The sequence below is a fragment of the Xenopus laevis genome, chromosome 4L (genome assembly GCF_017654675.1).
Source record: "Xenopus laevis strain J_2021 chromosome 4L, Xenopus_laevis_v10.1, whole genome shotgun sequence".
Taxonomy (NCBI): Eukaryota; Metazoa; Chordata; class Amphibia; order Anura; family Pipidae; genus Xenopus; species Xenopus laevis.
In genome coordinates this window covers 27,700,144-27,764,542 of record NC_054377.1, presented here as the reverse complement: position 1 = coordinate 27,764,542, position 64,399 = coordinate 27,700,144, and the positions used below count along the sequence as shown (strand labels likewise).

At 39.5% G+C, this 64,399-nt stretch overlaps 2 protein-coding genes across 3 annotated transcripts; one reads left to right on the top strand and one right to left on the bottom strand.

Annotated features, from left to right (window-relative positions):
- Positions 1-5,883: 5,883 nt before the first annotated feature.
- On the top strand, positions 5,884-39,353 carry rps6ka4.L (ribosomal protein S6 kinase, 90kDa, polypeptide 4 L homeolog). 2 transcript variants are annotated; one of them, XM_018256325.2, is made up of 17 exons: positions 5,884-6,189; positions 16,086-16,157; positions 16,573-16,791; positions 20,151-20,266; positions 20,396-20,503; positions 21,122-21,202; positions 21,311-21,414; positions 22,120-22,264; positions 23,387-23,551; positions 23,856-23,975; positions 24,126-24,259; positions 26,029-26,122; positions 27,095-27,265; positions 27,624-27,815; positions 35,817-35,973; positions 36,466-36,629; positions 38,270-39,348. In XM_018256325.2, exons 1-17 carry the CDS (start codon positions 6,147-6,149, stop codon positions 38,483-38,485), a joined length of 2,301 nt encoding a protein of 766 aa, XP_018111814.1. In that variant the 5' UTR covers positions 5,884-6,146; the 3' UTR covers positions 38,486-39,348.
- A 13,231-nt stretch (positions 39,354-52,584) lies between these two features.
- slc3a2.L (solute carrier family 3 (amino acid transporter heavy chain), member 2 L homeolog) lies at positions 52,585-60,345 on the bottom strand. Its single transcript, NM_001085977.1, is given in 10 exon segments — positions 52,585-54,283; positions 55,505-55,606; positions 55,703-55,846; positions 56,321-56,501; positions 56,668-56,732; positions 56,822-56,893; positions 57,020-57,120; positions 58,237-58,410; positions 59,560-59,982; positions 60,325-60,345. Coding segments are annotated over 9 exon segments (1,617 nt in total). The 5' UTR covers positions 59,981-59,982; positions 60,325-60,345; the 3' UTR covers positions 52,585-53,926.
- Between the last annotated feature and the right edge of the window lie 4,054 nt (positions 60,346-64,399).

Below are 64,399 nucleotides of genomic sequence, written 5' to 3'. Positions count from 1 at the left end.
AGCCGGAATTTAAGTCCTGAAGCAGTGAAAAGACCCAAAGTCACGAAAGGAGGCGAAGTTGAAGTCCTGAAGCCATGAATTCAATTCTACTGAACACCAATTTTTGTTTTTTTTAATCCCCTGGCCACCAATGTATTATTTTAATATTCTATAGGCCCATGGCCCACCAATGTTTTTTTAAAAAATGTTTTTTGGGCCCCAATTTTTTTTAACTCGTAAGGGGGGGGCCCTGGCGCCAATGTTTTTTTGAAAGAATATTTTTTGGGGGCCCCAATTTTTTTTAACTTGTAAGGGGGGGGGGCTGGCGCCAATGTTTTTTTAAAAAAAATATTTTTATGGGGCCCTGATTTTTTTTTTAACTTGTAAGGGGGGCCCTGGCACCAATGTTTTTTTTGTTTTTTTTTTAAAAAAAAAATTTTTTGGGGGGGCCCAAATTTTTTAACTTTTAATGGGGGCCCTGACGCCAATGTTTTTTAAAAATATTTTTTTGGAGCCCCAATTTTTTTTACTTTTAATGGGGGCCCTGGCACTAATGATTTTTTTAAAAAACTTTTATGGGGAGCCCTGGCACCAATGTTTTTTATAAGGGGGCCCTGACCATCAATAGCTTTTTATAACTTGTGTGTGTGGGGGGGTTACTTTTTTAGCACTGATATCTGTGTGGTCGGTCTTTTAACTGTGATCTGGAGTGGGCGGGGTCTGGGGCAGGGCTTGGGCACCAGGGTGGGCGGGGGTGGGCCCAGAAAATATTGTTTTTTGGGGCCCATGTGATTTCTAATGCCGGCCCTGCCTACCGGCAACCTCTACCTAGTATAGTTTACCGGGTCTCATGAGTATGGACTGACCCGTGAATCACACGGTGGGTGGGCGGGAACCAAAAGGGGTGGTCCATGATGTAAAAAGGGGCGGAGTCACATACAGTGTCGTAAAAGGGGCGGAAATACCGGCCAGGTGGCAACCCTAGGGCCAGATCACTAGTGCAGAGAGCACTACAAGAGCAGAAATCCAGATTTAAATATCGGAATTTCAGCTCTTAAATTTACAGAGAGCAGCCTTTTTTGCAACCCCTGGCAACTCCCAGGCTGCTGCTGCTGCCTGAGGCAAGTTTCTCAACTTGCCTTATGGCAGCAGCACCATTGGCTGGAAGATATCTGGGTTCTTTCAGAATATTTCATCAACAGAAGGAAAGCAGAAACAGAAAGACAATACTTTTAATTGCAATTACAGATACAATTATACAGATACAATTATAGTCAAAAGAAAAAATTTGAAAACCTGTGATATGTTTCTAAATTGTTTGATGGATCTATACAGGGGTCTGACCTAGTCAGTATATATAGTTAATTGGAGGAAAAAGAGAAAAAGTACCCCGTATAAATCCAAACTCAATAAATATAACACTATAATTATACTATACTTGCGAAATCTATTTCTACACATACAATTATACTCACACTACTTATAAGAAATAAAAATAATAATTTCGCCCTTGAGAAAGTCAGAGGTACCTTTAAAATGTGTTTGGTGGGAGGCTACAGTTTGGGCAGTTCTACTTACAGCTAATATCTTCTTGCATCACTACACACTATAATAAACAAACTATAATATGTAATATGTAAAAAGGGTAGCCAAACGCAAAAACCCTCACCACACCAGCAAAAGTGCAGTTTATTGTAAGAACATACCACAAACAAGCTACATGAATCCTGTAAAAAAACAGCACAATTTTAGTGGCCTGGCCTTGGCTGTATGAGGGCCTATCCCTTCTCCATATTCTTGTAATCCCCTCCTAATGGTGAAGGTGTGGAGCATGAGCAACAAGGCCCTACATAAAAAATAAAATAAATATAAGAGCTGATGTAGCAATTTAGCTACCACATTACAAATACAAAGTGGGACTCTTAGAATCTCATTCCATAAAACTCACATACTGTAGCATAGATATCTCCTGTCAGTTACCAATCACTTAAAATGTAAAAAACGTATCATACTGTGCTCACACTGTGCTTCAGTCCATGACTTTCAACCAGTGGCTCATGAGCAACATATTGGGGCACATTTACTAAAGGGCGAAGTGGGTTTTTTAAGTGAAAAAATGACAATTCACAACATTGCCAATTTACTAAAAGGTGAAGCAGACAATTCACTAGCAAAACTGTTCAGTGCTAGCGATGTTTTGCTCTGTTTCTCCAGGCGAATTTCGTTCAGATGAACGATCGTAATTCCGAACTTTCCAATCCGTTACCCTTTTCGCCAGGATTGATAAGATGAAGCTACATCCTCCACATTATTATGTCAGTGACATCATATCCTGTATGTCATAAAAGAAGACAAAACGCTGACTTTTTTCATATTTTAATGTGGGATTATGTTTAATAGTTGTAACTGTTAAATATATATATATTTATTTTTTATATATATTTTTTAAACCATTTGAAGCGCATGCCACATTACAGTGGGCTCATGTCTAGGACAATAGAAGATTTTTTTTGTCTTTATTTTTGGACAATTTCCAGTAATTTCACCAACAATCACTAATAAAGACATATATATGACCTGTATGTACCTGCCATATTTAAATTGACGTAACTGCAAGTATGTTAACAAAGCTTTACTAGGAAGAAATTAAAGCTAGAGAGAATTTGCTTAGAAACGTTCGTACTGACGAAGTTTCACTGGCTCAACTACGCCATTGTGCATTTGCCGAGATGAGACTTTGCATATTGATAAATACGATTATATGCTGCAAATTAACGTCTGAAGTAGTTGAGCGTAGTATGGCAAAGCCTTCCATGGTGAAAATTCCCCCCCTGTAGTAAATTTGCCCCATTGCTTACTATAACTTTTCATGTTGTTCCCAGCGCCCTCAAAGCAAGTGCTAATTTTAAAATTCTTGACTTGGAGGCAGGTTTTGGAGACATATTTCTACACATTAAGACTTGTTCTAATAGAACTATCAAATAGCCAATCAGAGTCCTTATTTAGCAACCAATGAGGTAACCAGGCCCGGACAAACCGGGCGCCTCGAGACTGGTTCAGTTTATCACCCCCAGTCCCCTTCCCTCATCCCCCTCCCCTTCCTTGTCCCTCTCCCCGTCCTGTGTGTGCGCGCACGTCTTAAAGGGGTGGTTCAACTTTAAGGTAACTTTTAGTACGGCCAATTCTAAGAAACTTTTCAATTGGTTTTCATTATTTTTTTTTATATAGTTTTATAGTTATTTGCCTTTTTCTTCTGACTCTTTGCAGCTTTCAAATTGGCGTCACTGACTCCCTTCTAAAAAAACAAATGCTCTGTAAGGCTAAAAATGTATTGTTATTATTACTGATCCTCCTATTCAGGCCTCTCCTATTCATATTCCAGTCTCTTATTCAAATCAGTGTATGGTTGCTAGGGTAATTTGGACCCTAGTTATCAGATTGGTTAAGATTCAAATTAAAGAGCTGCTGACTAAAAAGCTAAATAACCAACTCAAAAACCTTCAATAATAAAAAATGAAAACCAATTGCAATTTGTCTCAGAATATCACTCTCTACATCACTAAAAGTTATCTCAAAGGTGAACAACCCCTTAAGCATCGGGTCCGGAGCACTAGCACAGAACTGTAGACTGTTGTGTGGAAGATTTGCAAATCTCTTGCATGTCTTCAGTGCTCATAACTAATTTGGATATGGATGGACGGCATGCCACCCCTGAAATACTGCCGCCCAAGCCTTTGTGGCCCTGTCACAAATCCAGCTCTGCTGCTGGATTTAAGCAGAAAGTGTCCCACAGTGTCTTGGGGGATTTTTTTTCTATTTACAATTGTATAGGCACCAAGGGCCACCCCCCTTATAAATGCTGCTGCCCTAGGCACAGGTCCTCGGGTGCCTATTTATAAATACGACCCTGAGTGCATTCCTAATTCATGAACATGCACGCAAATTCTGAAGACATGACACAAAACATTTTGTGTGAAAACAACTTATTTTATTACTTAAAGGGGACCTACCATGATAAGCTGTATAATAAAAGTCATTTCCAAATTAAGCATGAAACCAAAATTATTTTTTAAATTAAAACATCCATACCTGTTACAAACACATTTAAAAGTCTAACCTGCCCCTGTTAGGAGCACAGAGGCAGGGTAGCTAATTACTTTCACTTTCCATTCTACATTTCCTACGTCACTGTACTTACTCCTTCTCCTCACCATCTAATTATGTAGCCATTGCGTGGGTATGGGCATCAGCTGCCCCTTTCTGGTGCACAAACAAGATTTTGGGATGATGCAAAGCTTGCCTGTGTCCAAAAAATGGAGCCTACCTGCTTGCTGTGATTGTGAATTTAAAGACTAAAATAAACAAGATTTAAATAATTTATATAGTGTAAGTGAAGTTTGTTTTGCTTGACTAACATCATTAAGGGTAAGTCCACACAAGGAGATTCGGGGAGATTTTGTCGCCTGGCGACTAATCGCCTCGTCTTTTGAGCGACTATCTCCCCGAACTGCCTCAGCGTTTTTCCCCATAGGTTACAATGCAAAGTCGCCGGCGCTAATGCACACGCGGCGATGCGTTTTCTATAGTCGCCCGAAGTTGCCTCAGCGCATCGTCGCATGTGCATGAAAAAGGCAGACAAGAATTTCTTGTCTGCCTTTTTCTGTACTCAAGGGTGGTATGTATACCATTATCATGCAAAATGTTTCTTGTTTTTTGTAAAACATTATGTTGTATATTTTGTGTCCTTTTACTAGTAAAGCATATTACAATCTTACCACCTGAGTCAAAAGTCTCTTTGAGTGTGCAGACCTGACTTTTCGTAGTTCGGGGAGATTAGTCACCTGAAGAAGAGGCGATTAGTCGCCGGGTGACTAAATCTCACTGAATCTCCACGCGTGTCTCTGCCCTAAATCGAAAAACTGGAGGGCGGGAAATGAAACAGTTCTAGATCCCTACAAGAAAGAAGGATTATTGCTCTGTGGCTGGGGCCTGGAAACAACAAATATGTGTTTGTGTCCCCTCATTCCCAGCCACGGTTTTTCACCTTTAAATGAACTCTTAGTATGATGTAGAGCAGGGGTCCCCAACCTTTTTTTACTCGTGAGACACATTTAAAGGGAAAAAAGAGTTGGGGAGCAACACAAGCATGAAAAAGTCCATGGGGGTGTCAAATAAGGGCTGTTATTGGCTATTGGTAGCCCTTATATGGACTGGTAGCCTACAGAAGACTCTGTTTGGCATTACAATTGGTTTTTATGCAACCAAAACTTGTCTTCAAAAATACACACCTGCTTTGAGGCCACTGGGAGCAACATCCAAGCGGTTGGTGAGCAACATGTTGCTCGCTAGCTACTGGTTGGGGACCACTGATGTAGAGAGTGATTTGCACTTCTTTTTCTTTTTTATTATGTGTGGCTTTTTAGTTATTTCGCTTTTTATTCAGCAGCTCTCCAATTTACAATTTCAGGTTGCTAGGATCCAAATAATCCTAGCAACCATGCACTGATTTACACAGAGACTGGAATATGAATAGGAGAGGTCCTGAATAGAAAGATGAGTAATAAAAAAAAAGTAGCAATAACAATATATGTGTAGCCTTACAGATCATTTGTTTTTTAAATGGGGTCAGTGACCCCCCCCCCCCATTTGAAAGCTGGAGACAGTAAGAAGAAAAAGGCAAAAAACAATAAAAAATAAAGAAGACCAATTGAAACGTTGCTTAGAATTATACTGTATGCACTTATCATGTATGATGCTATTTCCCAGTCTCCCTGCATCTGTTCTTTAGCAGTGGCATCATTTTGAGTAGGAGAAACACTGGCTTGGTATCTACCTGTCCATCCCAACCTCTGGCTCTCCACCTCTTGCTATTACAGTTTCTAGCAGCCTGGTATTCGGATGTGGGAGTTGTAGTCCAGCAAGAGCCACAAGCTAAAGATCGCTACCTAGAAGAAGACACACCCAAAACATTGCACCCACACACAGGGAGTTAATCGCCTTCCACACTGACACACGGCGACACCCCAGAGCGCACACACACACTGACATACAGGAAGTTCCTCATTTACTGCCCGGGCCATTTTCCTTTTTCCCTTACCCGGGAGAGCGGGACGCGCACAGGCACAACCGGAGGAGACGGGCCGGTCGTGGGCAGATGCGACCCGGATATGGGGGATCCGGACAGGAGAGAGACCCGCAGCCCGATCCATGGTAACGCAACCGCACTACTTTCCCTAGCCCGACCCTCAGACACGGCTACAGACGGGCCTGGGGTTATATAAGCACCTTGTTTTCTTAAAGCGTAAGGCGATTAACCGTATTACTGCTACTGTAGCTTTATAGGTCTGTGATTTACACCATAGATATCCCTCCATGTTCTTGTGTTGAGCAATTTAGCGCCGGCAGTGATTGCGCAACTCCTTGGTTGTTGTTTGTTCCTGATTATGAGGCGTATTTAGAACTAATAGACAAGACGAGGGACAACCTAACGACTCGTCTCTGCGACCCTCCAGCTGTTGCTCAGCTCCCAGCATCCCCAGAGGCTTTTATGTGGGCGTAGGCCTTGTATCCATGCCTCTTCCTTACATATTGCATTTGGGACATTCATAGAGGGTGGATCAGACTGGCAGACAAACTTGCATCATTATTGCCAGAGGGGCTTTTGTTAGCTGCTGGCTTCCTCAAGAAGTCAGTGGGTGTCACAACTGGAAATGTATGGGCAGCCACTACTGGCAGGAAAAAAATGGAGATTTAGGATCAGGTTTAAATTAGGGATGCACCGAATTCAGGATTCGGCCTTTTTCAGCATGATTCGGATTCGGCCCGACTGAACCGAATCCGAACCTTAATTTGCATATGCAAATTAGGTGTGGGGAGGGAATTCACGTGACTTTTTGTCACGAAACAGGGAAGTAAACCCTAATCTGCATATGCAAATTAGGGCTCGGATTCGGTTCGGTATTTGGCCGAATACTTCACAAAGTATTCGGGGGTTCGGACGAATCCAAAATAGTAGATTCGGTGCATCCCTAGTTTAAATTCATAAAAAGCTGGGGGCTGCAGGTCTGGACTGAGAAGTAAAATAGGCCCTGGCATTTCAGGTACACGTAGGGTTGCCACCTGGCCGGTAAAAATGATGGCTGATCCCAATGTTATTAATAGGCAAAAAGATAAATATATAGAAAGGCCGGTATTTTTTTCCAGAAAAGGTGGCAACCCTAGGTACACGGAGGCCCAATCAGCCCACATAGAGGCCCAGTCAGCCACCACCAAGCCCACTAAATACTGACTTTCTATGGCACCTTATAGCAGCCCCTCTGGCATTTGCCATAACCCACAAATTGCCAGTCCAGGACTGTGCAGGTGGGTTGAAGGTTGGGTGCCCCAAAGCTGGTTGCTAAGAGGTACTGTACATCTGGCAATCTACATACTATCAATCTAAATTCTACATGTCTACAGTGTCTTGTGGATATGGTACAGCGTCAATAGGGTGTCCAAGGGTGACCTATCATGTACAGTAGTTGAAGTGGGTGCCATTATTTGTTAATTTCCTGTGACTGCTGTGGTCGCTGACCAGGGTTGCCAGGTCTAATTTTCAAAACCAGCCCAAAAACTAGCCAAGACTTCAAAAGTAGCCCAAAAATAGCACAATATGTGCACTGAAAAAAAGGCTAAAAAATAAATTAATATATATGAGAAAATAAGCCTTTTTCAAATTTCGCAAATTTTTCCAATGAAGCAAAATGGGACAGATTTGCCCATCACCAGGAGCATAACTACAGAGGGGGGCTGAGGAGGTATAGGGGCCCCACAAGGCCTTAAGGGTAAGGGCACACCTGGAGATTCGGGGAGATTTAGACACTAATTGCCTATTCTTTGGGACGACTAATCTCCCCGAACTGCTTCCCGTGTCTTCCGCCTACTATAATGAGAAAACGCCAGCACCAATGCACTCACATCGCTTCGATTTACGATGTTTCCACGTGAGGCAACTTTGGGCAACTTCGGAAATCAAATCGCCATGAGTGCATTGGCGCTGGCATTTTCTCATTACAGCAGGGGGAAGGCAGTTACGGGAAGAGGCGGTTAGTCGCCGGTGACTAAATCTCCCCGAATCTGCCTGTGTGTCCCCGCACTAATACATATACAATTTCAATAATTATAGTTAAAACAGCTCAACTATAGACATTTTGGTGGCCAGCAGATTTTTGCCCCAAAATTGTATGAAATTGAGGAAAGTCACTGGAAAATGTGAGAATGCCCAAAATCTGGTATCTCCCAATTTCTACACAAGTCAGTCCCATTGCATGCTGGGTATTGTAGTTTTACATTAAACTTGGCAGTTGGAAAATTGTTAAACAAAAACTCCATTACCCAACATGCATTGGGAGACACAGACTTGGCACATTAGGGCAAGAAAAAACTTTGTATTTTGAAAACCAAATTCCCAAAAAGTAGCCCAAATCCGTACCTTGGCTAGTTTTTACTTTCAAAACCAGTCTGGGCTTTAAATTAGTAGGCCAATTTGGCCGGAAAACCGCGAACCTGGCAACCCTGTCGCTGACCCTTATTGAACTAAGAGGTGCATGTGTCGGAACTTCCCTCGCTTCACTGCTCTGACCAATGATAGTGCGGACGAACACCAGCAGAGCAAGTCTGGTCAGCAATGCAGCATCACTGCTATGTGGAAGATCCCCCACAATGATATGTTTGAGTAGATAGTTTGTGTTGGTTTGGGAGGGAGAAGAAAGTCACCGGTAATATATTTAGGTCACAGTATTATATAATGTATTGTGCAACGTTCTACACATAGTGGGCTGTTTGTATTGTATGACATTCTGCATGTTTAAGACCTGGATTATATTAAAGGGCTTGTTCATCTTAAATTAACTTTTGTGTTATAGAATGGCCAGTGTCATATTCTGGAATCACTTAACCATGATATGATATTTTCATTTGGTCGTAATAAAATAAGGACACTGTATCTATAAATACCTTTGGTACAGTACTGTGAATAAAGAGGTGTCACCGAACTATCTTTTGCATTCGTTATATTGCCATTATATTCTGTCAGTCTCTGTGCCATTACATACCATTGTCCCCAAACCATAATATTCTGGCATCACTATGCCATTTTTACTTGCATGACATTATTATGTTGTGTTTAATTGTGTCATTACACAGCAGTTACTGTGTATACATATGTTTTTCTCAGTACCATTCTGGGGTCACTAGGCCTTGATATGCTGGTTTTACTGCATCATTTTATTTACTGCATCATTAGTATTCTATATTAATCAGTCATTACATACTTGCATCAATGTTAGAGCCCTGCAGCGGGTGGGTTACCTGCGTGTTACCTTAAAAAAAAAAAAAGGGTTACCCAGCAGGTATGCTGGTATGATTTTTGGATGCGGGTATGGATGTGTATGGGGGTTCGGTTGTGGGTCTTCTCTATATTTCTTATATTAAATACACAGCAGGGAAAATACAGTAAGTATTGGACACATGAACGGTTTTCTCAGTAAATATATTTCTAATAGGGCTATTGACATGAATTTACACCAGATGTCAGTAACAATTCAAGTAATCCACACATACAAAGAACTCAAAATAAATCATCAATAAATTGTTATGTGTAATAAAGTGGAATCACACAGGTATTGAACACGCTTAATGAAATTTATTTAATACTTAGTAGGTAATGACAGCTTCAAGACGCTTCCTGTATGGAGAAACTAGTTGCATGCAATGCTCAGGTGTGATTTTGGCCTATTCTTCTGCACAAACTGTCTTCAATTCTGATCTCTGAACTCTGATCTTCAGTTCTTACCATAGATTTTCAATTGGAATTCGACTAAGCCATTCTAGCAGCTTTATTTTCTTTCTCTGAAACCAACTGAGAGTTTCCTTTGCTGTGTGTTTGGGATCATTGTCCTACTGAATTGTCCACCCTCCTTTCATCTTCAGAATCCTGACAGCAGATTCTTATCAAGAATGTCCAGGTACATTTCTCTATTCATCCTCCCTTCAATTATATCTTCCAGTACCATATGATGAAAAACAGTCCTACACCATTATGTTCCCATCTCCAAACTTCACTGTTAGTATGGTGTTTTTTGGTTGATGTGCATTGCCATTTTTCCTCCAAACATGGTGTGTATAATGACATCCAAAGAGTTCAATTTTGGAATCATCTGACCAGACTATATTCTCCCATAATTTCATTGTCTTATCCACATGCTGTGCAAATGAGCTTCAACATGCTTTTTCTTCAGCAGAGGAGTCTTGCACAGTGAGCGTGCATAGAGGCCATGTCGGTTGATTGCATTAATTATTGTTTTCTTTGTAACAACTGTACTTGTTAATTCAAAGTCTTTCTGAAGCTCTCCGAAAGTGATCCTTGGCTCTTTGACAACTCTTCTGATTATTCTTTTGACTCCTCTGTCAGAGATCTTGCAAGAAGCACCTGGTTGTGGCCGGTTTAGGGTGAAGTGATGTTCTTTCCACTTCTGGATTATGGCCCCAACAGTGCTCACTGGAACATTTAGAAGCTTAAAAATACTTCTATAACCAATGCCATCATGTATATTTTGCAACAATAAGGTTGTGTAGGTCTTGAGAGAGCTCTTTGCTTTTTCTGATCATGAGATGTTTCTTGTGTAATTGGCAATGAGAAACCTTTTTATATCAATTAGGACTGAACCAGCTGATATTAGTTTGCAGGATTCTTTCTAAATACTTACAGATTCCAGCAGGTTTCTTGGCTTTCCATCCTTTTTGCACCTTCTTTTCACATAACTTAATTTATGGACTTATTTGTTTGGAGATCTTTGTATGTGTGGACTACTTGGGTTGTTACTGACATCTGGTGTAAATTTCATGTAAAAAGTCCCGTTAGAAATATACAGTATTTACTGAGAAAAACATTGATGTGTTCAATACTTATATTCACTGCTGTTATTTTCCTCCTTTAAACATTTTATGAAACATTTTTTCTGCCCCTACCCACTTCTGAAGATCTCACTTCCAGTTTGGAGCAACAGCATTTCCTGTCTAATGGTGCTCAGATTGGGTAGTGGATAAGGCAGTTGCGGGTTGGGTAGTGGGTCCAAGCAGGTAAAAATGCGGGTTGCAAGTTCAGGCTGCAGTGTAGCGAGTCTGGGTCCAGTGCGGGTTACAAAAATTGGTTCCGTGCAGGACTCAACCTCATGTGTAGAAAAAGTGCAATTTGTCCAGAAAAATGTAAGCCTCATGAGTAATATGTAATAACCATAAATTCCTAGCAAGTCTGGACTGGTTAGTGCAGTATTTTAGAACTAAAAGCAGCATGCAAATGCCTTCATTATTGCTTCAAGGGGTCCTCTACCCAAAAAGAGTGGGTTTTTTTTTTGCAAAATTAAATAAAATACAAGTCTAAGCAACCTACCATTAAACATATGCATATATTTTTAGTGTTATGTGCCATCATTTCAGGTAATTATACCAAAGGCGGTTGATGATGAGCAAAGCTGGTTCAGGTTGGTTTATTTGTTTGTTTATGGGATTAAACATTGGTATTATATAATTACCTTTCCAGACACCTATTACTTAATCTCTTTCCATTATTTTGAGTTGACTCATCAGCTGTGATTTAGACCCTGGAAAATTGTATATGAGTGGAAATGATGCGTATTATATACATGCCTGTAATGCTTTGTGTTACAAATGGGTATAACATCATTAGTGTGAAATACTGTTGTTAAAATTTAGTTATATGTAAATGTATTTGCAGCTAAAAGCACTATTTGCTTACTGTTCTCTGAGTCTGATTCCTAAAGTAGACGTAGGGTATGGAAACAAGAATGTGTCAGTACATTATATTCTTTTGACTATAGAAGGAATGTGCTTTAAAAAGTAGTGTAAAAAGTAAAATCAGCTGCTAGGTGGACCTGATAGGGAAATGAAGCTTGTTTTTGCTTGTGTGGCTGCAGGTCTGTGATTGGCAATCCCCCTTCTTGCTGTTCTTCTGGCAAAGACCATTAGAACATGTCCACCCCTCATTTTTTAGCTCAGCAACGTTTATTAAAAATTATTGCCTGGAAGATTGGAGGGGTTTTCAGTTATGCTATATGTAATGTATATGCAATATAACAGGAGTCTGTTCTAATAATCTTTAATCAGCTGGTTTGCAACATTGTTTCAGGAGTCAGACCCAGGAGTGCAGAGAATGTAAACAGTCAGACATAGATACTAGCTTTTATAGTAATTACACTTACAAATTACTTTTAAACCAGTGAAAATGTGTAATTCATGGATATTGGAAAGCCGTTTAAAATGACATATTCTTCTACTGTGCGAAAGCAGTTTTTGAGTGGAGAACCCCTTTCTCGTATTGTGTATTTACCTTTGTCAGTATGCGAGTTGCCTATAGCAATAAGTCTGTTCTAGAAGCAGTGAGTAAATTCTAAAAGCAGTGTTTTTCATGTGACAATTTCAAATGACCACTGCTTTTTATGCTGGAATCTTATGTTGAAGATATGTATGGCAAAATTTAATAAAGAGCTTGATAAATGTGCCACTTTATGGTGATAAACCAGGCAGTATATGAGACATATGTGACTGTCATTTCCGGTTTAATGATGGTCATTAGGTAGAGAGTTGGGTTGTAAAGAAGGTTGTAAGCCGGTGCAATTGTTTGCAAGAACCATATTTTGGGGTCTCTACAGAGTTTTGGAAAACGTATGAGGTATCGATGCAGTCAGGAGAATGTATGAATGATGTTTTAGAAGTGTACCCAAGAATATCTGGCATACAAAGCAGAGACAGGGTTGCCATCAGTAATAATGGGGCCCCATACTACTAAGTACAGGTGGGCCCCAGTTATTAGCTCACTGATTTTCAATGGGACCCCAATGGGAAAAAAGCCCCTTGCATGCATAGCCATGTCTCTAATCTGAATCAGCTACTCCCCAATTATACCAAAACCTCTCCCACGGCCCGCTTAAGTCCTGCCCTGTTCTTGTCTTGCAAATTACGCTTTCCCAGTACCCCCCTCTACTCCCTTATAGGCACACAGAGCACAACATTTTGCCATGTTTTAGCTGGAAGTTAGTAAATTGAGTGACTTACATGGAGTACAATATGTGATAAGTGTATGTGTGTTGTCTAGTAAAATAGAAGGCTAATTATAACCAAGATATTTTGTCGTATGTCCATCTACAAGAACTGCAACTACCAGCATCCTCCAACATTTAAAAATCAAGGTGGTAAGGCAATTGTGCATCATAAGGCCAGGGAAGAAAATACAATTCAGAAGTTAGTGAGTTAGTTCCCTTTGAATTATATGAGAAACTGTGAGTTTAGTTACTTAAAGGGGAAGTAAAGTCTAAAATAGAATAAGGCTAGAAATTCTGTATTTTGTATACTAAACATAAACATGAACTTACTGCACCACAAGCCTAATCAAACAAAGAATTTATACTTTCAAAGTTGGCCACCGGGGGTCACCATCTTGTAACTTTGTTAAACATCTCTGCAAGACTGTGCACATGCTCAGTGTGGTCTGGGCTGCTTAGAGATCGTCATAAATAAAAACAGCACAAATAATATCTGACAGAAACCGATACAACAAGACTGATTAATTATTAGAATATACAGACTGCACTGGGTCCTGTGTTGTCATGTAATCTAATGTGGATTTTATAGTTTTTGTATTGTTTAATACAAACTTTCTCCAACTCTGCAGAACCAGTGGCTGCAGCAAAATAATCCTCCAAATAGAATCCCAGTTTATCTGTTTAAATCTGGCTCCATGATCTTTGTCCCTGCAGCTGGAGTTGGAAAAGTAAAGGGGATGTAAAGGCAAAAATAAAATCCAATACAAATCTCTACACAGTTGTTGACTGCTCTACTATTAAACAAACAAAGCTGCTTGAGTTCTGCATGGCTGGGAAGTAAGGTGGGCTCCCCCTGCTGTTCATAAGTATGATTGTTTCCCTGCAGAGCAGTTAGGGACCGTCTGACAATTCCTGTCCACAGGACAGTAAATGAAGGGAGAATTTCACTGCATACAGTCAGGTTTATTATAAAAATGGTGCACATACAAGTATATTTTCATTAAAGAAAGTAAAAATGGGATTTTATTTTTTTTCCCTTTACATGCCCTTTAAATATACAAGGAACGTGGCAAATAAAAACTCCCAGTGGAACCTTAAAATACATTAAAGGGTTGTTCACCTTAAAGGGGTTGTTCACCTTCCAAACACTTTTTTCATTTACCAGAAATAAAGACTTTTTAACAGAAATGAATACTTTTTTCAGTAGCTTTCCATTTTTTATTCGTTACTGTTTTTCCAAAATTGAAGTTTAAAGTTTAATTATCCTGCCTCTGGTGTTTCAGGCTAGCAAATCAGCAAGCTCAGGTGTAGATTCTGAACAGTTACACTTTTCCTCATTTTCCATTTTTTATTCTTTATTGTTTTTCCAAAATTGAGGTTTAAAGTTTAATTATCCTGCCTCCGGTGTTTCAGGCTAGCAAATCAGCAATCTCAGGTGCCGATTCTGAACTGTTACACTTTGATACATTAGTTGATACATTTCTCAGCAACATCTGTGTAATATTAGCAACTATTGTATCTATTATAACAGCTGCTTTTAGTGAAACTCATTATTCTGCTCATTATTATTCTGCTCAGCAGGGCTAAAGATAAGAAATGTATCAACTAATGTATCAATTTAGAACAGTCCGCAACCCCCTCCCAGTGCTGCTTCAGTAAGACTTATGAAGGGGAATCTTTAAACATCAATATTAGAAAAACAGTCACAAATAGAAAGTAGTTGAAAAGAGTATTTGTAAAGTGAACAACCCCTTTAAATGAGTGGTTCATCTTTAAAGGGGTGGTTCACCTTTCAGCTAACTTTTAGTATAATGTAGAGAGTGATATTCTGAGACAATTTACAATTGGTTTTCATTTTTTATTATTTAAATGTTTTGAGTTATTTGGCTTTTTATTCAGCAGCTCTCCAGTTTGCATTTTAAGCAATCTGGTAGCTAGGGTCCAAATTACCCTAGCAACCATGCACAGGTAAGAAAGGGGTGGTCCAAGGGTCCCCACATTTAGCTGCTCCCAGGGAACTCTCATTTTTTAACTTTCTACATCTAATTTATTTCAGGGTTAATGCCCTTTTTGTGATACGATGGTACTTCTGCTATGTGGGTCTTGATAGAAATAGCTTCCAAATTGAGCCAAAATTAGTTTTTCATTCCTGTTTTTGAAATAGTTTGCCTCTCTGGGTCATTGACGTCCTGTAGTTCAGAAATATTCCTACATTCCCTTGTATGCAATGAATCTCTCTGGGCTATTCCCACATATTTGCTATAATAAAGTCTGGGGACTGAAGACCATTTGAATACCTTCGTCTTTTTCTCATGGTTACTTTATAGCTGATTTTGAGGCATATTTTAGATGACTTAACTGTGAACTTTGGAGCAGGATTTGTTGATATTTTACTCTTTCTTCATTTAACATAAGCTGTAAGCATTGTGCTCATGGCTATCCCAAAAAAGAGTCCTCCATCTTCCTTGGTGGTCAGTTGGGTGTTGTTTTTCTTTTTTGTTTTTGTTTTTCTTTCTTGCTCCTTTTTCATGGCAGTTCTACCATGAAGATTATGGTGGTAGAGCAATGATGTGGTTATCTGTTGCCCATCGTAGATAAAGCAAAGGGTTTATTTTTAAACACTGAGCAAATTTGCATCTGGGCAGTAACCTATGGCAACCAGTCAAATGTTCAACCTGCATCTGGCTGGAAAAACATTTAATCACTGATTGGTTGCTATGGGCAAGATTCCTGTCCAGGTTTAAATTTATGTTTATACATGAGCCCATGTAATATGGGAATAGGGATTGCTGCATTTAAAACACTTCAAATGCTGAAATCCAGATCTTTTGCATGAAAATGTGGAAAAAAGTATATTATTTGCAGAGAGCCCAATTCTTCTGCATCTCAAGTTATTGTTATATGCTTTTTTTCATCTTAAAATGCCTACGCAGGCTGGAGGTTTGTATTGGCTCTCAATCACCCAATCAAATGTATATGTAACCCTATGTTATATACTATCTTTATTAGTGAATCTGACTGGAAATGAGGAAAGAGTTGCCATGAAAGACTTTGAGCTACTGAAGATCTTGGGAACTGGAGGTAAGAAAGTATATTCACTTCCTGTTGTTTCCATTCATTGTGCTCTTTGCACAAATGTTAGGAACAATATATGGTTGCCATACCATGCTGTGGTACCTCATGTTCCCTGTCTGTTCAGCCCATGATCCAATCATTCAAAGAGCGTACCAGATTGGCTCATGTACGGGTGCCTCTAGAGGTACAATTTTGACTAGGTATTGCATGTTAAACCTAAGCAACTATTATATTTTGCATTCTAATCTGGTCACTGTATGTCATATTTATCTGTTACTAAAACCATGTTTTAACTGAACATGTCATGTTATAAATGTTGTATATCCTTCCTTTAATATACTTTTTATTTACAGTTGTGTGTTTTTCCTATTCTTGATTATGTATGTATTGGATTCTTTCTATGCTTTCTGTCCTGTCAAAGCGTATGGAAAGGTATTCCTTGTACGGAAGGTGACTGGGCCAGATACCAACCATCTCTATGCTATGAAAGTCCTCCAAAAATGTGCACTAGTAAAAAAGGAAAAGACCGTGGAGCATACGAAAACGGAGCGCAATGTACTCGAACATGTGAGGGAAAGCCCTTTCCTAGTAACACTTCACTATGCCTTCCAGACAGAGGCCAAGCTCCATCTTATACTGGGTAAGCACGAAGGGCTGAATTTGGCTCATTTGTGGTGTTACAATTTAAAGGAAAACTATTTTGCGTGTGTTTTTTGTGTATGAATCAACTGTTCAACATTAATTATTTAGAAATACAGATGTTTTTCAGTTTGAAAGCTTTTCCCTGATCTGTAACATGATATTTGCTAAGCCTCAACCAATTGTGATGCCTGCAATTGCTATATTGTATCGGACTTAGGTAACACAGGGTTAAGGTGGCCATACACAGACCAATCCAAATATCTCATATTGAATCAGGTGCCATGTACTATAAAGCCACCTTTTGTATTGTTATTATCATTTGGGCTGTCGGCACCTCTTCACTTTCTCATCACTGGCCCACATAAGGCTTCAAACCTTTCAAGAACTTTCAAACCTGCCCAATTCACAGTGATCCACAACCAGTAGCTTGTGAGCAACATGTTGCTCTCCAACCCCTTGTATGTTGCTCCCGGTGGCCTCAAAGCAGGTGCTTTTCTTTGAATTCCAGGCTTGGAAGCAAGTTTTGGTTTCATAAAAACCAGGTGCACTGCCAAACGGAGAGTCTCAATGTACCTTGACAATCCACATAGGGACTACCAAATGGTCAATGACAGCACTGATTTGGCACCCCAAGAACATTTTTCATGCTAGTGTTGCTCCCCAGCTCCTTTTACTTCTGAATGTTGCTCACGGCTTCAAAAGGTTGGGAATCCTTGCACTAACTGAATGTCCTTGGTACATAGATATTAGTAATGTGCAGGCTGATATAAAACCTGCTCGGCAAATGAGAAGAGCACAAAGTTCATTGATATGTGAAAAGAAAACAATGGCATCCACTAGGGGTCTGGGTTGTGTGTGGGTGTATGTGAGGGTGATATGTGGTAAGAGAACAGTGGTATCCATTTGGGGTCCAGGCTATTGGGACCATAAGAGCGTAGGTCTTGCTGAAGGGGGTGAAGGCTGTTACATTCAAGATTAAGTGCTCGATGTTACGAAAAAAAAAGTAACACAGTCCATGGTTGATGCATTGCCACATTAGTGCCTGTATCAGATGTTATGCCAGTACCCTCAGTGTTTAAGTTTAGTTTTTAAGAGACAGAAGGAGGATTCTCTGTAGAGAATGCCAAAGGTAAGAAACAGCAAGAGAGAATGGTTTAAAGGGATACTGTCATGTTTTTTTCAAAATGCAACAGTTAGTGCTGCTCCTGCAGAATTCTGCACTGAAATCCCTTTTCCAAAAGAGCAAACTTTTTTTTTTATATTTAATTGTGTTTAATATTTAATTTTCCCTGGTGCCCCCAGTCATGTGACTTGTAATCTGATAAACTTCAGTCACTCTTTACTGCTGTACTTTGAGTTGGAGTGATATCACCCCCTCCTACTCCCCCCCCCCACCAGCCCACCAGCAGCACAATGGGAAAGTAACCAGATAACAGCTCCCTGGTAGATATTAGAACAGCACTCAATAGTAAAAATCCAGGTCTCACTGTGACACCTTCAGTTACATTGAGTAGAGGAAACAATAGTCTGTCAGAACGCAATTCCATTGTGGAGCACTGGCTCTTTCTGAAAGTGCATGACCAGGCAAAATGACCTGAGATGGCTGCCTACACACCAATATTACAACTAAAAAATACACTTGTTGAGTTAGGAATTACATTTTATATGGTAGAGTGAATTATTTACAGTGTAAACAGTGTAATTTAGAAATAAAAATTACACCATAAAAATCAGGATATAATCCCTTTAAGGTTGCAAACAGCAATGGGCATGGATTTTGTGACCAGGTGGTGGCTGGAACATAGGTGCCTAGGAATGTTATTGAAAGCTTTTAAAGGAAGGGACTTGGCTAAATGCCATCAACAGGAAACATGTTTAAAGGGATTCTGTTATGATTTTTATGTTGTATTTTTTATTTCTAAATTACACTGTTTACACTGCAAATAATTCACTCTACAATATAAAATGTAATTCCTGAACCAGCAAGTGTATTTTTTTAGTTGTGATATTGGTGTGTAGGCAGCCATCTCAGGTTATTTTTGCCTGGTCATGTGCTTTCAGAAAGAGCCAGCACTTTACGATGGAACTGCTTTCTGGCAGCCTGTTATTTTTCCTACTCAATGTAACTGAATGTGACGCAGTGGGACCTGGCTTTTTCTACTGAGTGCTGTTCTTAGATCTACCAGGCAACTGTTATCTTGTGTTAGGGGGCTGCTTTCTAGTTACCTTCTCATTGTTCTGTTGTTAGGCTCCTGGAGGGGAAAGGGAGGGGATGATATCACTCCAACTTGCAGTACAGCAGTAAAGAGTGACTGAAGTTTATCAGAGCTCAAGTCACATGACTTGGGGCAGCTGGGAAACTGACAATATGTCTAGCCCCATGTCAGATTTTAAAATTAAATATTAAAAAATCTATTTTCTCTTTAGAGAAACTGATTTCAGTGCAGAATTCTGCTGGAGCAGCACTATTAACTGATTTTTTGAAAAAAAAATTTCCCATGACAGTATCCCTGTAAGATCAAGTGCTCATTGGTGAATCAGGGTGATGGCACACAGAGAGATATGTCACCCACGGTTAATCTTTTAATGCAATTAATTTGTTGTTCATGCATAGAAAGCCTGCCATATATCTTTACAATATACATTTCTATGGTAAAATTCAAACTGCAGGTAACTTTTTGGACATTTTGTGCAAAGATATACAGGTATGGGATCCGTTATCCAAAAATCTCAGAATTACGGGAAGGGCGTCTCCAATTATATCAAAGTAATTAAAAATTTTAAAAAATGATTTCCCTTTTCTCTGTAATAATAAAATAATAAATTGTTCTTGATTCACACTAAGATATAGTTAATCCTTATTGGAGACAAAACAAGCCTATGGTTTTTTTTTCATGTTTAAATTATTTTCCAGCAGTCTTAACATATGGGGATCCAAATTACGGAAAGATATATTCTCGTAATTCCTCAGGTCCCGAGGATTCTGGATAACAGATCCCATACCCTTTACTTATAGATAAAAAAAATGAATTTCATAGGTCAAAACAGAGACAGGACTTATGAACTTACGTAGACCTTTAAGTGACATATCAAAGTCAATTTGGTGCCCCTGCCTCATATATTATATTTATATATTTCTCAGATGAGTATTTCTAAAGATATAGCCTTCCTGCTGTTTGCTTGTGTTTCTCGCTTCAATTGGAAACCTTAGCTCCACCATACAGGTGGTTTCACATGACATTTTTGATGTGACGATAATTGATTTTGTCTTGGTAAACACATTATTTTGGTGGTGGTCTATCTGCCATATTCTTCACTCTTTATTTTTATAATTTATACCCTCTTGTAATTTAACAGATTATGTGAGTGGCGGAGAGCTTTTCACTCACCTCTATCAGCGAGATAATTTCTCTGAAGATGCAGTGCGGTTTTACTCCGGAGAGGTTATTTTGGCCCTGGAGCATTTGCACAAGGTGAGGCCTGAAACCTGTACTAACCACAAGAGGAACTCTGTGCAAAGCCTTTGACAATCCCTTCCACTGTGCTCTCTGTATCTGCCATTGTGAGAAGATTTTTTTTTTCTCCATCCCTCTCCTCTATAGTTGGGCGTTGTGTACAGGGACATTAAGCTGGAGAACATCCTGTTGGATAGCGAGGGCCATGTGGTGCTGACAGACTTTGGCCTGAGCAAAGAGTTCCTATCTGAAGAGGTAAGTTAAAATGGAATTTACAGACGTTAAGAATTATCAAACGCAATGATTGTGGCATATTAAGCAGAGCAAATCTTTGAATGGTAAAACTGACTGATACCATCCATTTGAGATTGAGAGCAATTGCCCTGCACATATAGATGGATCACCCGTTATTATAAGTACTGATTTGTGGATGCCTTTTCAGATGTTTGCTTCTATAATAAATGCAACCATTACATTTATGATTTTAGTACAGGCTGCTGCATCCTGAATAATGGGATTTGACTGTAACGGTCCAAGAAAAATAGTGGTTAATTGTGTATGGTACTTACATGGTCAGATCTCTAGAAAATAGGAACACATTGGTGAATATTTCCAGTAATTGTGTGTAGACTACATGGAATCATGCAATACATGCATATAATATCATGGATCTACTGTAGGAAACACCTGCTTTATCCAACTTTTATTCCATCTCTCAATTTGCTACATGAGCATTTCTCTCGGTTAACTTTTTGTCAGCAGCCTTGTTAGTCATTATCCATAGTCATTAGCCATTCATTTTATAATCATTGCGCTCCCTGCTTGTTCCTTCCCTTTTCTCTGTAGATTTTTATCTCCTGTTTCGTTCTGTAGGAGGAGCGCACATATTCATTCTGTGGGACAACAGAGTACATGGCACCAGAAATTATACGAGGACAGGGAGGCCATGGCAAGGTAAGTGGCTGAATGTAGGCATCTTTGGCACTGATATACATTTTATTCCAGCTGGGTTACTATATTAAAGTGGTTAAATCTCACCTGTTTGTAACTTTTCTGATGTAGATTGTAGACTGGTGGAGCTTGGGAATCCTGATCTATGAATTACTTACAGGAGCATCTCCTTTCACCTTGGAGGGAGAAAAGAACACACAGAGTGAAGTTTCCAGGTGAGAGTAAAAATAATGAGAGAAAGAGAGAGAGAGAGAGAGAGAGAGAGAGAGAGAGAGAGAGAGAGAGAGAGAGAGAGAGAGAGAGAGTAAATAAATAAAGAATGAAAGTGACAGCTATTCAGCAATGAAGGGCTACTATCAATCTTAAACAGCTGTGTGCTGCACACAGTGTCCCCTGTGTCTGTTTTGCTCAAATGTCTTGCACAAGTGAGGAACTGAATATCAGTCATGGTCTTGCTGCAGTATTTGCCCCTTGCCTGGCATCCAGAAAGGATATATTGACAGCTACAGGGGACAATCTGTGTCCTTGATAGCAGCTGTTTAGGGTGCACCACAGGGCTGCATATGAAGCCACAGGATAATTGTTGTCTCCGCTTTAATTTTAATCTGAGCAGTATGTATTTTTTTAGAAAAGGAAATGATCATATACTTTTAGACTAATGGTGCATGGGGAGATTTGTTGCCCCCCATTTAAATCTTCCCTACTGCAGGCAACAAATCTACCTGAAATGCTTTCGCACCAGCAATAAAGTAAATGGATGATGTGAAAACATATGCAGTAGCCAAGATTTACATGCGGTTCAAAGCGAATCTCCCCATGTGCCATTAGCCTTAAATAAGTGTGTCGTATGCATGGAAGAGGTGAGGTATGGAAAATGTGTCGGAATCTGTAAGATAAATGATACAGACCTCTTCTCCCAGGCGTATCCTGAAAATGGACCCCTCTCTTCCCTCCTTTCTGAGTTTCGAGGCCAGAGATCTTCTCCATAAACTGCTTCGTAAAGACCCCAAAAAACGTTTAGGAGCTGCAGGGGCATCCCAAATAAAGGAACACCCTTTCTATAAGGTGAGGGTTCACTGCAATCTCTCTTTAGAGGACAGAAAGGTTTATAGCAGAATAAAGAGCTTTTGACACGCCATATATTACAGAACTACAACTATGTGCATTAACAACGCTTCTACTGACAACAGGATATATTTAGGGCAGAGACAAGTGCAGATTTGGGGAGATTTAGTCGCCCGGCCACAAATCGCCTCTTCTTCGGCGAATAATCTCCCTGACCTGCCTTCCCGCCAGCTAGAATCTAAATCGCCGGCAGGATGGCACTCGGATCGCTTTGATTTCCGGTCACCCAAAGTTTTCTCGTGAGGCGACTTCGGAAAACTACTCGCTCCAAGTGCCATCCCGTTGGCGATTTAGATTCTAGCCGACGGGAAGGCAGTTCAGGGAGATTACGGTAGTCGCCCGAAGAAGAGTCGATTTGTCGCCGGGAGACTAAATCTCCCCTAATCTCCACTTGTGTCTCTGCCCTTAGTTCTGCAACATCTGTATTGCAGAAGATTGTCTAATCTGGATTTTCACTTAATACATTTTAGCATTAATGACAAATCATGCATTAGCATCACTTTATTTACATATGAATAAAAAATATATATTTACATTAGTGACTGCACAGACAACCATATTGGTTTATAACACTGTATCCAAAAAGAATGTGAGGACCTCCAATAATAAAGAAACAAATAAATAAAAAGTAGAAAAATGTATTAGGATATAAGACCTAACGCGTTTCGTGCCTATTGGGGCACTTACTCATAGGCTAAATGGCACACCCCTGTACACATGTTATAAAGGGGCTGTAGCCAATCACAAAGCTGCAAACACATGTTACCACTCTGTTACAATTTGTGAAGTTCCACCTAGTGGTTAAAAAGCTTTAATGTGGCAGTAGCACAAACTCTGTCTTTATACATATTGGTTTATAGCCCTGCATGTATTATTATTGAATGGTGACGCGATCCTGCCTTCTCTGCTGGGATAGAGTGAAATGTAATCCATACTCACTCTATCCATACAATGAAGCAGTGCCACTAATGCAAGAGTTCTATTGTTTTGAAAAACTTTGGGCAACATAATACCACATTAGAGTTGGATCTGCCACGACAAACTTTTTTTTTCATTTTTAAGCAGGATATGGACTGGGAAGCTCTCTCACTGCGCAAGGTCAATCCTCCATTCCGTCCTTCAATAAGGAACGAGACAGACGTCAGTAATTTTGCTGAAGAATTCACCAATCTAGACCCTGTCTATTCCCCAGCTGGCACACCTCCCTCTGGTGCTCCTGTCTTCCAGGTCTGTGCCACATAATAATCCTCCCCATTGTTTTGTATGTAATCCATTATTATATTTCCGAGGATTCATTTTGCATTTGCTTCCTCTTTTTCTTGACTGCTTGTTCTGTATTAATATTATTCTCATATTTGCGTCATTCAGGTTACGTTGCTGTGCATTTTCCTGGATTTCAAGTTTGTTTTATAGTTGCCTGGTTTCAGACCATATTTATCACAGTCTTATCCCACATTTTCTGTTGATATTTAGCTCCAAGTGAATAAGCCATGGCTGTGCCTTTGATCCCTTTTCTCTCTCCTTGACTTAGGGCTACTCCTTTATAGCACCTTCTGTCCTATTTGGTCGGAATGCTGTGATGAGAGACATGGCAGCTCCTTCTGCAGACAAGCCTGGAAGTCCTACTCTAGCTCTTAGTGCTGCTATGAAGGTAATGGGCAGACTAAAGCCAGTGACCATTTTGGTTATGCACCCATGTTCTAAGACCATTTGCTTTGTATCTCCATACAAATTTGTACCCACTCTATGTGTATATTATCATTCATTATCATTTTCCACCCATCTGTTTTTGTCTTTCCAGGACTCTCCATTCTTCCAATGTTATGAAATAGATCTTGAAGAACCAGCTCTGGGATCTGGCAGCTATTCTATCTGCAGAAAGTGTCTGCATAGGCAGACCCAAAAGGAATATGCTGTGAAAATCATAAGCAGGAGGTCAGCAATTTTGTTTAATGCTAATAGAACATGGGTCTTTTGCTTCTCTCCCATCTCACTCTTGAATGGAAAACACCAGACAGCACATGAACTGGTGACTTTTGGCCCTAAAAAATCCACAAGAGCAGTTTTACATCGAAAAGCAGTAGGAATGGCAATGTCAGATATACACACAGAAACACATGCACAAAACAGAAAATAATGTACAAATAATTGTCTTCTCCAACAATGTGTTTGACTGTTCCTCCACTTTTCTGTCAGTGACAAAATCTCCTTCATGGTTTGATTGCTCCCACCTTATAAAGCCATTTCCAACTGTCTGCCTTCCCTTCTTCTGTACTGTTGTATTTAATCTTATTGGAAGAATCTATGGGGCAAATTCACTAACCCCCGAAAATTCGCCAGCGGCTGCTTTGCTCACAGCGCAACACTTCTCCAGGCGTAGATTCGCCAGGACAACGCTAATTCACTAAATTCCGAAGTTGTGTCCAGGGCGCCGAACGGTGGCGAAGTTGCGTTACTGTGCCAAGCAAATTGAAGTTGCAATAGCGTTGCCTAATTTGCATACGGCGGGAAGTTAAAATTCAATGGACGTATATGTTGCAGCAAATACATTACACTACACAAGCCCCGGAAACCCTAATAAAAGAAAATAGAGTTGTTATATTGCCCTACACATGAGCCCAGTGTATAGTTTATGCACCATATCTTAGGAAATGTAGGGGGAAAGCCGGTTACCCCAAAAAAAAATTACGCTCTTTTGCAGCCTATCACCCTGAAAAAAGGAAAAGACACTAGCGTTTTTTTGGGACTATTTTTTTAGGAAGTCCTATCTACTCTATAGCACTTAGCCTGGTCTGAGGTGGCGCAAGAGGTAACGTTCAGTAAAATCTGCATCTTAGGGAATTTGAGTAATTATGTCCATTCACCAGAGCGAAAATTCACCTGGCGCTAGGGAGCGAAGTACCGCTATAGCGAAGTTATGCCGGCGACCGTTAGTAAATTTTTCGCCAGCATTAGGCACTTCACCCTTTAGTTAATTTGCCCATATGTTACAATATACTTATTTGTATACTGTATACAAAAAGAAACTCTTAAGAAAAACCATTTTGTTATTATTACACGTTAATATTCTCTCTTACTGGTATTTTTGCCTTCTAACAAGAAAATCCAGCAATAAAGTAACTAGAACTTGTTTTAGAGTTGCCAAAACGTTTTCACATTAACAGTTTATTGAAATCACTTATCAGTCAGGGCCTCACTGGGCCCTCTGCATTTCTGTCGTTTCCCCAGCTGCAACAGGTCTATTCTCTCTAAGCAGCTGGCATGCAATCTTTTTTATCTCCTCTAGAAACAATATATATATATATATATATATATATATATATATATATATATATACTATAAAAAAGAGAAGATAGTGTGTGTGTGCGTGCGTGCGCTCTTCCGCTTTTATGGCCACTCTGATTTTATTTTCCTTCATTTAGTGACATACTTATTTCTCCCTTCCTGATCTCTCTCTGTGTCCTAATTTGCAGGCCTACTGCATTACATGGGGAATTTACCTAAGGACATCTTAATTTCACCTGTTCTAGCTATTGAGAGTAGGACCTGCTTTATTGTAACATATAAATCTGTACAGACGGTTGTAAGGAATTTATTTAGAAAATGGGTGTAAAAGTAGTGGAAAGGAGACCTTAGCCTTTGGTATATAGTGAATTTTATTGAAATTTTTGTCATTTAGTTCTTGCCTCTGTCTCTTGTAACAGGATGGAAGCCAACACCCAGAGGGAGGTAGCAGCACTGAGACTGTGTCAGGGACACACCAATATTGTCGCACTTCACGAGGTCCTACACGACCAGGTCTGGCATATTATACTTCGATACTATCAGATATTACTTGTCCCTTTGTAAGCTAATCTCATTTAATGTTAATGGTACAATAACACTAGAAATCTAGTGTTTCTCAGATGTTTTAATTCTGAATGTGTCCAGAGGCCTCAGTGTGATATGGCACACAACTGCTTTCCCAGTCATCCAGCCTACAAATTTCACTGCTAAAAATGTATTTGTGCATCTGTGCTAGTTATGACTCAACAGAAAATGCTATTGGGGGCAGTCTAATGCTTACATTTAAATTTGAGTACATATCTATAACTCTATCCTGGGTTGATTATAACAGTTAAGGGGTTCACTGTTATATCAATTAATGGTGCGTTCAGGTAGGGGCCAGCGGCGTGTTTATTAATAAACCACAGTTCGGAGTTAACCTCCTATTTCACAAGCACACACTCTGTGTAATAAACCTATACTAGCGGTGCCCTAATCATTAATAAACACGCCGTTGGCCCCTACCTAACCGTACCATTAATTGATGTAACAGTGACCACCTTAACTGTTTTAATCAACCCAGTATAGAGTTTGTGTTTACCGTTCATAAGCTGATGGCCCAGAGTCATAACAGCTTTTCTCTCCTAACTATTTTTTAAACATTTATTTTCGGTTCATTTCTATTTTAGTACTAAAAGTAAAAGTTACTTTTTATCTTATTTAATTTGGGACTCTCAGATTGAGTTAGTGGGAAGGTGCAACTGATGGGACATACTTTCTCTTCTTGATTTACATATAAACTTGGTGACCCTGCACACCACTAATCTGTTTCCATATCTCATACAATGGAAGGTGCTACCTATCACCTCTTTGTTACATATGTTTTCTATATTTTTGTTCCTTTCTTTTGTTAATTTAGCTCCAGTCTTCAGTGCACTATAAATTCTCTCTTTTTGTATCTGTTAATATGCAATTTGATCTGAAAATGGTTTCTCTCTGTGACAGTACCACTCATATTTAGTTATGGAGCTCCTGGATGGAGGAGAATTACTGGACCGTATAAAAAAACAGGCCCGTTTCAGCGAAGTGGAGGCCAGTAGTCTAATGCGCAGTCTGGTGAGCGCCGTAGCACACATGCATTCAGCCGGAGTCGTACACAGGGACCTAAAGCCAGAGGTAAGTTAAGAATAGGTAGGCCCTAACTGGCAATCTGTAGATTCTGCCAAATGCCAGAGGAGCTGCTGTCAGATGCCATGGACAGTGACTAGATATTGAGCCTGTTGGGGCTGTTTGGGCCTTTGTGAACCTAAAATATCAGCCTGTTTTGAGTCTGTCTGGACCTAAAAACAAGAAACCTGTTAAAAGTGAAACACAAGCGAATGTTTAGCCATGTGAAATGCTGGGGGATAAAGGTATCGAGCTGGCTGACTTTAGATAGAGTTTACTGTATTTGCAAGAGAGCAGGATAGTTTGTCTTGAGAAATATTTGCACCAGTTATGTACATGACCCATTTTAGCTTTCTCCCACTATTAGAATCTTCTCTTGTCATCTCCTGGGGAGAACGCAGTACTAAAAGTCATTGACTTTGGATTTGCAAGACTTCGCCCACCAGGATCACGTCCATTACACACTCCCTGCTTCACCCTTCATTATGCTGCTCCAGAACTATTTTCTAACCAGGGATATGACGAACTGTGTGACCTGTGGACTCTTGGAGTCATTCTGGTAATGTGCTGCTGTTTTCTATAGTTTATTTACATTAAAAATAATCTTTGGCTGAAGAGGTCTATCAATTTTGTATGTAATCTGCATGTTCCATGTATGTTCTATTCTGTTGTACAGTGCTGTGGTATGGGATGGCTCAATATATTTAAAGGGGTGTTTCTTTATTATACAACTTAATGCAGCTAATGGAGGGGATGCCGACATGCCTAAGCCTGAGCTGATAAAATATATACATACATGCATTCACCAGACTCACATGTCAAATTGCCAGGGCATGCCCTAGATGCCTCTGCATCTAGATGGGTGTATGAGCAGTCAACATTAGATACATTTTTCCTAATTGAAATGAGTTGAATATATTTTTTAATACACAAGATCCATGAAAACCTGTAAATGATATCCTATGGTACTATGACATGAAATCAGTTATAATCAGCGCTTAGTGTTGTCATTTGTGTCACAAAAGTCACTGAAACATATAAATAGCCCACACACCATTGACAGACATATCCAATGATCTTTCTAGCATATTTAAAGGAGAACTAAAGCCTAACTAAAGAAGTAGCTAGAAATGTTGTACATTATGTTTTGTGCTTCTGTACCAGCCCAATGCAACCATAGCCCTTTAGCAGTAAAGATCTGTGTCTCCAAAGATGCCCCAGTAGCTCCCCATCTTCTTTTCTGCTGATTCACTGCACATGCTCTGTGCTGCTGTCACTTACTGAGCTTAGGGGCCACTCACAATATACAGTACACATAGAATAGAAATGTTACAATATCAGGCTGATTAGTAATTAATACAGATAATTACTACATGGCAGCACAGAAACCAGTGCAATTAGCATCAGAATTTAATAATCTGCCCTGTAGCATCAGTTTATATTACAGACCAACCTCATTTTCTGCTTGATAATTAGTGACGACCCCTAAGCTTAGCTTCTCAACAGCTGCTCAGAGCCCACTGAGCATGTGAGTGTCGCAGACACTTTCCAAGATGGTGACCCCCTGTGACAAGTTTGAAGTCCTGGATCATTGCTGCTATTGACAAGCTGAAACTTTAGGTTTGTGCAATAAGTTCAGTAGATAAAATATGGCATTTTTAGCCACATTCATTTTTAAGGTTTAGTTCTACTTTAAGGGAAGGGCTGTCTGTATATGCTTCAGACAAAGCCATTATTAAAGGAAGGGGTGACAGACTGTGAGGAGCAGTCAAAACTATATGTCCACTTTTAGCCTTGAAAGAAGCTACAGCGTAGAAGGGATGTGGCCTGTCAGCTCGTGGGAATGGTATGATATAATGCAGGATATAATAGTCCACACAGGACCATAAATGCACTTCTGTAGGTCAGGAACAAATCTCTCTCGCATACCCTGTACAGAAAAATGCCATAAAGCTATGCCATCACAGTTATTTCATATGTATTTAGAGAGTAAATCTGAAGGTATTTAAGCAAAGAAAAAGAATTGGTTGGTGTTTCTTTAATGCTGAGGCCAGTTTGTGCCCTCCTCTCTCGTTCCCTGTCCATACTGTGAACTCATGTTCCTGCTCTGATTCACTTCCTAAACGCCACATTCTTTCTATGTCCGTCCTCTGTATTCGTTGGTCCTGTGATGAGTTTCAGGAAATTGTCTTTCCAGTAGCACTACCCACATCCTGCGAGCTATCACCATTTTGTTGATGAGTAATAAATGCACCATTTTGTGTTGATCAGTGCCAGGCATGAAGCATAGGCGTGGCAGTGCAAGCTTTTCATTCAATGAACTAGAAGGGATGTGAAGAACTTTCCATGAGAGTCAAAACTTTTAAGCTCTCTCTCACTAGTTTTCCTGGCTTCCGCTTAGTCCCACAAATCATAATAGTTTTCGAAAGGCTTATAGCGTGTTTGCTGGCAACAAATAAACTTGAGTGCTTGCTCCACCTGGTGGATAAAATGACAAAGGCATGCTGGGTGTTAGAAATTCATCTGCATGTCCCACATTCACATACTCCATCCACTGGTGTAATGGTTAGATCAGATAAATATAGTCATTTTTAGAATAAGAAATTAAGAATGCATGTATGGTTCTTTTTGGGTGTGAACATCATCATCTTTTTTCAGTATCAGGACAGCCATCAGAATTCAAGGGGCCCCACACTACTTAGTTGGCAGGGTTGTACACCTTAGGCGCACCAGGTATTAAAAGAGAAGGAAAGTGCTTTTATGCTTGGGGTTGCCAAAAGTTAGGCAGCCCCAAGCAGGCCCGGACTGGCAATCTGTGGGTTCTGCTGTAAGGTGCCATAGAAAGTCAGTATTTAGTGGGCTGGTGGGGGCTGTTTGGGACTCTGTGTGGGCTGATTGGGCCTCTGTGTACCTGAAATGCCAGGGCCTATTTTAATTCTCAGTCTGGGCCTGCCCCCAAGTGATTGTATTTACTTACCTGACACCCGGTGCTTCTATCAGGAGAAAACTTCACCGGCCCGGGGTTCTTCCAGCGAGCACCACCGAGAAATCCTCTTCCTGCTTCTTTCTTCAGTTTGCGGCTGTGCATGCTCAGTAGAGCAAAAAGCTGGCTATTTCGTACTACTGTGCATGTGTCTGGCCTGGCAAATTTGAGAAGCGAATAAGACAATTGCTCCGTGGTGCTTGATGGCAGAACCCTGGGCCGATGCACTTTTCTCCTGATAGGAACACAGGCTGGAGTGTCAGGTAAGTAAATACAACCACTTGGGGGTATGCAGGGGATTATGCATTAGGAATGTAATTATCTGTCTTACAAGAACCAAACATGGGGTAGCCTCTCATCTAAAGAAAATACAAAAAACATAGTTATTTGTGACTAAACAATAAGCTCAGCACAAGCCTGGGAAAGTGTTAACAAACTGACATATTAATGAGTTTGATAGCGAGTAACGGTTAGTAAATTAAATTACTCTTTAATATAATACTATAAACATGATAAAACATATAGGGGTTATGTAGTAAAAGGTGCAACATTTGCTACTGGTCTAAACACCTATAGCAACCAGTCAGCAGGCAGCATATTGAATGGTATGGGTTACTACACGTGGGCAAACTTTATGCCTTTTATTGCATATGGGGAAAAGAGAGAAGTTTATAGGATAAGAAGCTAAACTGCACCACTGCAGTCTGTTGCAAGCAGTAAGCTTTCAGAAGTTTAGCACTAATATTGGTATATCAGCTCCATAGTGTAATGCTATATTTACTCTTTCGATAAAGGGTGAGGGGAGCCCTCAGAGAGCAATAACTGCTGTGATCAACGTTTTTTAATGCAAGACTACATAATTACATAACATGTTTTGGGGCTTGCATGCCCTTTCTCAAGTGTCATTTGAGAAAGGGCACGCAAGGTCCAAAACATGTTGTGTATTTACTGTATGTAGTCTTGCATTAAAAAACTATGTTCACAGCAATTTTTGCTCTCTGAGTGCTCTCCTCATCCTCTAAAGAGCAATTTCTATCATGCTATATTTAATTGTATTGTATAAAAAGATGCACTTCCTCAGCCTTTCCTCTTCCTTTCCCCTGAAAGTAAAATATACACTTTGTGCTGCATAACTGTGACCAAACATCTAGGCCAGGGATCCCCAACCTTTTGAACCTGTGAGCAACATTCAGAAGTAAAAGGAGTTGGAGAGCAACACAAGCATGAAAAGTGTTCTTGGGGTGCCAAATAAGTGCTGTGATTGGCCATTTGGTAGCCTCTATAAGGATTGGCAACCTACACTGAGGCTTTGTAAGGCAGTACACCTGGTTTTTATACAAGCAAAACATGTCTCCAAGCCTGGAATTAGAAAATAAGCTCCTACTTTGAGGCCGCTGGGAGCAACATCCAAGGGGTTGGAGAGCAACATGTTGCTCACGAGCTACTGGTTGGGGATCACTGATCTAGGCAATGTCCTGGTGACCAGCAAGAGGTACAAGAGGAAACTGTATGTCTTCCTTGCAGCCAAACAGAAACATGTGAGGACAGAGCTGATTATTGGAGGGCTAGATGTTTGGCAAGCCATGAAAGGCTTATGAAAGCAGAGCTGACCAGTGAATTTTCCATCAGGATCCAATGGCGCAGATTGATCACATTTTAGTGTCTCAATAAGCCTCAGCCAGAGTTTTTTTCTCTGAAGGATCATTTGCTTGTAAGAGAGACGTTCAACTCTTTCTACAAGTGTGAAAATTTGATATACTGTATGTCAAGGAGGTAGGATAACATTAAAATGGTGAGCTTTTGAGCAATGTGTGACAAATTGAATACAGACTATGGACCTATATTTGGTCATACAATCTATATGTTTCACCTGTAGTCATCCATCCTATGGTTATTAAGCTGCCGGAGGAACATTCAACATTACAAGTAGTTACATACCAGCTACTGTTCCCTCTAATTTCTTTTTAGTCGTGTGTGCAAAAATTAACTTTTGTTCTCTGTTCTCTCTAAGAAGCTTAGAGAGTTGGTAAGTGCTAATAAAATTACTTCTTGTGTGTATTGGCTTCAAGACTTACTCAAGTGGCTTACAGTATGTGGGGCCATGGGCATGGCTGTAGGGATCATGTATATGAGTGGGTGGATTGGCATTGTAGTAAAATGTTGAGATCTTTTATATGGATATGTTGGCAGATATGAATGCTGACACTAATGATATTTATACAAAATAAAGATAGAAGGCGCACACCCTTTAAGTTAAACTACAGGGTGCTAATCCATAGGTGACTCCCCATAAGGGTCTCCATATGAATTACAAATATAAAAATAATGGATAGCACACCCAATTTGAAAAGCAATGAATTTATTACAAAAAAGAAAAAATTATGCAAAAATAATATACAAAAAATCAAATAATACTAATGATATTTAGACTGCTGAAATTGACTAAAATGGCCAGTCCTAACCCTGCTCTCTCCCCAGGGCCAGAATTAGGGGTAGGCAGCAGATTCGGCTACTTAGGGCACAGCAGGGTGGACAGTGCCACCTACATGAGCTAGTTACTGGCACTTGAAAAAGCGAGTGGGAGACAAGGGAGAAGGTATTGGGCTGGGGTTAAGGGTTGTGAGCGTCCAGATTGAGAGTGACCTGCAGTGGTGGGCTTGAATGGTTGGGTGCTGGACCTTTGACACAGCAGAACTTGGTCCGACACTGTCTCTCCCTTTTTAGTGCAGATATAATCCTGCTGATGGTTTTAAATTTGCCATGAGGTGGGCCAACAATCACATTACATTAAGTGGTCTATTTATTACACTGTGTAAAACTGTGTAAAACATTGGTGATGATAGCAACCAATCAACTTCCACAAGTTAGAATACATAAGCGAAGATATGATTGTTTGCTATGGGCAATATCACCAATGATGTTTTTTCAAATGTTTTACACAGCATGATAAATAGACCCTTTGGGTCTGGGTAGACCTGTTGGGTAGGGCTGCACTTACAGTCTTCACCTAGTGGCAGATATTCATCAGGAAGTCCATCAGTCAGGAGTGGCTGAATCTGCAGGAAATATTAACCTATGTATGACCAGCTTCAGTTTAGCAATCATCATCATCTATTTATATAGCTCCATCATGTACAGCATGTTACATTAATTCTCTATTAACTAGTTTGGATGCCTCTACAACAGAAAGGGTGGTGGGGCAATAGAAAAGCAATGGGACAGGTAAATCTTGCCACAGGAGGTAGCTATCTATGGCCCATCTGTTGACAAGTGCTCCTCTGGACACAGTATAACAGCACCCAAATAGGAATGCTGACAGTCTTTTTAGAAAGTTCTCACCACCCTGTTCCTGCAAGCTTGGCTTTGTGCTCTGGCAGTTAGGTCTAGAATTAGGCGCAGCTGTTGGGATGGTAACACACACTCCCTGATGGAATAAGGAGTCCTTCAGCTATATTCAGCAAATGCACGGTATGGCAATCATTTGCTTCCAGGGACCTTGTGTTAGCCCTTCTTACAGAATGACCTTCAATAGAGAAACACTTTAAAAGGACATAAGGACGATAGCCCTGCCTAGGGAAACTGTCATTGAATCAGAGAAGTATCTTGTTCTTGTTGAGCCTATAAATTATAGTACATATAGCCTATAATAGCCTATAATACAATACAGCCATGAATATCCTGTAAATTATATCCTTATAAATGGTGCTTAGTGATGTAATTTCTGTCACATTACTCATTGATGACTCGTTATAAAATATGAGGATATTAGTCACCTCAGCCTTCAGCTGCATCCTTTTATATTGTCATGGAACTCCTTGGTGACTTACAATATCCTTATATTTTACAATAGGGTGGACATTATTCACTATATAATATTTCCTTCCTGCATAAAATTAGATCTAAGATTTCTTAGACGGGTCCCATGGGCTTCTGGCTGGCCCGCACATCCACAAATAAAATCGTGCTAAATAATTTTCTATGTGTATGTTGGCCTGATCAACCTAACCCATATCCACAACACATGGATTGTGAGGCTTGGATTGTGAGTGACTCAGCAGCTACTGGCTGCTAGGGGATACTGGGAGTTTGGCAACAGCTGGAGAGCCATAGGTAGAAGATATAGGGAATAATGTACCCCTACTGTAAAATATATGGATATTATAAGTCACAGAGGAGTTCCATGACTTTCAATGACCATATGAAGGTTGAAGGCCTAGTGCTTTCTTGCAGGTCATGGAACTCCATGAACTGGAGTGGCTGCTGTAAGATGCCACAGACAGTTGATAGTTATTAGGCCTGGGGGGGTTGTTTGAGGCTCTGTATACTTGAAATGCCAAGTTTTATTTTGAATCCCCGGCCAGACCTGTATCTTACAACAGGGGGTATATTATTTTTAAGAATACACTATGTTTAGTGAGTCTTGTGAAACAAATTACTTAAATAAGCACTGACGACATCATTAAGGGCTCCTTATATAGTGAATAAAGTACCCCCTCTTGTAAATTATAAGGATATTATAAGTTACTGAGGTGTTTCATGACCATATAAAAACAAGAGGCCGAAGGCCGAGTGTTTTTATACAGGTCATGGAACTCCGAGGTAACTTCTAATGTCCTCATATTTTGCAATAGGGGGTACTTTATTTATTATAATACACAAGATTCAGTGAGTCATGTGGCAGAAATTACATTACTACTCACCGTTTATAACTGATGACATTAGTACTCACCGTTTATAAGGATATTATTTACAAGATATTCATGGCTTTTGTGTATTATAAGGATATAATACACAAAAGCCATGAATATCTTGTAAATTATATCCTTATAAACGGTGAGTTCTGATGTCATCAGTTATAAACGGTGAGTTCTGATGTCATTTCTGTCACATGACTCACTAAAATGTGTGTATTATAATAAATAAAGTACCCCCAGTTGTAAAATATGAGGGTATTAGAAGTTGCCTCGGAGTTCCATGACCTGGACCATGGCCTCGTGTTTTTATATGGTCATGAAACTCCTCGGTAACTTATAATATCCTTATATTTTACAAGAGGGGGTCGTTTATTCACTATATCATTTACAGGATATTCATGGCTCTTGTATATTATACATATACGGTATTACCACCTTGATGAGTTTTAGATTAAGGACAGGAGAGAGACTTTGATGTGTCATTAAAACAGAAAGAACAAGCCTGTAGGCCCCTATGACCACAGGAAGGGTACAACCAGGTAAGTGTCAGGTGAGACATGCAGCTGTTGGTGTTACTAGTTGAGAAAACATAGATAAAGATGCTGGCTTCCAAATTCATCCACTCTATAGTTCACATGGTTATTTGGGAGTGTAGTTTGTCAGTGCAAGCCTTTGGCATTCCCCTGTTGGTACTCAGCAAAGTACTCTGTATAGCTATATTTTCATTAAAAGCTGTACCACATAGGGCTGCCTGGGGCAACATGCTTGAACCAACCTTAAACAAAGAGAATTTGCTTGTCTTTGTATTTGATATTCTTTTACATTTTGTGATGTGTGCTATTATTGTCTCATTTCTTGCTTTGTATCCCTTCTTGATTTACAGTATACCATGCTGTCTGGTCAGGTGCCCTTCCAAGTGAAAAGAGGCAAATTTCATAACCGTGCAGCTGACATCATACAGAAGATTAAGGAAGGCGATTTTAGCATGGAGGGCAAATGTTGGGAGCATGTGAGTGAAGAGGCCAAGGATCTGGTCAGAGGTGAGGGAACCACTGGTTTGTTTAGGTCTGTTACATCATAAAAAAAAACAGTATATGTGCAGATGTGCGTACATATATGCAATGTGTATAATACATGCTTCTTCAAGCATTATGGACCTCTCAGACTTAGGAATAATTCTTATTGCTGTTATTATTATTGTGCTGTACAATAAATGGGTGTATACACTGAACATACAGATTTACATAGGAATACATAGATTTACAAAGGAACCTAATATTAATGCAAAGAGGGTCCTGTCTGGCTGATTTGTTATTGATGTCATGGGCAAAAATCAAGTCAGTCTCATAAAATATGGTCCTAGCTTTATTACACTGACTGACCTTGTCTGTACTAGATGAACATAATTAACACCCTCCTATTTTATAACTAGAATGTGGGGAGTGCCAAAATTACTTGTATATGTGCCTCCCAGATTGTAATATACAGTTATAACAGTATTACAAAGCACTTATTTGGGATTTCTCTCCCAGGCCTTTTGATCGTGGACCCCACTTGCAGACTGAGTCTGAATGAACTCCAGGAAAGTGATTGGCTTCGTGGTGGGCGTCCTCTCTCCTCCACTCCTCTAATGACTCCAGATGTCTTGGAATCTAGTGGCCTAGCCACTAAGAACTGTGTGGATGCCACCTTCATGGTAAGTGGAACTGTCCCACTGCTATGTACTTTGATACCATCTCCAGTACATTGATGTGTTCAGCTTAGTTATACTCTTAGAAGACCCATTCTCTCAGATTTAGCATCAGGAGTTAATTAGCTTTCCCACAGAACCAATCCATCATACAGTCAAATAGTTATTCCAATCATTAAACAAACCTAAACAACAATTGAAGGCAGTGCTGTCCAACATTTTTCAGCATAAACTCAGGCCTATCCAAGTTTCCATATCTGATCAAGGGCCAAATCGTATTATTATGGTAACCTATAAAGAAGCTTGTGGAATGGGGTTTCAGCCCTGGGGCCATAGTTAAATCTCTACAGGGCCACATCTTACCCCCTGACCTATACTTGGACAGCCCTGCACTAGAGCAGTGCTTGTCAAACCTTTTCATTTTCCCCCTTGAAGGTCCAATTTTTGACCAGACCCCCACCCCCCGAGCTCATGAAATTAGTGCAGATATAGGAAAATATTAGTGCATTAGTCATCCAGCCATAACTCCAAGAATATCTAGGATATTGAATATATATTCATTTCAAATCACACCTTATCTGACCTTCTACTTTGGCTTTTTATGTATATCTAGGAGAGCAAATGGCTATTCTCCCTCTTTCTCACCCTAATTCAGGTCTGGACTGAGAATTAAAATAGGCCCTGGCATTTCAGGTACACAGAGGCCCAAACGGCCCCCACCAGCCCACTTATTACTGACTTTCTATGGCACCTTATAGCAGCCCCTCTGACATTTGCCAGAACCCACAGATTACCAGTCCGGGCCTGCCTAATTGACCTTCAGGGGCCAGCTTTACAGTTTGGGAACCACTGTGCTAGAATAAAGAGCTGTACTCCACCAGTTGGAATGAGCTAATTGCAAGCAGGAGAAGTATTTTCAAAATAAGCCATACATCCGCTTCACAGCTAATACTGAATTCCCACACTTGCTGTGACACTTAAAGGTGAACTAACAAAAATTGAAGACAAGCTTCAGCATACTGAAATAAAAAACTTTCTAAATACAATCAATTAAAAATTCTGTACCGTTTCTGAAATAATTAAGTTTATCTTCACTATTCCTCTCTCAGCGTCTGTTACTCCTCATTCTGTCTTCATTCGAGAGTTGGGTGTCAGATGAATGATCCAATATATCTTATAGGGGGCTCCTTTTGCCTAGAAGATGTATTAGAGCTCACTCTATTAAAATCACCAGAAATCCTGTCTCTTTACATGCAGGATTTGTGCAAAAGGCAGTTATTTTCTTAGATTTTGTTTGTACTGGAATCAGTTATTTGAGTGAGCTCTAATACATCTGCTAGTAAAGGGACCCCCCATAAGATATATTGGATCATTCATCTGACACTCAACTGTTGCATGAAGACAGAATGAAGAGAAAAAGATGCTGAGAGAGGAATAGTGAATATAAACAACAACAAAAAAAACTTGTGTGGCACTAGCCTAATTCAACTAGTACCTGACTAGCTCTAGTGCAGAACCTGTATGTGTACTCCCCATACATCATGACATCTCTGCAAAGAAAGCGAGATAGTCACTTTCAGTGAACATATTAGATTTCTCCTTACCACTTGGTCATGCCTAATTTATTTTTGCCACTCATGTTCCAGGCCTTTAACCGTGGAAAGCGAGAGGGTGTATTCCTAAAGAGCGTGGATAATGCTCCCCTTGCCAAGAGACGCAAGCTGAAGATGTGCAGTACTGGTGGTGACACACGCAGTGGTTCCTCCTCATCCTCTTCTTCCTCATCATCAGCTGCCGCATCTGCATCCTATTCTCCAAAATCCAAGGGCACCCCTCAGAGTCATTGTTCTGGACACTCTTAACTCAGTGACATACACTATACCTCTGCAGGTCACATACCCCTGAATTTTCTCCAGGCCTCCCATGATACAAACATTTTCTTATGTATTATAATATGGGTGGGATATGAGTATATATGTGCATATATGTATGGGTGTTACATTTATAAAGCTAGATACATATCAGCGTTTACAGATTTCAACTTTTGGAAAAGGGATGTATATGCTTATATATAGATATATGAAATGTTTTCTGGGTTTAAATATTCACGCACAATATTATATATTTGGCACGGTATCTAACACCAGAATACCACGAAAAGAAATGAAGAGGATAGTGTTGGCTGCACAGTTGTACTATAATTCTTTTCATTGGAATGTGGCCTAGTTGAGTCCTTATAGACTGTATTTACTGTGTTTGTGTATATAGATATTATTGGTTGACCTGTACATATGTATGCAACAGCAGAATAGTGTGGACCCAAGTTTATTCAAAAGGGCTCACTGACACTGGATATATTCAGGCCACAGAAAGTCCATAATAATTTTCACACTATTTAAATGCTATTTTTGTGCAATGTGATCTTTGTCTCTCTTTACAGGACTACAAATCTGCTGCATTAATGGACCAAAGTCATGTATACAGTGTTTACAGAGCAGTGCAAGGACAAAATGCCTGTGTGTTCAAGCCCATAGTTTAAAACATTTACTTTCTTATGATTTTTATGCATCAATACTTGCATGTGGAAGTTCTGCTTGTGCTTTTGGGCTGTGAAAATTATTGCACATACCTTTAGTATATGCATTCACATTTTAGATTCTCTAGTAAACTATGCGCTGCTTATTGGTATTCGTCCCCATAAACAGATGCCCTTTATGGCACCATTGTGCAGCAGTTTGTATGATTGTATTAGTGTGCAGAACAGTAAGCCTAGAACATGTTGGCTTAAAACACAAGCCAGTGACAGCAACAAGTCATAAACCTTCTTAGATGCACCTATTACCTATTATCATTACATGAAATTATCATGACAAAAGAACTTGGGCTTATCAAATGCAAAATGGTGGTTCTAACTTTATTTCTGTGAATGTGTATTAATTTGCAAGGAGATTGTTCCTATTGTTAGAAGAATAGACAACTATTGTTAGAAGAATAGACAACAGTAATTTGGTGCATTGTGCTAGGGTTGCCTGGATGAAAATCAGTACAGTCTATATTAGATAGATGGTAGTGATGTGCAGGTTGAGAAATTGTCGGCCCAACCCTAACCCTGGCTGCCGCTCCCCCCTCTATTTATAGACCCACACCCTCTCCACCCGCAGTGATGTCACAATTGGGCAGGGCAGGTGTGAGTCTATAAATTTAGGCGCCGGAAGCCAGCAGTGCTTGGTCGCAGAAGAGCTCATCACGTACATGTCCACAACCCAAAGATTTTGTGCAGGAGCCGGCTCTAACCTGCTCGACCTGCAGGTTGGGGGCGGCCCACACATCACTAATAGATAGATGAGAGACAGATAGATAGAATATTAATAATAATATTAATCAGTGAGACAAACCCTTTATTTGCAAGGTAAGCCCATATAGTCCCCATATGTGCATTGTTAGCAATCTGCAGTTTCCCCAGTTGCTCTGAAGCAGAAAGTAACTGCTTGTTGGGAGTCTTTGCACATTGGCCTTTCAGTCTACTCAATAAACACCCCAGATGCCTATTCAATGTGAATTTGGCAGGCCACTTGGCATGCATGAAAAGTAGCTTCTGGAAACAAGGCTGATTCAGAATCTAAATAAATACGGTTTCCTATAAATCATATTGAAGTGACTAATAACATTTCCCCTACTGATCAACCACATTTATTCCTATCTAGTACTGGTAATTGCATACAAACTAGGCTTTGAGACTCATTTTCAAATTAGTACCTGTGTCTAAAATGCATTGAAGAGATCATAGGTCTGGATGCATAATAAAGTACTAAGGGCAGATATCATCTATAGGGGAAATGTTATCAGTCACTTCAGTATTATGTTTTTTTTTTTTATTAAGGTTGTGTTTTCCCTGAAAATTCGAGTTTTCGAGTTGATTTTTTTGGTTAAAACTCATTTTCAGGTTCTAAAAAAAATTAAATTTTTCAGGTTTTTTCCTGTCGAGGTCATGTAGGAGTCAAAGGCAGAGGTCCCTTGAACCATTTGAAGATTTTTTTCGGAGGGTTGTGCCCGAAAACTCAAATATTTTGAGCGATTTGAGTTTTTATTTCACTGAAAACTCCATTTGAGGGAGTTTATTCGAGTTCATTCAAAGTATTTGAAAAATAACCCCCTTAATACAGGTATCCGTAATCTGGATACCTGTATCCAGAAACCCGTTATCCAGAAAGCTTCGAATTATGGAAAGGCCATCTCCCATATACTCCATTTGATCCAAATAATCCAAATATGATTTCCCTTTTCTCTGTAATAATAAAACAGTTCCTTATACTTGATCCAAACTAAGATATAATTAATCCTTATTGGAAGCAACACCAGCCTATTTGGTTTATTTAATGTTTACATGATTTTCTAGTAGACTTAAGGTATGAAGATCCAAATTACAGAAAGATCCCTTTTCCAGAAAACCACAAGTCCCCAGCATTCTGGATAAAAGGACTCATACCTGCATAGGAAATAGTGTTTATTTAGATTCTGAAACAGCCTTGTTTGCAGAAGCTAATTTCAATTATTACTATGTACAGGAAACCCAATATCCAGAAAGCTCCGAATTATGGAATGGCTCCCATAGACTCCATTTTATCCAAATAATCCAAATTTTTAAAAATGATTTCCTTTTTCTCTGTAATAATAAAACAGTAACTTGTACTTGATCCCAACTAAGATTTAATCAATCCTTATTGGAAGCAAAACCAGCCTATTGCGTTTATTTAATGTTTAAATGAATTTCTAGTAGAATTAAGATATGAAGACCCAAATTACAGAAAGATCGATTATCCGGAAAACCCCAGGTCCCGAGCATTCTGGATAACAGGTCCCATACCTGTATAACAACTGGATGATTGGTGGTATATCAACTGTTTTATTGTCTAAAACGCACAGAAATTCTCTTATGCCTCAGCAAACTGACATTAGATATTTAATGGAAGGGATGAAAGAACAGAAATCAGTGATGACTTTTTTCTGTGGCATGAGACTGCTTCTATCTGCGCATAGTGCTGTATTGTGCATCCAGCCCTATGGTCTCATCATTAAACTATTTGAGTTAGTTCATACCAAATGGTTGCTACAATTAAATTCATACAGAGTGTTTGCCATATACAGGTATGGGACCTGTTATCCAGAATGCTAGGGACATGTGGTTTTTGGGATAAGGGGTCTTTCCATAATTAAGTCTGCTAAAAATTATTTAAATATTAAATAAACCCATTAGACTGGTTTTGCTTCCAGGATTAATTATATCTTAGTTTGCATCAGGTACAAGGCACTGTTTTATTATTACTGAGAAAAAGGAAATATGTTTTAAAATTTTGAATTATTTGATTAAAATGATGTCTATGGTAGACAACCTTTCTGTAATTCGGAGCTTTCTGGATAACAGATGCTATACCTGTACTTGATTAAAAAGCCATATTGGCCAATTTCCTGGGAATGTAGTAGGGATGTACCGAATCCACTATTTAGGATTCGGCCAAACCCCCGAATCCTTTGCAAAAGATTCGGCGAATACCGATCAGAATCCTTTTTTTACTTCCTTGTTTTGTGACAAAAAGTCCAACAATTTCCCTCCCCGCCCCTAATTTGCATATGCAAATTAGGATTCCGATTTAGTTTAGCTAGGCAAAAGGATTCGGCCGAATCCTGCTGAAAAAGGCCTGGGCGAATCCCGAACCGAATTCCTGGATTCGGTGCATCCCTAGATGGTAGAGCTGCTCTAAAATGTGCCCATAAACAGCTGTCACATTATATCCTGTCACACCTTGGACTGCTATGTGTTGTAAATTTCTAAGTAGTTGCCATTTTGCATTTCATAAAGCCATAAAGCCAAGTATTTGGGGGTTTTTTCTTAGATAATTGGTTCTCATCACAGGGAAATATGGTATGTTTTACTGAAAGCAGTGTTATTATATATGGATATGTGTTTTTGAAGCCTTGTGAGCATATATATATATATATATATATATATATATATATATATATATATATATATATATATATATATATAAACAAAATTTATGTTTGATTATATATATATATATATATATATATATATATATATATATATACACACAGTATTTTGCATCTTTATATGTACAGTATCTGCAATTTGCCTTTTTGCATCTGATGTTAGGAGGATTCTGACTGTTATTTAGGCCAAGGAAAGGTCCACATGACATTGCTTTTGTCCTCAGAGTGGTTTTGAAAATTGAACAGTGACGTTTCAAACGAGTTGCAATGTGTACAGCCTTATGATAAGCTCAGCAGAGTTTTATTATATGGATAATATGTGTGGATACCTGCCTAGCATCTCATTAGGATACCAAGGGTTTGAAAAAGAAGCTGGATGTTCTTTTGCAGACTCTACTCCTCTGGGTAGACTGTGTACCTAATGTTAGTACATTGTTAGTGGGATTTGTTTCTATTCAACCCCAAGAGTATCAGTGAGGTTGGACACTTATATTGGAAACTTCCCACATTCAGTTCATCCCACAGGTGGTTCACTTGGGCAGGCCTGGACTGGGAGTCAAAATAGGCCCTGCCATTCCAAGTACAAAGAGGCCCAAACAGCCCCCTACCAGCCCACTATATGGTAACTTTCTATGGAACCATACAGCAGCCCCTCTGGCATTTTCCAGAACCCACAGATCCAGTCCAGGCCTGCACTTGGGTTGAGTTCAGGACAAACCAATGCTTTAAAGGCCATTACTTTGTCCATTAGGACATTATTGTCTTGAAACAGGAAAGGCTCTTGCCAAACTCCCCAGTAAGAAAGTTTGTTTCTTGTAGACATTTGCACTTTACAGTCATTTCACTTACAGCTGATATTCGACAGTAGCTGAGCACTTAAAGGCAGTTGTTCACCTTTAAACTAACTTTTAGTATGATGTGGAGAGTGATATTCTGAGACAATTTTCAATTGTTTTTCGTTTTTTTATTATTTGTGGTTTTTGAGTGATTTAGCTTTTTATTCAGCTGCTCCAGTTTGCAATTTTGGGAATCTGGTTGCTAGGGTCATTTGAACCATATTGCCAAAATTGCATTGAATAAGAGACTGAAATATAAATAGGAGAGGGCCTGAATAGAAAGATGAGTAAAAAAAAGTAGAACTAATACATGTGTAGCCTTACAGAGCATTAGTTTTTTTTAGATGGGGTCAATGATTCCCATTTGAAAGTTGGAATGAGACAGAAGAATAAGGCAAATAATTCAAAAGTATAAAAAATTAAGGCCAATTGAAAAGTTGCTTAGAATTAGCCATTCTATTACATACTAATAAAGTGAACCACCCCTTTCAGTACAAGCCATTCTGCTCTCAATGTTTGCTACTAGAGGTTACATGACAGTGCTTAATGGAGAACCAAACACTTTATATTAAAATCCCCTGCCCTGCATAAACACCCTCCCTGCTCCCCTCCAGCCTAGGTGTTACCCTCAGTAAATGACCTTATCTCTTTACTTGGCCCTCGTTGCAGATTCAGCTCATCGGAGTTCACGACCATCCTCTTCTCATCGGTAATCTTCGTGAAATAAGCGCCGTATCAGCGCATAAGCAGTTGAAGCAGTCTGCAGTTTTTTTTAACAACTGCGCATGCGCCGAAAGTCACGGAAATTGCCGAAGCGCTGGAAGACGACCCGAGAAGAGAAGAAGATGGCGCCCTTGAACTCCGATACGCTGAATCTGCAACGAGGGTTAAGTAAAGAGTTAGAGGCATTTAATGAGGGTAACACCTAGGCTGGGGAGGGGATTTTAATATAAAAGGTTTGGTTCTCCTTTAAATGCACACATGCAATGGGCATGGCTTGAGGATCTAATTTTATTGGGAAGGGATATCCGTACACTTTTGTATATGCGTGTGTGTATGGCAAAGTGTACCCCTCAATGTTAAATAGGAAATTACATGTCACCAAAGAGTTCAATGACCATATTAAGGCACAAAGTTTGTCCCTTATAATACTTCTGGTTTTCTGTTGTAGGGGTGCACCCATGCATGGAGAAATGGTGCAGAGTAGTAGTAGAAGTGGATACAGGCAGTGGAAAGTATGTGTTACACAGTGTTCTAGTATATGTATAGAGTGCGTTAAATAGATCACAGATATTAGTCAGTGACTGGACTCCATAATGCAACAAAATGCTGTAGAGGGAACAGATCCTAATCACAGACTTTTTTCATATAAACAGATCCACTTTGGAGGAGGCTGTATGTGGAGGTAGTGGTGTAAATAGCATACAGAAGATTCTGTGGGGGATAATTACACACACCATGCATTGGTTTTTTAGAAAAAAAAAATTCTGGCTGGGGGCTCGGCTCAGTAAAGTTACACCACTGTGTGCAGGTTATCTAAGTGTGTTGGATACATTGATCATTTGTGCAAAGAAAGGGAATCAGTGAAATAAATCCTTGTATTTGTTCCTCTGTGACATAAAGCGACAACTATACATACATCTGAATGTATATTTACATCTTATAGTAGTTCTGCAACTGAGTCAGTGTTTCATGCTGTGCTACTAATGCAACATGCCTATAAGCAATTTGCTTTGTGTTATATAGATGGGCAATGGCACATCAGCGGCGCAACAACTCTGCGCCAGGCCACCCACAAACATTTTTCTAAGGGGCCAGGAGCAGAGACGCAAACCCTACTGTCCCCCTGCCTGCATGCATTCTGCCCACTTGCCAATAATCTGAAAAAACTCGAATCCCTACCTACCAACACTTTGGAAATAGAAAAAGGGACAAAAAGATTTGCTGCATGGAGCGCAGTGAAAACTTTTTGACCACGCCTGTTCTTTGTGGTCACACCCCCTAATTACAGTCTCCATTTTACAATATTTAAGCTGCAAATTACAGTTTCCCCAAGAGACCTGCTTATCTTAAATTGTTACAAAAGTATCTAAGTATCTATTTTGGGCTCTCTGCCAATATATATATAAAATCCAAAGAGGTAAGGTGCACACTGGGATCCTTTGTAGCTTTTTTAAAAAAGCTACAAAGGATCCCAGTGTGCACCTTACCTCTTTGGATTTTGTATGCAGCCGCAATTGGTAGCACCTGGGTCAATTGCCCCAGTGGTGTGCTGAACCGTTTGGATTGTATATATATATATATATATATATATATATATATATTATGGGATGCTCGTCTCTATTGGGCCTGTCCAAAAGGGCCCATGATTTCTGGGATAAAGCCCCCAGTTCCAAAGGGCATAGACATTAACAAGCAAGAAAGGTCATCCCAAAACTCAACACTATATTAAAAATATATACTCTTTAATCAAAAATCATGTTAAAAAATAGGCATATACCATGTGGTCTGATTTTTGATTAAAGAATATATATTTTTAATGTAATGTTGAATTTTAGGATAACCTTTCTTACTTTTTTGCTCTCTGCCAAAAAGCCAATTAAGTTAGAAATGTTGAATCTTTTTCTGGTTGTTCAGTGCAGGAAATCAAAGAGAAAGTCAGGACAGTTCAGTAACAAACCCGGGACTGCGGGTTTAGCTGTCATAACCGGAACTGTCCCGTGAAAAACGGTACAGTTGGGAGGTATGCCAATCTATTCTGATTAGGCCCAAAAATGCCATCTGACCCATGTGAGTACTGACAGTAGGTTGCCATGTGCGACATTAGCCTAAATATTTATTTTAAGCACAGTTCCCCATTAATTTTTTCACTGGCTCAGTACAGTCTATCATTATGTAGAACTTAATGTCCTGCGACCTATCACTAAACCATTGCTTTGCTGGCATTGCAAACTTACTCTTTCTGCTACTAATTTGCACTTTTTAAGGCAGAAGAACAGTGTCGGACTGGCCCACAGGGATACCAGGAAAAGTCCCGGTGGGCCAAGGTGTCAGTGGGCCTCTTGCTTCTAAACATTTGACCTAATTCATGGTCATTCCCTATTTCTATGAGAACAAAGTGGCTAAATAGATGGAATAATAGATTATAGTATGTAAAGAAAAGAAACTAGGAGAATAGAGTTTGAGTGAGGAGAGGAAGATGAATAGCAGTGAGAGTGGGCCCCTGGTCTAAGATTACTTGGTGGGCCCCTGGTCAAAGGTTTTTGGGTGGGTCCCTGGTGTCCCAGTCCGACACTGCAGAAGAACCATGTCTGGAAATGTGGAAGGGAATTTTCTCTCCTGGAGGTTATGCACTAACATTGTCACTAAAAGGCATTAAGGGCCATGTGTTTATAGGTGCCTTGATAAGAATGGGATTATGGATATATTGATGACTACACCTAATAAATAAGAATGTGTTGTTTTTTTTTAAGAGACTGTAAATCATGAAATATTGTTTTTTGTGTATGTTTATGAAATAGATGTTTTTTGTGTACTATGAATCCACCAGTATAAATACAGTGCAAATAAATGTGATGCATGGAAATCCGGGAAGTGTATGACTGGTTATATGCTGATCGGCAACACACAGGTCACAGCAGAGCAGCATGCAGGTAGGGGATAGAGTAGAGGAACACATTCTGAATCACACAGAAATGGAGATGTCATTTTAATAAATACCTACGTAATTTATTATCGATGCCATGAGCCCCCATAGACACACATAAATAGTGTCTAAAGCCATTAAAGGGGTAGTTCACCTTTAATTAAGGGGGTTATTTACTAAACTATAAAAAAAAATATTATGTTTTTTTGGGTCAAAAGCTCAAATTTTTCATGGGAAAAAAAACCTTATCGCGACTTATTATACCCCGATGCTGCAAAATCCTCCATCTCAGACGTTTCGTGTATATGTCATATGTCAATGGGAGATGTCCCTATCCCAATTGGAAGATATTGTGGCCTGTGCTGGGTTTAGCCCGTTAATCTAATAAATCTAATAAACCCCAAAAATTGTGAGATTCAGGGGGAAAAAGTCTGAAAAAAAATCGTACGATCCGGGTTTTTGCTTGAATTTAACAGTTATTTTCCCAATCCAATTCGAGTTATTTTATTAATAAATAAGGCAAATTCAGGGATCGGTGTTTGGTCAAGCTTTTTGTATTTAAATGATGAGAAATTTGGATTTTAGTAAATAGCCCCCTAAATTTTAGTATACCATAGTGATATTCTGAAATAATTTGTAATATTTTTTTGTGGTTTTTGAATGATTTAGCTCCACTTTGGAACTTCTGCAGCGCTGTGGTTGCTGGTTTCAAGTCACCTTAGCAACCAACCAGTTTGTATGATAGACTGGAGGATGAATAAGCAGAGGGCCTAAATAGCAGAAGAAGTAGTGACGGATAACAATAACATTAGCCTTACAAGGCAATAGATGTTTGCCAGTCAGGATGGCAAATCCCCAGTCATCATTTTAAAGTGGCAGAAGAGGAAATCAAATTAATGAAAAAGAAAAAATGAAGAGCAACTGAAAAGTTGTTAAAGGGGACCTTAAGCCCAAAAATTATTTGATGTAATGTTACTCAGAGCTTACTCCAATGAACTCTTTTGCCATTTACATAATTTTCTAATTTTAGTGGTTTCTGGGATAATAGCAGCTGGAGACAGTTTTAGTCTGCTAATATCAGGATTTCAGCTCAACAGCTCTCTTCAAAGCTCAGAGTGTCAGCAACTCTAGATAAACAAAGCATTTTTTTCTGAAGTTAACCCTTGGGTGCGATGTGTGATTACAATAGAGAAATTAGACTAACAGCTCCACTTGGTGAGTGCCATATACACCCGTCTTTGACTGGAAATGACCGAGGAAGTTTAAAAGCATCTTCATTTCATGGATGAATGTGATAATATTAAGAGATTGTTGTCCGGAGGGAACTACACCATCTCAGCTGAATCTCAATGAAAATATTCAAGTCATTGTGCTGAACCGCATTTATTTAAGTAACGTTTGATTACATTTCCATAGTCCTCAAAATGTAACAAAAACCAGAGATATTACATGTGGAGGCATCATACAGTCTCCATGTGCAGCGGCTTACTTGGGGCAGAGGCTGGCAGACTCCTCTTTTGTGATGCTTTACAGAAGTGGCCTCCTAGCATCCTGTGCTGTATTGCAGCCATTAGCCCGTGAAATGTATTGTCAGCATTTTTCTTATCCAATAAGACAGCTTTGGAGTGATCATTAACCCTTAAAGGGGTAGTTCACCTTTAAGTTAACTATTAGTTTGTTAGAGCATGGCTAATTCAGTTTTAAATTAGTTTGTTAAAGCATGGCTTACTCAGTACTTTTCAGTTGGTTGTCATTATTTTTTTTTTATCGTTTTTTAATTATGTGCCTTCTTGCTACTTTTTATTACTCACCTTTCTATTCAGACACTCTCCTATTCATATTCCAATCTCTTATTCAAATCGATGCATTGTTGCTAGGGTAATTTGGACCCTAGCAACCAGATTGCTGAAATGGCAAACTGGAGGGCATCTGAATAAGAAGCTAAATAACTCAGAAACCATTAATAATAAAAAATGAAAACCAATGGCAAATTGTCTCAGAATATCACTCTCTAATGTAAAGTGAACAACCCCTTTAAAGGGGTTGTTCACCTTCAAATTAACTTTTAGTATGACGTAGAGAGTGATATTTTGAGACAATTTGCAATTGGTTTTCATTTTTTATTATTTGTGGTGTTTGAGTTATTTAGGTTTTTCTCCAGTTTGCAATTTGAGCAATCTGGTTGCTAGGGTCCAAATTAGCCTAGCAACCATGGCCTGATTTAAATAAGAGACTGGAATATGAATAGAAAGATGAGTAATAAAAAGTAGCAATAACAAATAACAATAAGGGGCAAATTTACTTAAGGTTGAAGTTAAAGCCTTCGACTTCGAATATCGAAGGATTTAGCGTTATTCCTTCGATCCATCGATCAAACGATTTTTCTTCAACCAAAAAAAGCTAGCTAAGCCTATGGGGACCTTCCCCATAGGCTAACATTGACTTCGGTAGCTTTTAGGTGGCGAACTAGGGGGTTGAAGTTTATACTTAAAGAGACAGTACTTCGACTATCGAATGGTCTAATAGTCGAAAGATTTTTAGTTCGAATCAGTCAATTCGAAGTCGTAGTCGAAGGTCAAAGTAGCCCATTCAATGGTCGAAGTAGCAAAAAAAACATTCGAAATTCAAAGTCTTTTTTATTCATTCCTTCACTCGAGCTAAGTAAATGGGCCCCTAAATGTATAGCTTTACAGAGCATTTGTGACACCCATTTGAAAGTTGTGAAGAATCCAAAGAAAAAGGAAAATAACTAAAAAAAACTATTACAAAAAAAAATAATTAAGACTAATTGAAAAGTAGCTTAGAAATGGACATTCAATAACATACTAAATGTTACTTTAAAGGTGAAGGGAGCCCAGTACTTAATACCTTTGCATAGAGCCGCCACCTGGCATGACCAGTTCGAATGATGCTTGATGCTGATGTTATTGATAGGGGAGTAAGATGAAAATGTATGTGGCATTATTATTATATAGGTAATTTTTTTACAGAAAAGGTGGCAACCCTACGGCTCTGCATGAAATACAGGGCTCCACACCTGAATCTAATAGCAGCCTAGTGAATGTCCCACCCATGTGCTTCCCCACCCTACCATTCACAGTCACATGTAAAGATCTGTGCACTTTGCCTTACATACATTATTACATTTTATTTTCACTTTTTCCATCCAGGTTGTTGTAAATACTGTATAAGTCTGGTTAATAATTCTTCACTTCTAGATTTTTGATGTTAATAAATTGATTCAAGAAGGTGAAATCTATCTACTGCAACTATGTTTTCCCCATCAGTTTATCTGTTTTTTTGCTGTTGGTTAAAACAAAATAGGACTCATACAATTGTGGGCAATTGTGCCCCTTAAAGCACCATTCGTGTAAAACATGTGCCTATCCAATATGCACTTTGTGCTGGGTGTATCTTTGCTTAACCTTAGTTTATCAGTATATAAGTTTATTTCAGTTCAGGCCCATAAAAGCCTCAAAACTCTCAGTTTCAATATATTACCACATGGTGCCACCAGAGTACTGGGATTACATTAGGGAAGGTATCTCCGGTAGAGGACATGGTGCTGATGTGTAGCTTACTGGTGTGTAAAGTGTGTTAATGTCTATCAGAGTTTGTCACTAGAGCTACATTAGCAGGGGTGTAACTACATTGGAATGACCCTGCAGCTGCAGGGGGGCAGGAGTGTAGAGGCCCCAGTAAGACCCTAATTAATGAACATTTTCTATACATCTTGGGAGAATAGATCAATTTACCAATGTTTTGGGGCCATAAATTGAACTTGCAGTGGGACCCAGTGACATCTACTTATGCCAGTGTAGATTAAGGCTGCCCTTGAGCCTGGGCAATGTTCCGGACATAAGGGACCCCACATCTCTCAAGACTATAGGTGTCCTTTGTTATTCGCTTCCTACTTTAGCCACACACCAGTGATATGAGGGTATTCTTCTGAATGTACTTATAGCTCTGGTGGTGGCGATGGGTCAGACCTAGGGTTCCCACCTGGCCAGTATTTTACCGGCATGGCTGGTAAAAATGATGCTTGATGCCAATGTTATTAATAGGAAAAAATGGCAAGAATATAGAAAAGGTGGCAACCCCTAGTCAGACCTAAAGGCAGTAGAGACTGGCAGCACCATGTTTATGCCTGACAGAGATAACGGTGGCCATTTTAGGAGATTCTTGGCAAGATTAATGTGCCGCATGCTCCCTAGCTCTGTCAAAGCTCCTGCCTCTCATCTCCTCAATGTTAGCCTTTCATCAGTGGCGTAACTAAATTTGTAGGGCCCCACAGCAAATTAATTTTAGGGCCCCCAACATATACAGAATATATTCTGAAATTGCTCATTCATTAGGGCCTCATGGAGCCCCCTATACCTCCTGGGTAGGGTTGCCACCCAGCCGGTATTTACCTGGCCCAGCCGGAAAAAAGGGTCTCAAGGCCGGTGCCGTTATTAAAAAAATACCGGCAATTACATTGGCGGTAAAATTCTGAGGGGAGGAACCGCCACTTAATTTTAAGCAGCTTCGCTGCTCCCTCCTCCCTCCCTGCTTGAAATCCCCCAGCTATGCAGCGCCTGTCACGGCGCTTACGTGACATGGAAGGTGCGATTCTGGACTGCGGGCTGTGTTTAGGGTTGTCACTGCCGGCTCCGCCCCTTTCTGCATCACTGTCTACCCCTTTAGTACCCGTCCCCACCACTGGCCGGTAATTTTTTTTTAAAAAGGTGGCAACCCTACTCCTGGGCCCACCACTGCATTTCATCATGAACCCATATTCCCATGCTGCCTCCATTATCCCTTATCTCAATTTTACGCCTTTGCTGTCCCCTAACTCAGCTCTCTTACACACATCCAGGTGTCAGGCGTCCTTTGGGTCAAGTGTCAGACGTCCTTCGTATCGGCTGCAGTATCAATCCCACTCCCAAACTTGCATTTCATTTTATAGTACATTTGTGGGATCCATTATCCAGAAAGCTCAGAATTACAGATATTCCAAGTAAGTATAAAGTAGTACCTAGAGAGCACGCTGTATTTTTTTTACATCATCGTGTCTTTATTGCAGAAAAGTTGTGCAGTACATGTTTTGGCCCATCAGGTGCATAAGGACAACCCAGCATCCATTTGATATCAGAATTACAGAAAGGCCATCTCCCATAGACTCCATTTTATCCAAATAATCCAAATTTTTAAAATGATTTCCTTTTTCTCTGTAATAAAACAGTACCTTGTACTTGATCCAAATTAAGATATAATTAATTCTTATTGGAAGCAAAAAAAGGCAATAAGGTTTATTTAATGTTTACATAATTTTCTAGTAGACACGGTATTGAGATCCAAATTACGGAAATATCCAGGTCCCACACATTCTGGACAACAGGTCCCATACCTGTACTAAAGTCTGCTTTTCAGTAAGTACTGTACCTGGAATCATTAAATAGGAAGGTGCCAGCATGGGTTTTTCTTTTTATTTTGTTTGCAAATTATGAGTTTAATTACCCAGCCCATGAGCAGAGGGGGCCCAGAAAAGAGTCACGCAACAAGCATTGTCACTGACTTTAAGGGAGTTATATACTAAACTCCGAATGCAAAAATCACGAAAAATTTGTGATTTTTTTTTATAAAATCAGACTTTTAAAAAAGTCATAAATTTTTTCAGAATTTATTAAACCCCGAGGATGGAAAAGTCAGATTCTGAAAATCCGGCATCTCAGACCTGTCGAGGTTGCATATAAGTTAGTAGGAGAAGTCCCAAGATGTGAGCTGGGTTTTTGGAGTTTTCGGACAAAATTCGGAGTTTTCGGGTGAAAAATCCGAAAAAAATCGAGAAAATCTGATTTTTCACGATTTTTTGGGGATTTTTTTCCCGCCAACAAAATTCTCGGGAAAATGTATTAATAAAAAAGCCCAAAAAACCCGTGCGGATTTGGTCAGAGTTTTTTTCAGAAAATATTGAGATAAATTCGGACTTTGATAGATAACCCCCTAAGATTTGTCGTAACCTGGGTGACTGAAGTCGGCAATGCACAGGGGAAGGGGCAGGCACATATACACAACACCTCTTCCTTCTCAGCACTTTCTGCGCAGCACCCTGCTCACTGACCCTCCGCGACTGCAACCATCAAGTTAATTGTTAAGTCAGCAGGGCAGCAGGGCCAGCTACATGTGCATTTGCCCCAATACATTGAAGAATTAATTTGTTCATCACTGAAGAGTAAAGAGCCTGGTTTTCTAGAAGCAATGGTTCCGAAAGTTATGGGGATGATTTAGGCAATAACAGCACACAGACACCTATGATCACAAACACTAACTTTATTGAATAGGAATTTTATGCTGACCAGCACCATGTTGCTAAACTGTAGTCAAACTTTCCCTCCCCAAATACACAAGATCCACAGGCATTCATATTCCTATTGCTCGGCCCAACTCTCCATGCTCAGAGGGCTAAAAGTGCCACAGCCTTTAAAACATGAAATGACGATATACTCCATGATATATTATTGCAGAAAATATTGACAAAAACACACATCAGAGCACGTGTATGACAAAACTAAGCAGAAAACAACACTCCACTTATTGCTCTTAACGCGTTTCAGGAACTGTTTTTTAAGTTTTTATCCTCTGAACATGAAAAATATGACCGCTTGGAATATATAAATGACAGGTTACAGTATATCTCACTGCCACAGAGGGTAGGGACACTTGTTAAAAGGTTTAAAGGGAAGGTTAACAACCTGTGCGTCTTGGCACTGGAAAGAAAGGGTCAGCAAGTGGAATGTGTAAGTGTTTGTCCCTCACAGGGATGTAGGTGGTTATCCACTATAAGGGTATTTAAGGAGTAAAGCCTCTCCGGCTCCTAACTTGAAGCTTTTTAGGGAAACCGTTTCCCCATCTTTTCGTTGTGGGTTGGAACTCAACACCACTGTGCCCTGCTCTGGCAGCTCTTCTCCTCCATCTTTTTTCAGGAAGAGTTCTACTTCCCCCTCGTAGTTAAAGTTCAAAGCTGTCACATATCGCTCATTCTGGTCCCAGCTTCTTAGGAAAGATATGGCCTCTTCACTGTTATACAGTAGTGTAAATTCACCATGCAGGAGGGATCGTTCTTTCCCCCTCAAGTCACTCAACTTCCTGTACACGTTTAGGAAGGAACCCTTGTCAGCATCCTGTGCCTGCAGATAGTATAAAGATATTCGCTTTTATTATAGATAAATCAATTTAATATAGTGCTTTATTTTTAAACAGTTTAAATGGTGCGCTCCTCCACTAATCCATAGCAAAGACTATTAGCTTATATGTCCTAACTATGATAGCCCAGTAAAAACTAAAATTTGATTGGTTGTTACAGAACCAAGGTAAACGTTGTATCGATTTTGCATAAACTTGTAAGTAAATTCAGCAAAAAATTACCTACATACATACATTTGACTCAAAGAACCAAGTTTCCAGCCATTCATCGGACATGTGTGATGTGGTATTATTTGTTAATGCAACTATTTTCAGCAGCAAAGAGTAATGATGACAAAAATCTAGAATTGGCTCTCGTGCAAAGTCTATGGGAACCTAGCAGGTAAGGCACAGAAAGTCACCAAAATAATATGTAAAATAATCTTTTTCATGAGATTCCCTATAGACTTTGCTGAGAGATCTTTTGTAGAGCACGTATTTGTTTCTAAAAATGCTGTGTTGGTTACATAAGAGTTACATTCTTGATGTGTTTAATTAAACTCACTGTGGCATGCTTAAGCCGTTTTTTGTAGCAGTTGCCAACTTGAGTAAGTAAGACAAAGGTTGATTCTAAATGCCTGCTGGAACCGGCTTGGTCTAAGCTGAGTGGGGACATGTGCTTGGAATGCTAACTACAGCAAGAATTAATCTGCTGCTTATCCAAAGATAAATTTGGGGCTAAAGGGCAGTGAAATAGAATTGCAGTGATTACACAGTAAAGATCATAGGTCAATTATCTCATTCAGATAGTTCTCCTTTATACATGATGCTAACTAAGCAACATTCTGATTACATATTAAACCAAAGCAGTCGTACCATTTAATATTACACGGAGCTATTAGTAATAAGAGCATGTCAAACCTGCCATAACTATTTGAAATATCCCATAAAAAAAGGGCAGGCGTTTTGAGCTGTGGCTAAAAATCATCAATGTGGTCCTAGTTTAACTGGGCCATACACGGTAACAACAGGGCAGCAAAGATCCAGTCCTGTTGTGCAACAACCTCCCAAGCAGTCACAAGAGCAATAGGGAAACAATATGCTTAGAATAAAAATATTGGCATGTGGTCAGCTTACTTGAATACAGTAGATGCTGAATATAACAGTAGTGTTTTCCAATGTTACATCCATACACAATTATTCTGTATTTTTATCGCTATTCTTACCTTAAATGTGATATTTGCATTTACATCAGATGCAATTTGAGGAGAATTATTGGACACTGAAACTTCTTCCCACTGCATGTTAGGTCTTGAGGACTGAGCAGGCTGATGTCCCAAAAAAGGAGAGAGAAAGAGTCATTACAGAGGCTGCGTGGACTGGGGAGAGAAAAGAGCTGCCAAATAACAGACAATCTGACATACCTGTCCAGGAAGGTCTTTAAGTCCAATTTCATCCCCATATAAAGATATTGGGGTGCCTGGCAGTGTGAAGAGGAGGAGTTGGTACACACGAAGTAGCTTCTCGTTGACCAAAGAAGCCATATGACGCATTTGTGGTGCTCCAATCTGTGGAAGAAAGAAATACTAATATTATTTACTTGAACAGAACACATAATAGATGAGGGTTAAACACCTTGCCAGTCAGTTCATATGTAGTAAATCATGATAAGACTATCTACCCACCTTCCACCCACACACACACTTGCCTAATGTATGTAATTTGTACTTCACAAGCCAAGTTTAAGTCATTTGTGGGCCTGTATTTGACCAGTTAGGAATAAAGTATCTAATTTCTCCAGAATCATAATGTGTCCACTCTTTCCATAGCTGAAGAGGCAAATTATCAAATTATAAATCAACAAAAACACAACTCTACTGCTTATTCCATAATGCATACACGTATATCCAAATTCTTTATAAACTTGGAACAGACATTTTAAAGGATATTTAGGACAGTCATTTTTGAAAAAGTAGTATAGATGGCATATTGTTCCAGCCCTTTCGCTACATTATTTGACAGGTATATGTAAAGGTCCTTACCATCCAACTGTTTCCCTGGATGCCAGTCTCTTCCACATATTGTTTTATGCTTTCACCCAAAGAACCAAAGCTTTTCTTGTTTTCAGCACCCAGGAAGCGGTAGAAGAGCGTGCCATCTATTGTCTCATTGAAGCCACCAGTAAGGTTGTTTTGAGCACTACTTGTGGATAACAACAGGACTCTGGGGGGAAAAAGAGACTGAGAAATTAAATTTAAGAAGGGAAAATAAGAAGGAAAATGTGCCCATACAGAGCCCAGCAGAAATAACGACACAGAGAGATGAAACAAAGTAAAAAATGATTTGATGATTGCACAAGGAAGCTCTTGCTCTTTAAAGCACTATTCACCTTGGTTTTCCTTCTTTGCTGTAATTGGCAGTCATGTTCCCCCATTCATAAATAAAACTGTTTGCCTGCAAAATAAATATGTATTTAATTACCATACACATTAGCAATCGACTAAACACTGAGTCCGAATAGGTCATCCTAGTGCGTTACTCACATTGGGAAAATTTTCGCTGTCTCCAAAGTATATTCCTCCAACACCATGTTCCAGCCAAACATTAACTGCTTCCTAAATAAAGAGCAAATGCATTATGTTTTAAATACATCTGCTTTTTACAGTATTGTGTAGTTACGTTTCATACATTTTTTCAGTTCAAATGCAGTCTCTTAATATATAGAAAAAAACCTGCCATACCTTTACTTTCTCAAAGAAAATATTGTTTTCCCTTTCAGCCTTTTCAAACCAGCTGTTTTCACTGCGGTAATTAGGAGTAAGGTCCAAGATGATCTGAATACCTGCAGGAAAGAAAGATTTTAGGCATAGTAGGCAATACAAACAACACAAAACAAACAACCTGACCCAGTTTTGCAGTAGTACTACTTCCATCATAAGCACCCATAACAGGGGACTTAAAGGAGAACTAAAGCTTAACTAAAGAACTAGGGCAGAAATGTTGTACATTATGTTGTTGGCTTCTGTACCAGCCCAAGGCAACCATAGCCCTCTAGCAAGGAATATCGGTGATTCCAAAAATGCTCCTGTAGCTCCCCATCTTCTTTTCTACTGATTCACTGCACATACTTTGTGCTGCTGTCACTTACTGAGCCTAGGGCCAACTCAAAATATACAGTACACCTAGGGTTACCACCAGGCCGGTATTTTACCGACCTAGCCAGTAAAAATTATGGCTGATCCCAATGTTATTAATAGGGAAAAAAGTTAAATATATAAAGGAGGGCCAGTCTTTTTTTCCAGAAATGGTGGCAACCCTACATAGAATATAAATGTCACAATATAAGGCTGATTAGTAATTAATACTTATAATTACTACATGGCAGCACAGAAACCAGTGCAACTAGCATCAGAATTTAATAATCAGCCTTGTAGCATCAGCTTATATTACAGGTCAACCTCATTTTTCGCTTGATAATTTGCAACGACCCCGAAGCTTAGCTTCTCAGCCCACTGAGCGTGTGAGTGTTGCAGACACTTTGCAATATGGTGACCCACTGTGACAAGTTTGACGTTCTGGTTAATTGTTGCTATTAGGGTTGCCACCTGGCTGGTATTTTATGACCTAGCCAGTAAAAATTATGGTTGCTCATAATGTTATTAATAGGGAAAAAAGATAAATATATAGGAAGGCCGGTATTTTTTTCCAGAAAAGGTGGCAACCCTAGTTGCTATTGAGAAGTTGAAACTTTTGGCTAGTTCAGTAAGTTCAGTATATAAAAGATGTTTTAGCCATATTAATTTTTAGGGTTTAGTTTTCCTTTTAACAATAAACTAACAGACAAAAGTTACAGAATGAATCAGTAGGATCATAAGGCAAAAGCTTACACTCTAAAAGGATGGGAAACAGTTGACACAAAAAGTTGTACAGCTTTCAGTCTCTCGTTCAAAGCACTTACTCTTTTTGCGTGCAGCTTCCAGCAAACTGGTGAATTGCTCCATTGTGCCATAATTGGGGTCAATGTCAGTGAGTTCAGTTTCACCAATCTGATCTTTCTTCGTGACATGTATTGGACCAATAATCAAACCTTTTACTTTCAGACTGGTAAGTGACTCAAGACGCTTCTCTATACCTGAGGGAGATGCAAGAAAAATCTTGTTATCCTCCACGGCAAGATTGAAGATATACTTTCATGGCATTCCTAAAAGGGACTGCAGGGTGTTAAATATTTGAAATGTTCACAAAACCCAGAGAAAAGCAAACAGAGAACTTAGATGCTAATATTTGAGTGACAAAAGAGCATCCATGTTTGTCGTCTTTTTCTTTTAACACAAATAAAACCTGGAGGTATGGTATAATTTCCAACTGCTGACTGATTCATTTTCTGGACCTAATCAGCAGCAAATTTAATGCCTCAAGATAACCTACAAAAATGCAGAGGATTGTGTTTGTTCCCAGCCCCCACTCTCATTCAGAACACAAGATTCTCAAATGCACTCTCCCTCCTCCTCCTCCTCGCCACCGCAACCTCCATAACCTTGTTTTTTTCCCTACTCTCACATTCTGCGCTGTAAAAAGATAGCTTTATAGCTATACAAAAGTCAATAGAAAATAAAATGCTTTTTATTGCAAATGTCCAAATTGCTATAAACAGGCAACATTTAATCACAAATGGATTCACTATAAAAATATTTTTCTACATATAGAAATATATCTATATAACAGCCTGTATCCCTTTGTTTGATATCTAAATGCGGTTTTACATTCATTTACTTTACCTTTTGTCTAGCAATTGAAAAAAGAAGAAACTGAAGCCAAATTGGGGATTAAGTTTAATTCTAGTAATTATGCATTATGCGGTAGCACGGGCACTAGAGTAATACCACGCCTATAAATGCAGATAGCAGAAGCAGTTGATGCAATAATAATCCTGACTGGCTGAAACTGGTGTATCTGCCAGTTAGAGACGCTGGTTTTGCTGATGCAATACTATGCTGCTGTGTCATTCATACATCAGCAGACAGAGAAGCACACAGCTAGGGCTTAATGGCAGACCACAGATGTATTTAATGTATGTTTATAGCTTAGTACAACCCCCTCTCCCCCAGCAGCCCACTAATAAAATCCTGTTCAGAATACAAGCCTGACTCTCTCATAATTATTCACCTTTATTCCTCACCATGATTTTTAATGGGTCTCATGAGTAGCACATAGACATCATTTAATTGCTAAATATTCCTAATAACGTTTGTTTGCTAAATAACCATCTGTTAGTACTTACTCTGAATATTTCCAGCTCCATCTTCTTGAAAGGTTGCTGGATCACCAACTTGGTAGAGGGGTCCCTTGTTCCACCATTCCATTGCTGGCAAAGGCCGGCAACGAGGTGCTTGTACGATGATGACCACAGCTCCTGCTAGCATGCCAGCCCAGCCTAACCAAAACAGGATCAGCAATGCCCATCGGACTCTCACCCATGCCGGGGTACCAGCCACTCGCAGTAATTCTTCTTTAGACAACCCTGTAAATTTCTGACTTTTGGCTGGCATGTCATCATCATCGTCAAGCTTCACCTTAACAACTCCATTCTTCTCTCCCCCTCCGGTTGGGCTGTCCCCGGCCCCATCTGCCATTGGGACTTTTTCTTGTTCCAGTTCATTCAGTTCAACATCTTTCATGTCTAGGGCAGTATCTTGGGTCATGTCTGAAGACAATGAAATTGAGGCATACAGTGTAAACAGGGGAATAAATGAATGGCAGAAAACAAACAGAGGTGAGATTAGGAAAAAAAAGACAGAGAAAAGAAAAATGGCCCGTGTAATTTATTTGTCGATAAAATTTTGGGAAATACATTGAGAAATAAAAGGTCCAAGTAAATTAGAAAGAAAAATCTTTTTTTTCCAAAATGTACAACACACATGATATAATATCTATCAAACATACTATTAACACAGGTCTCAGTACAGAATTACTTCATGGTTTCCACTGGACTAGCACCCTTCATAATTTGTCCTTTATATACACAATACTTCAGCTAGTGCCTTACCGGAGTCCTGGTGTCTTGTGCCCACGCTCCAGTCAGCTGTCAGTAAATGCTTGAAATGACACTGTGTAAGAGGCTGCCTCACTATATACAGCAGGAGCTGCTAGTCCCTCCCTCTGCTACAGACTCCCTCCCAGTCATTTTTAAGGAGGAACTGCTTATTATAATGTGAGCTGTAGTAGTAGAACAAGTTCTTATTATACATATGCAATTATGCAAAGGAAAAACCTAATATCTAGTGTGAAAATCTAATCTAGTGTGAGAGCAACAGTGCAACCCTCATGAAAGTGATACAGAAATCTGCAGTTACTGCTATAACAGCAGATAACTATTTTATAAAATTGTGCAGGTTTCATATGAGAATAACAATTATTGATACAAAGGCAATCGATGATACATGCACAATTGTCAGCCTTCACATGTAGGCCACGCAATGCATAAGGCTTGATTTACACTATGTCAAAGGGTATTGGAAAATTTTAATAAAATAATGTACAGTATTTATTGCTGTTTGTGCCTGCTTGTCTCTGCAAGAGTTGTTTGTAATTGTGTTGCTGTTTGGCTAATGACACACAATACCTCTTCTTGTCCAGCAATTGGACATATGTCTACGGTTCTGCCCTATGCATATGTACCTGCCCGTCCCCTTTCCTGTCCAACTGGCACAAAAGTCTAGGTCGGTGGCGTAACTAGATATTACTGGGCACCGCAGCAAATTATTTTTCAAGCCCCCCAAAATGTCGAGAGGTTGACCTATTATTTATTTAAATTGTATATGATTTAGGGCCTCATGGGGCCCCCATACCTACTGAGGTCCATCCTGAAGTAGCAGAGTTCTGCTGCCTCTGTTGTTTCACCCCTGATTTAGGCAGAGTCACTGGTAAAACAGAAAGGAGTAACACTTCCCCAGCTCCACCATCAAATTTGGCAGCAAGTATTCTGCGAGTCAAACAAGGGCAAATAATTCAATAACAATAAAAAATTTTGTTTAATTTGTTTAATTCAATTGAATACTTACTTAGCTATTCTATAACATAGTAATAGTGGAATAACTCCATGTTTTCTTGTACTAAAGCTGATGTTGTATATATATATATATATATATATATACACACATTATATGCATGGTAATATCTGTACTACTAGAAAAGTTTTTTAACTAACTTTTTAACTACCAGTTTATTCCAGGTTACTAGTTTTAACACAAATACTGACTCAATCTCAAGGTAGAGTGGTTAAATTCAAACTAAAATTAGGGTGTTACTGCTTGTGCTCAGACATGGTCAAAGGCTATCTGGTGTTTAAATGAGACAGATGGTAGCATTGTGTTTAAGAAGGGAGGCAGCTGATAATGGAGGGTAGAATTAAGGTCCCCATAGACGCGACGATTCTTCTTGCGGAACGACCGATTTTAGGGAAGTCCGACCAATCCTTCGAAATTATCGTGCGGTTAGTGGTATTCGAACGATCGTACATCTTACGATTTTTCGGCCGACATCTGTCAGGAAATTGATCGGCCAGGTCAAAAAATCTTTGTCGGTCCCAGTGCAATCTATCTATGTTTGCAAGGCCAAGCAGGCAGCTCCCCTTTGTTTTCCTGCCAAATTGGTCTTTTTAGTTGATGGTAAATTCGTACGATCGTACGATCGTTCCGAGAAGATCGTGGTCTCACGATCAGGATCTGATCTTTTAAAAATCTTTACATCTATGGCCAGCTTTACACAGTAGAAAAAAGCATATATGTGTCTGCTGTGCAGTCATGGGTTTCAAGGTCTCTAGATCTATACTGAGTATACTTCCTGTAGTGATGGCACATGGGTAGATTTGTTGCCCATGGTTAAATCTTCAGTACTATGGGCAACAAATTTCCCGAAAAATACTTTCTGTATCATAGAATTAAAACCTACTGCTTGCAGAGATCGTGGGAAAATGCTAAGGGAGGCAATCTCCCAGGAATAAGCTGAGTCAATGCAAGTAATATGTTTCAATTGCGACAATCTTAATGTTATGCTATGAACAGTATTTTTCAGGAGATTTGTCACCTGTGGTGGCAAGATTTAACCACAGGCACAAATCTCCCTGTGTGCCATGGCCCTAAAGTTGCCCAAACTGTTTGTTTGGCAAGGTTACCTGATGCCTGGACCCAATTTGACAACCCACATTTTTCCTGATCATTGGATAATACTTTAGGGTCTATGTAGGCCCATCGGAAAAGGACCAAACATGCTGGTCTTTGCTGACAGATTTCTTAAATGAAATTTTCAGCCAGATATCAGTCGGACAAGACTGTAGGTAGGCCACATACATGGGACAGTAAGATGCTGTCTTGGTTAGGAGGGGCTGAGTTGTAATCTTTTATTAGGCTGTGTTTGGCCACCTTACAGGAGAAAGAAAGGTATGATCACTGGGGTTGCCAACATTTTAAGCACGCAGAGTGATTATAATTACTTCATCGATACACTGGACCGGTGCTCCTGTTGCCTGAAAAGTGCAACAGATGAGGGCACTACTGTAAAAACACCATGCCCTCATCTTCTCCAATCTGCATGCGCAGTAGAGTGAAAAGCTGAATTCAAAAGCAAAAAGGCAGCCTTTCACTTTTCTGAGCAGTGACCCACGGACAAAAAGAATATATTAGAAGAGGAAGAAGAGTGACATGGTGCTCCTACAGAAGTACCCTTGACTGGTGCAATTTTTAATACACTGGAGCACTGGCAAGGGTATAAGTCACATGACTTGAGGCAGCTGGGAAATTGACAATATGTCTAGCCCCATGTCAGATTTCAAAATTTAATATAAAAAAATCTGTTTGCTCTTTTGAGAAATTGATTTCAGTGCAGATTTCTGCACTTCAGTCTAAGGGTAGTGAGGTTGTGGAATGCTCTGTGGGATCATATAGTTAGGGCAGATTCTATTCATGCCTGTAAAAGTGGCTTGGACAAGCATAATATCCAAGGCACAGTTATCTGAAAATCTACAGGTAGTTTAGTATAGGTAGTGGTATATATATAGTTTATATATATATATGAATGTGTGTGTGTATATAGATATATAGATATATATATATATATATATATATATATATATATATATATATATATATATATATATATATATATATCCGCAACCAAACCTATCTTCTGTTATTGTGGGTGCTGGGCCAATACATATACATAAAAATTACACAAAGACCCACACTCCTACTTTATTATTCATATTTGTGTGGATGCACAAACACATTGACAATGTGCTTATCACACACCAAAAATAAAAAACAGTCTCTTCTCTCTCTCTATCACACCAAGTTAATCACAGTTTAGAGATAACTTATCTCTATCAGGTCACATAGCCTACATCCAAGTCAGCTTCACTGCTGCACTTTCCCACACTAACTTTTTGAAGGCACAGTCACTGGTCTCTTGGCCCTCTCAATCTCGGACACTCTCTTTTTCTCAGTTTCCTTGCATTAAAGTCGTCTGAGTTGGCGTTCGCAATGGCACACCCCCAGCCCCCACACATATCTTTACATAGCCGGTGGGGTCCACGGCTATGTTGACTTTCTGGTTATTAAACCAGCAATTGCAAAGAGTGCAATTGCTGGTTTAATAACCAGAAAGTCAAGGTTGTCACCTTGCCTTATGGCAGAAAAGCCCCTAAATGGCATGCAAACAGACACAACTTGCGCCTTCCATCTACCTCCCAACTGTCCTGTTTTTCGCGGGACAGTCTCAATTTTGACAGCTTAACCTGCAGTCCCGGATTGTTACTGAAATGTCCTAACTTTCTCTTTGAGCTCCTGCACTGATCAGCCAGAAAAAGATACAAAGTTTCTAAAATGTAATTGGCTTTAGGCAGAGAGCCCAGAATACATGGCAGGTGCACTTAGATGCTTTTCTAACAATTTAAGATAAGCAAAGAAGCAATTGTAACAATTTAAGATAAGCATGTATCTTGTGGAAACTGTGACTTGCAGCTTAAAGGGCAATTCACCTTCATTAGCAAAACTGTAAAACACAAAAACTACAAAAATGTGTTCAAATAACCTGCCGAATTCTGTAAAATTAACATGGTAATTAGG

Bases quoted from the DNA above. Each gene is read 5' to 3' on its own strand.
- rps6ka4.L (XM_018256325.2), top strand. From the start codon at position 6,147: ATGGGGGATCCGGACAGGAGAGAGACCCGCAGCCCGATCCATG. The intron at 20,267-20,395 runs GTGAGGCCTGAA...TCTCCTCTATAG, and splicing joins CCCTGGAGCATTTGCACAAG to TTGGGCGTTGTGTACAGGGA. The intron at 23,976-24,125 runs GTAATGGGCAGA...TTGTCTTTCCAG, and splicing joins CTCTTAGTGCTGCTATGAAG to GACTCTCCATTCTTCCAATG.